Raw genomic sequence first — 72,089 nt, 5'->3', positions numbered from 1 at the left:
AAATTTTGTAATAGTTATATTTATTTTGTTTATTAAGTTGGGGGTGTGACATTATCCGTTGATAGACTATGATCAATGGATGCTTCATTAAGTACTTCAACGGATGATGCACTTTGTCTTTCAATGGATGGTGAATTATGACTTTCAACTGATGCAGCATTTTGTGCATTATCCAAAGGCAGATTTTGAATCCTTTTCGAGGTGCCTTCTCCATCATTCTCATCTTCACTATCATCACAATATATCTCAATGTTGTCAAATTTGAGTCCTTCATGATGTCCCTCATCTGTTAGTCCATCAATCTTTTTATCATCAAACACAACATGCACAGATTCCATAACAATGGTGGTTCTTAGATTGTAGACCCTATATGATTTTCCAGCAGAATAACCAACAATTATCCCTTCATCAACCTTTGCATCAAAATTCCCTTTGTGATCAGGTTGATTCCTTAGAATGTAGCATTTGCAACCAAAGACATGAAGAAAGTTTAAGGTTGGTTTTCTTCTATTGAACAATTGATAGGGAGTCATGCCTTTTGCCTGATTGATTAGAGAAATATTCTGAGTGTAACATGCACAGTTAACAGCCTCTGCCCAAAAATATGTTGGGAGTTTTAACTCTTCAAGAATTGTTCTTGCAGCTTCAATTAGTGATCTGTTCTTCCTTTCCACCACACCATTCTGTTGTGGAGTCCTTGGAGCTAAGAACTCATGCATGATCCCATTTTCTTCACAGAACAACCTCATAGTAGAATTCCTGAACTCAGTTCCATTGTCACTCCTGATATTCCTTACTTTGAAATCTGGATGATTGTTGACTTGCTTGATGTGATTGATAATGATTTCTCTAGCTTCATCCTTTGATCCAAGAAAGTAGGTCCATGGAAACTTTGAGAAATCATCTACAATCACTAGGTAATATCTTTTCCTTGAAATTGACAATACATTGACTGGTCCAAAAAGATCCATGTGTAGCAGTTGTAATGGTTCATCAATTGCTGATTCAAGCTTCTTACTGAATGATGCTCTATTTTGCTTTCCTTTCTGACAAGCATCACACAGTCCATCCTTTGAGAATTCCACTAGAGGCATTCCTCTAACTAAGTCCTTTTTGACTAGATCATTCATTGTCTTGAAATTCAAATGGGACAGCTTCTTGTGCCATAGCCAACTTTCATCTGAGACTTGCTTTGCTGAAAAGACAAGTAATTGATTCTGCATCTGTAGAGTTGAAGTCAGCCAAGTACACATTCCCTTTTCTAACTCCAGTTAGAACCACTTTGTTGTCCTTCTTACTTGTGACAACACAGGCTTCAGAATTGAAGGAAACAGTATTCCCTCTGTCACATAGTTGACTGATGCTCAATAGATTGTGTTTGAGACCATCAACTAATGCAACTTCATCAATGATGACATTTTCTTTTAAAATCAAGCCATATCCCATAGTGAACCCTTTGCTGTCATCTCCAAAGGTTATGCTAGGGCCAGCTCTCTCCTTGAACTCTGTGAGCAGGGTGAAATCTCCTGTCATGTGCCTTGAACAACCACTGTCCAAGTACCATAGATTCCTTCTTTTCCCTGCACACAATAAAATCAAATCAAGATGATTTTGGTACCCAAGTTTCCTTGGGTCCAGCCTTGTTAGTCTTTTTCCTGGACTTCATACTTCCTGCATCTTTCGACTTAGGTAACTTTGGGTTAACCTTGGTCTCAGATGTAGTTAGTTGAAGTGTAGTGTTAGTCACAGAATCATTTAGCACATTTGGTTGAATTTGATAAGGCATAGATTGTGCAAACATATTACCCCACATAGGCATGTTGTATGGCATTTGAGGCATACTGAATGCAGCAAAATAAGGATTATTAACATATGGCATGTTTGCAAAATATGCATGAGGATTCTGTTGAGACATAACAGGCATAGCATGCAGAGGTGACATAGACATGTTAGGCATGGGAGGAGTTCAAGGCATGGGAGCATTCTTAATAGACTTGCAGTTAGCAGATAGATGATTAACACTTTTACAATGCACACAACTTTTTCTAGGAGCATACTTATCAGATGTGTAATTATTGTGTTTGTTAATCCCTACCTTCCCATTTCTATTAGATTTCCTTTTAGTTTCCTTTTTATCCTCAACCAACTTAAGCCTATTTTTCAACTGATCTAAAGTCATGTTTCCTATATTCACCTTACTAGCATCTTTGGATGTGCTAGCTTCTTCTTTGACAAAGTTCTTGGAAGTTGAACCAAACTTCTTATTGAGATTTTTCAAATTGTTCTTTTTGGAATCACTTGCCTGTTTTAATTGATGAGCCTTCAACGGATGCTCCTTTTCTTCCTTCAACGGATAACTTTCATCATCCGTTGATTCCACATCCGTTGACAATCCATCAATTAATTCTACTTCCTTTTTGTTTTTCTTCCTGGCATTCTCACAGAGTGATTCAATTCCCTGAACCTCAAGAATCTGAGCACGTACATCCCTAAAAGTTTTCCAAGCCTTGAATACATCTTGCTCACGTTCTAATTCTTTAGAAAGAATTTTTACTTTCTTAACAAATTCTTCTAGTTCACTCTCAACAGATAAGCATTTGATTTTAATCTTTTCAAGCTCAATTACCTTATCCTCTAACACAGCATTCCTATCACTTAAAAACAAATTATTCTCTTTAATTCTTGTGTTTTCTTTAGCTAGTGATTTAAGGGAAACACGCAAATGATATAATTCATTGGACATATCATTTATAGCTTCATTGCATTCAATTTTAGAAAGCTGAGAGAGGTTAGTAGTAATTACCTGGTTGCTTGATGAACTAGTTTCATTTTCATCAGAATTAGCCATCAGGGATAGGTTGACATATTCCATATCATCATCTTCATTGGCTCCATCCGCTGCCCAGTCATCCTGAGTCAGAAAAGCTCTTTCCTTTTGTTTGAGCAAATCTAAATATTTCTTTTTGTAATCCACTTGCTCAAATTTCTTCTTCTCAGAAGTTGGCTTTCTGCACTCATTTGCAAAGTGTCCACTTATGCCACAGTTATAACATTTGATCTTAGATTTGTCCACCATGTTCTTGTTTGACTTAGTGAATCTAGCATTTTTCTTGAATTTCATCTTTGCAAACCTCCTGGACAGAAAAGCCAGATGTTCATCAACATCATCAGAGTCATCTTGACTGGAACTATCTTCAACCTCAGCTACTTGCTCATTTCCCATGCTTGATTCTGATTTGCTTGTGCCAATTTTGAGACTTGGCATTGTCTTTTCTTCATTCATGGCTTCAGTCTTCTTATAGTCAGCTACAAGTGCAACTGATCCACCTTTTCTCTTTCCCTTTTCCAACAGATCATCTTGCTCCATCTCAAGTTCATAGGTCTTCAAAATTCCATATAATCTTTCAAGTGTGAAGTCCTTATAATCTTGAGAATTCCTTAGTGAAACAGTCATAGGCTTCCATTCTTTTGGTAGAGACCTCAGAAATTTTAAGTTGGAATCCTTGAATTGGTACACTCTGCCATACATCTTCAATCCATTCAACGGTTTCTGAAATCTATTGAAGGTATCATTCAGTGATTCTCCTTCTTCAAAATGAAAGTATTCATACTATTGAATGAGAAGCTGTATTTTATTTTCTCTAACTTGTTCAGTGCCTTCATAGATAAGTTGCACAGTATCCCAAATTTCCTTAGCAGTTTGGCTATTAATGACATTATCAAACATATCTTGATCTAGGCCATTAAACAGAATGTTCATGGCTTTCTTGCCCTTGTGAACCTCTTCAATATCTTCATCAGTCCATTCTGCTTTTGGCTTGGGAATAGACTGTCCAACAGCAACTGTGGCAGTTGCAGCTGTGGCCACCTTGTGAGGGATGTGATGACCATTTTCAATGCAGTTGATGTAGCTTTCATCTTGAGAGAGAAGATGTAGATGCATCTTCACTTTCCAGTGATGATAATTATCTCTTTCCAGGATTGGAATCTTCACACCAATATCCTTCTTACTCATGATGTTAGTAGAATAGATCTTTAAACTCTTTGTAAGTTAAGAGCTTGCTCTGATACCAATTGTTATTCCCAAGGAACTAACAATGAGATTTACAGAATTGGGGTTGAATGTAAATCTCAAAACTTTTTCAAGTTTTGAGCAGTTTCAAAGGCTAAGTATTTTGATGAACAATTGTGTGTGAATTGCTTTGAGCAGGTGCAGACAGATATATATATTCAAGACACACAAATGTAAAGAACACAAAGGCTTCAAAAACTTTTCTGGTGGATTTGTTGTTCCACCAGAGATGTGTATTTCAGAAAATCTGTGATTCAAAGAATTGATCACAGCTGTGTCCTAGTACAAACTAGATGATTTTCTCTCTGGATTTTTCTAAACAGCTCTGAAAAAAAATCACCATCTAATTACTAGCTGCAACTTGGTTTATATATCACCAAGTTTACAAGTGAAGACAAAAGTACAAATAAAATTAAAAAGGTTCTTCACATGTTTCTTCTTCATTTCTCTGTCCAATGCAATCTAGGATAATCTGTGAACCTTTGAATATTTCCTTGTTTGCACAAGAATGGAAATGCTGCATTTTCTTGATTCCTCCAAGAGGCTACCACATTCCAATTGTCTCTGTCAACCCATGTGCCTCTGTCAGCTTATGAATTGTCTCTGTCAACTGCTATTGAACTGAGCATTCATTGAAGCTTTCATCCGTTGATGGCTTTATCCGTTGATGCTTTATCAGTTGAAGCTTTATCCGTTGATGCATTAGCAGTTGAAGCTTTATCCGTTGATGCACTCATCCGTTGATGGATGTTATCCGTTGAAGCTTTAGAGACATCCGTTGAAGCTTTGTTTCTCATCCGTTGAAGGCCTTTAATTTATCAGTTGATACTACTTCATTTATACAAAATTACAAGGCATGAAATACTTACAATTAGCCCTCCTATTTGCATATCTACTAGTAGTCAACATGACTTATAATTTCCCACAACATCTAAGAATTGTAACTTAAATACAGAAACTGAAATGTGCTACAATACTAAACTTATTTCTAAGTAAAGTTACTCCATCAACGGATAGCAAGAATGGTCTTATCCATTGAGGCTACAAACACTAGATTTCTACTTAAGTGTTTTGTTTAACTTATCATCAAACTAATACACATATTCCTAACAGGATGTGACTATTGAAACAAGCTCTCAACCAAGAGCACATGCCAAAAGGGGAAGGGACACTGACCAAACTCAAACTTATATAAGAAAGAATAAATCTAGACCTATGGTGTAGTCATAGGGTGCACGCACAGTGCCAACTGTAGTTCAAGACTCAGTTATTGCACCATCATAAAGTCAGGTTGATGTGGCTCCAATAAATGTGGAGTCACAGCCAAAATCTCTCACAATTGAAACACCTCATACACACAATTCTCCCACAAACTCACTGGACGTGGACATGATAAACACATTAATTCCTAATTCTCCATCTTTGAAACTCATGGAGGAGCCAAAATCCAAAGCAAGTGAGCATCATCTTATAGTTGATTTGTTGGTTCATTTGCCATTTCTTTTTAATTCTACTGAGAAATCTATGCATAATCTCAATTCAATCACCACGGATTCTACAGTAGTTTCAACTCCTAACTTTATCATTTCTACTCTCTCGACGGATATTCCTCATCCGTCGACTAGTGATTGTCTCTCGACGGATAAGCTTCACAGCAATTATCCGTCGACATTCACAACTACTATTTTGACGGATGTTTCTCATCCGTTGGAAGTCTCTACACAACTTGAACTTTCAAAACATGTTATTAATGTAGATGGCTTAGTGGTTGTTCAGTTACTCTTAGGATTGAGGGAATGGAGTGACTGAGTGAGAGGCTGAGTTGCTCTCAGGATAAAAGAGAGGAAAAGAGTGATCAAATGGATGTTATTTCTTCCAGCATGGAAAAATTGAGTGAGAGGAGTCCCACCTTAGATGGTGAAGGTGAGGGTGTGAGGGTGGGAATCTAAGGGGAGCCCTTGATGCAAGAAAATAGAGATAATGAGAGAAAAACAGGTACAACAGAATGGGAAGATCCCATTATTAGTGAGTTAAGGGATGTCAATGATGCAGAAAAGGAGCAACTATTTCAGCAAGAATATCAAGCTATTTTAAATTATGTCTCCTTTGATGCTGAGGCATTTACTCATCACGTTCCAGCATATCAAATTCTAGATGGACAGGGAAATAAGGATGTTGAGAGGACATTAAACTTGGTGTACACTACAGCTTCTATGTTAAGAGCCAAAGATGCAATCAACACTATTCCACCTACAGGTGGCGATGATCTTGAGTTAGATTCTAGTGGCTCTCTTGGAGATGCTTCTAATGAGGGAGATGATGGCATGAATGTAAGGGTAGATGCAGGACCTAGTTCAACCACAAGCACTCCAGCCTGGATGTTTACCAAGGACTGCACTGATAATCATTTCAAATCTACTCTATTCAAGCTTATCCATCAAACTCCATCAGCTCTTCAAGCCACCACAGATGCCAATACCAAGTGTCTTCTCCAAGACCATCTAGAATCTCTACAACTGCACAAGATTCAATCTCTCAAACAGAGTCAAGATATGGATGGCATCAAGACCAACATTGAGGAAGTCAAGAAGGATATCAATGACAGAATGGGACATAAACTTCCTGAATCAACAATGAAAGACATCCATCAGAAACTAAGGAAGGACTATGACTTGAGTCTCAAAATTGATTCTTTGGACTCTAGGCTGACATCGGTAGAGCATTCAATCACCAAGGTGCTTGTGAACCAAGTCCATCGGACACTCCTTTTCTAAAAATTGGTGGTTGCTCAAACTCCAACCCCTGCATTACTTGATGATAACAAAAAGGGAGAGAAGGATGCAATTGTCCAAGTTAATGAGGGGGGGAGAATGTGCACATTCAAGTCAATAAAGTAATTGTTCCAGCCATTACTTTCTCAAAGCCACCAGTACTAGACAGTATTGACTTGATCAATATTGTAGCAGCTGAACTCAAGCTGAAAGAACAAATGAAGACAATTGATGAGAAAATTGAAAAGGTTTTTGGTCCACTTGAAAATCAAGATAAATCTGTGAAGAACTTCACACAATTGAGACAGATTCCGATAAGTGAAATGAGCTTGAGGAATATGGAAAGAGGTCAAACCTCAGCTAAAAGACATCAAAAGGCCACTGTGATTTTGAAGCCCAAGAATCATTCATCAAAATATTCTAGCAAAAATCATTTGTACCTAGTCTATGCAACTTCTCAACCTGATGAAAATAAGTTGCTTGGTCACTCTATTGCAAATCATAAAGATCTAAGAGACTCAGTCTTGAAGAAAAGAATTGCTAAAATCTACAAAAATGGCAAACTGATATGTATGATGGTTGGATATTCTCAATTTGCAAAAGCCAAGAGAAAAGAAAAGTTGAAGCTCAAATCTCAGAAAAGACAGGCTGCCTTAGAAGCAAAGAAACAAGCTAAGAAGCCTGTCACCAAGTCAGAAAGTGAGAAGCCTGCTACATTAACTCAAACTGAGAAGCTGGAGGAACCAAAGCAGAAATCAGGAAAGGGGTATAGGAAGGTAAGAGCCAAAAGGAAGCTGGTATTTGAAGAAGAAGAGATAGAACCAAATCCAACTCAGTCTACTACTACAAATCAACCAATTATGCCCACACTGGAGCAAGTTAAAATCAAGGTCCATCCGGTTGTGAATTTTCATGGTGAGCCAATTAATCCCAAGGATGAACCAATAGACTGGGAAAGCCTACCTATTCCAGAGCTTAATCTCCCTATTCCAACCTCCTCAAAGAGAAGAAAGAACATACCAAAGAAGTCAGTCAAATATATGCCATTTAAATCTAACAATGAGATTTACAGAAAGGGGTTAAATGTAAATCTCAAAACTTTTTCAAGTTTTGAGCAATTTCAAAGGCTAAGTATTTTGATGAACAGTTGTGTGTGAATTGCTTTGAGCAGGTGCAGACAGATATATATTCAAGACATAAATGTAAAGAACACAAAGGCTTCAAAAACTTTTCTGGTGGATTTGTTGTTCCACCAGAGATGTGTATTTCAAAAAATCTGTGATTCAAAGAATTGATCACAGTTGCGTCCTAGTACAAACTAGATGATTTTCTCTATGGATTTTTCTAAACAGCTCTGGAAAAATTCACCATCTAATTACTAGCTGCAACTTGGTTTATATATCACCAAGTTTACAAGTGAAGACAAAAGTACAAATACAATTAAAAAGGTTCTTCACATGTTTCTTCTTCATTTCTCTATCCAATGCAATCTAGGATAATCTGTGAATCTTTGAATACTTCCTTGTTTGCACCAGAATGGAAATGCTGCATTTTCTTGATTCCTCCAAGAGGCTACCACATTCCAATTATCTTTGTTAACCCATGTGCCTCTGTCAGCTTATGAATTATCACTATCAACTGCTATTGAACTGAGCATCCATTGAAGCTTTCATCCGTTGATGGCTTTATCCGTTGATGCTTTATCAGTTAAAGCTTTATCCGTTGATGCATTAGCAGTTGAAGCTTTATCTGTTGATGCACTCATCCGTTGATGGATGTTATCCGTTGAAGCTTTAGAGACATACGTTGAAGCTTTGTTTCTCATCCGTTGAAGGCCTTTAATTTATCAGTTGATACTACTTCATTTATACAAAATTACAAGGCATGAAATATTTACAATTAGCCCTCCTATTTGCATATCCACTAGTAGTCAACATGACTTATAATTTCCCACAACATCTAAGAATTATAACTTAAATACAGAAACTGAAATGTGCTACAATACTAAACTTATTTCTAAGTAAAGCTACTCCATCAACGGATAGCTAGAATGGTCTTATCCGTTGAGGCTACAAACACTGGATTTCTACTTAAGTGTTTTGTTTAACTTATCATCAAACTAATACACATATTCCTAACAATCTCCCCCTATTTATGTCTACTAGAATTGTAGGCATAAATTTGGGTTTATCTTGATGATAACAAAACACTTAACAAATATATGAACTGAAATCAAGTAGAAATTCAAAAGTTTTGCAAAAGTGTATGTACTGAGATAGAATTGAAGAATTACATTGTTTCCACGGATGCTCCTTTAGGCTGAGCAAATTATTTTCTTTTCCTTTGATCCCTTGTTTTCTTCCCTAGCCTCCTATCATTTTCCTCTACTTGGAGTTGGAGTTGTCTGTAGAATTCAGCTTCATCTTCTTCACTGATATCCAACTTAGATTGCATGTCCTTGAGAGTTTCATTACTGGCAATTTTAAGCTGGTCTTCAAGTCTGAAAAATCTTCTGACTCCTTTATTGTCTCTGAACTCCATCAACCAATGAGGTGATTTATGAATTGTAATTCCATGCTCAGGTATGAGTAATGTTCTAGGAAAGGAATTAGACTCCCACCAAGTTTTCCTTATGTTGGCAATCTTGTTGAGAATCTCATTTTTGGCAGTCCTGGTAAAGCCAGAATTCCTTTTGATAGCTGAGTAGACTCTAACCAAGGTAGAATAGCCTTCATTCAGAATTATTTGAAGAGACCAAGTCCTTTCCTCACTTCCTTTATACTTGAACACTAGCCTTTCTGGGAGCTGTTTGTATGCACTTATTCCCCTTACTTCCTCCAGCTCATCCAAATAGAGTTCAATATCTGTAAACTCTTTTATGTCACAAATGTGAACATAATCATCCTTTGAGGCTTGTGGCTTAGGCTTAGGTTTATATTTCTGAGTGAATTTACTTGAGGTTGGGGGAGGTGTTGATTTGGATTTTCTTTTCAGTTTCTTTGGTGGTGGAGAGGTAGTTAGGAAGGTAGGCAAGTTGATGGTGTCCCAATCAATAGGTTCCTCTTTAGGGATGATTGGTTCACCATGGACATTTATACTAGGATCAGCAATAAAAGGTTCAAGAATGGAAGGTAGTGGTTTAGATTTTGATTGGGTTTCCACAGTGTCATCTCCACTCTTCCTTTTTGCATTTGCCTTCTTTCTGAAGGGTTTTTAGCACATAAACGCAACGAAAACGTAAATTTAAATCTTAAAAAAAAACTGAAACCCTCTGCATGATCCATGCGAAAATTAATATTTAATTCACAGTTCAGTATGTTTACCTTAAGAAGCTTTACGTTAATGGAAAGATGGAGGTCTTTAATAGCGATCCAAGAACGATGAACGAAAATCCCTAGCAGCTGCTCCTCAAGTGTGAAGCACTCCACCAGTATCCACCAAGAGTACAATGTGATGGAGGAGAAAGAGGTTGAGAGAATTAGTTGCCTCCCTCTTGTTCTACTTTAGAATTATGGTTAATTATTTGGGTTGAGGCAAATAGGGTTTATAATAGTATATTTATAGGCAAACTTTTCAGCTGAAATTTTTTCATAAAATATTATTATTATTAACCCTTTAATTGATTATTCTTATTAATGAATTAACTAATAATTAAAACACCTTTTAATCATTAATTCCTTTTCTAAACACTTTAGAAAAATAATTCTCTCACTTGATTTAATTTCCAAAATGAAATTCTTAATTAATAATATTAAGAATTAATTAAATCTCATTTAATCAATTATTAAATATGCTAATTAATTATTTATTTCACAAATAAATAATTATCAGCCATTATTAATTAATTCCTCCACCATTAAATCATTCTCTTTTATGGTGTGACCCTGTAGGTTCAATATTAAGCCGGTAGTAGAAATAAATAATAATAAAACTATTTTATCATTATTTATATAAATTCTCTAATTCATTAAATATGATTAATTAATAAATTAATCATATTTATTCTACATCGTGAGGGATACTTCTCAGCATATCGCGACTATCCGGATAATACGAATTCACTGCTTAGAATACCAAGAACCTATTCAGTGAGTAGTTACCGTATAATCAATTCCTTCTACCCTGCAATGTCACAATTAAATACAAGGCATGGAACTTGTGTCAAGTCTATCTTATTTAATCATTTGCTTACCCATTCACTATGCTTAGTTCTATTTAATGTAAATTAGAAACTCCTTTCTAATTTCATTCACTCTGGCCAGAGATTCCTGAACTAGCATAGGTGGATCAGCATTGAACATTCTCTTCCTTCACTGGAAGGGGTAGATCCTTTATTGATCATACACTATCTTCGTGTACAAATACCTATACCCAGTAGAGCCCTTATAATTGTCCCTGGAGACTAAGAACTAAACCAAAGCATAGTTCAGTGTGCACAAGATGACCATGATGACCTCAAGTCTAAGGATACTTGTACACTATCACTATGTGAACAACTGCTGACACGTGAGTGAACTCCATCAGTTGTTCAGCTGTGTGAGTCATGTTCAGTGAACTTATTCTATAATAAGCACCTACATACTAGCTATAGTGTCACCACACAAATGTCTATGAGAATAGACATCCTTCATAATGAAGCAAGCATAGTATGTACCGATCTTTGCGGATTACTAATTACCAGTTAGTAATCCTACGACCAGGAAATATTTAAGTTTAGAGTTATCATCTTTTAGGTCTCATTATTATGATCTCATCATAATCCATAAAAAGCTTTACTCTAAAATATGGTATATCTTATTTAAACACTTAAATAGATAAAGCCCGCAATAAAACCAAAACAAGTATTTTATTAATATCAATGAAATCAAAACAGATTAAATAATAGTTATTCCTAAATCATCATACATGATTGGACTTAGGACACATCTCTTTCAATTTCCCACTTGTACTAAAGCCAATCACTCTGGTATCTAATACCCATCTTGTCTTTATGACGATCAAAGTGACTTTGAGATAGTGGCTTTGTGAGTGGGTCTGCTACGTTGTTATGTGTGTCAACTCTCTTGACGTCTCCTCTTTCAATACAATACAAGAAATGTTACCGTGCTCCCACTAACCTTTTTGTAGACACATGGTTCATCTATGTTTTTGATAAAACAAAACTCTTTGATTGTCTCATCAAAACGGATGTTCCATCTACGAGAAGCTTGCTTTAAACCATATATGGTTCGCAGCAGCTTACACACTAGGTGTTCATTTCCCTTGGAAAGAAAACCCTCTGGCTGTGTCATATACACTTCCTCTTCAAGTTTCCCATTGAGGAAGGCCATTTTCACGTCCATTTGCCATATCTCATAGTCGTAGTAAGCAGCAATCGCAAGCAAAATACGAATTGATTTTAACAGGGCTACAGGAAAAAAAAATTCATCAAAGTCAATCCCTTGCCTTTGTCTGAATCATTTTGCCACGAGCCTGGCCTTGTAGGTCTCAACATGCCCATCTGCTCCAATCTTTCTTTTGTATACCCACTTGTACCCAATAGGCTTAACACCTTCAGGCACCACACCAGAGTCCATACTTGGTTGGTATACATAGATTCCATTTCGGATTTCATGGCACTATGCCATATCTCTGAGTCAACACTACTCATAGCCTTATTATAGGTCACAGGGTCGTCATCATCAATGATTCACAACTCATTGTCATTCTCAATGACAAGGCCATAATACCTCTCATGTTGGCGAGACACTCTCCCTGACCTACGAATGGGCTGTTCCACAGAAGGTTGTTCAGTCTGAACAGGTGTTTCCACTTGATTTGTAGTAGTTTGTGCTTCTTGAACTTCATCAAGTTTAATTTTGCTCCCACTGTTTCCTTCAAGGATAAACTGCTTTTCCAAGAAGGTAGCCTGTCTGGAGACAAACGCCCGATGATCGGTGTAAAAGTAATACCCTAAAGTCTCTTTAGGATATCCCACAAAATTACATTTTACAGATCGAGATTCCAGCTTATCTGGGTCAACTTTCTTGACATAAGCTGGACATCCCCAAATCTTAACGTGTTTAAGACTCGGTTTCCTTTCTTTCCATATCTCATATGGAGTTTGAGGAACAAATTTGGAAGGCACCTTATTCAGTAAATATGTTGAGGTTTCCAATGCATAACCCCACAGGAATAATGGAAGATTCGCATAGCTCATCATGAACCGAACAATGTCTAACAAAGTTCGATTTCTCCTTTCAGATACCTCATTCAACTGTGGAGTATATGGAGGAGTCCACTGGGAGACTATACCATTTTCTTTGAGATAAGCTAGAAACTCTCCATTCAAGTATTCACCACCTCGATCTGATCGAAGAGTTATAATACTATGTTTGGTTTATTTCTCCACTTCATACTTATATTCTTTGAACTTTTCAAAGGCTTCAGACTTGTGTTTCATCAAATACACATATCTGAATCTAGATCGATCATCTATGAAAGCAATGAAGTATGAAAATCCATCCATAGCTTGCGTAGACATTGGTCCATGTAAGGCATATTTCATAGCCTCTTTGTATATTCGAGGATTTAACTCAACTCAAATAAGAATGTAATAAGTAAATAGTGGATCTACCGTCAAAGAGATCTCGCAAAGTAATATATGTCAAAGGATTCAGAAACAAGGTTCATCTACAGACTTGAGGATTTATTCACTGAAAGAAGTTTAAGAAATTGATCATGCCTCAGTGATATAAATCAAGATTGTGGATTTAATCAAGTGACAGAGATCTCGTCAGGGTATCAAATAATTACAAGGATTTAATATGAAGAAAATCAATTATCAAAGTCAAGACATGAAGAAACGTCACGGAAGTTAGTCACTCATGAACCAGATAGTACATCGAGTGTCAATATTGAAGTGGTGGAATTGATTCATAATTCTCAGTGATTTTCAGAAAATTTTCAGAAGAATGGTTGCTGCTTAAGGTTAGTATTAATTCTCTATTAATTAATTAAGTCATATAATTTAATTAAGAAAATAAAATTATATCTACAAAGATTAATTTATTTATTAATTGAATTAATTGATTAATTAATTCAGAATTAATATTAAGAATTTTCAGAAGTTTAATTGGATTAAAAACAGTCTTAAATCAGCAAGACAATTGAAAATGAACTAGCATGACAATCAGGATTGTCATACCGATTGTCATGCCAAGTCATTTCAATTGTCCTACCGAAAATTCTACTGGGAAGGAGATAGTCTTGCTAGTTTAACTGATTGCCATACTGAAAGTCATTGTAGTTCAATCAGATTGTCTTACTAGTTCAATCCATTGTCCTACCGAAAGTCTTGCCAGCTATGGGATTGTCATTCCAGTTCATTCCATTCTGTTGATTGATTAAAAAGACAGAAGCAGCCATCCAACAAACAATTCAACATACAGAAACCAATACAAGAACAAAAACAGAGCAACCGCAGAAGAAATATTTTATCCTTCATCTGCAAACTTCAAGATCATAATTTCTAGTTTGTAAAGTTAAATCCAAACCACTAGAAATCTTTATTTTTTCTTGTGTAACTATCTAGCGGATCAAAATCCCTAGAAGTTAATCTCAAATTGCGTTTAGCATTTGAATCTTTTTATTACAAAAATAGAAAAAGTTCATGTCGAATTTATTCTAGATTTGTGATAATTAATTTGAGATTAATTCCTTGTAATTGATACAATTGTTCTAATACCTTTCAAGTTTAATAATATTCTTATTTAACTTGAATTTTGTTTCACATTTTTATTCCGCATTTAATTCGATTATTTGGTATTGTTTGTATTCAACCCCCCTTCTACAAACACATTGGGACCTAACAATTGGTATCAGAGCCTTCTGAATAACGAACAAATCAAGATCCTAGACTTTTGTGATTTTTCAACTCCTTGAATTTTTATTTATTCAAAAATTCATAATGACTTCATAAAAAGTTGGAACCGTTAAAATTCCACTATTTGATAAAGGAAATTATATCATGTGGAAGAAGAAGATGCTCTTGTTTTTACAAGTTGCAAATCCCAAATATCTGAACTTGTTAAAGAAGGGTCCAACAACTCCAATGGTTATTGAACCACAGGTAATAGTAGATGATGTTGTGATTACCAAAGCTAGAACCTATCCAAAAGAGCCTGAGGATTTTTCTCCTGCTGAAAAAGATGAAGCCTCCTTGGATGCCAGCCTTCAGTTAATTTTAGTTGATTCCCTCGATCCCTTGATGAACAGGCATGTGATGAACTGTAAAAATTCCAAACACATCTGGGAAACTATTGAGGTGATTAATGAAAGTACAGAGGAAGTTAGGGAGAACAAGTTGGAGATCCTAACCTCTGAGTATGAACATTTTAAATCAAATCCAGGAGAAGGAATTACTGAAGTATTTGAGAGGTACAATGCGTTGATCAACAACCTAAACATAAATGGGAAATATTATTCAATCAGGGAGGTCAACAAAAAGTTCCTTTTAACACTGCCAACTCATCTTGAACATAGAATCACTGCCATTAGAGAAGCTAGAGATCTGAGTGAGATTTCTTTGGATAGACTCTATGGTGTGTTGAAAACCTATGAGTTGGAGCAGATTCAACAAAAGGAAGTCTACGGGAAAGATAGAATGGTCAGCACATCTACTGCTCTTGTAGCTGAAGGTCAACAACAACAACAATCTCAACAGTCGGAGAGAATGGTACAGTTTTCCAAGGATGAGGAAAATGTGATAGTAGCAGAATATGATCCTCCTACTACAAATCAATCCAGTGATGATTTTTATTCCTTGGAAGAGCTGGAGCAATTGGAAGATGAGTCAATGGCCCAAATTGTCAAGAGATTCTCCAATGTCAGATTCAAGAGAAATCCCAAGTTCAAGTACAAGTCCAACTACAACGGATTCCAGACAGGTGGATCTTCATCCTCTAACACCAGTAGTGGTGGATACAAAACAGGGATGGTTGATCGGAGAACCATTAGATGCTATAACTGCAATGAGTTGGGACACTTTGCCACAGAATGCAGGAAGCCAAAGCAAGTAAGGAAGAACTCTTATGATTCAAATCAGAAGAGTAACTCTGAAAGGGCTTACCTGGCAAAGGGAAGAAGCTGGGATGATACTGATAGTGAAGATGAAGAAGATGAGAATCTTGCTCTTATGGCTATTGATGGAAAAGCTTCATCGTTAAGAAAAGAGGTAAAATTTACTGATGCTGAATTAGTTTATCATCTAGGAGGTTCCTTAGATTGTGCTCGTCGTGATAATGAACTATTAAGTCAGCAGATCAAAGACCTTGAGAAAGAGGTCAATGAATTAAGACTTGTGCACATTAATCAAGACAATTTAAAAGAACAAGTATCTTTTCTAGAGAATAGAGTTGACTGTTATAGACAACTCGAAACTATTCTCAAAGACAAGATCACCGGTCTTGAGACTAAGGTTAGAGCCTACTTCAATTCTTGTTCGAAGGCTAAAGAGTTCTACAGTAAGCAAGCTGTTAATCAAACATCTGGAATAGGTTATGATTACAATGTTGCTATTGGAGAATTAGGCATAAACTCCCCTTCTCATGTATGTGCTAAAGGTAGGGAAGTACCACATGTGCTTAAGGGTGTTGATGAACCCCTCTATAAAGCATCAATTGTTGAACCATTTGATGCGACCTCTTCTGTTATTCAAGAAGAAATACGTGCTGAAGATCATGCTAATGAGAAGGTTGTTTCCAAGTCAAGTGTGTCGAAAGTTCCAGTCAAAGTTGTGAAAGCAACTGAGACTAACTCAGACACACATGAGTTGGATAACAAAAATGCCATGTCTACCATGCATAAATTGCCTGCTGTTAATCACTCTCATAAAGCATGTGGTGTTGCTAATTGTATGTCTTGTGCTTTTAATTTGATGTATGCTTATTTTAATGGTAAGCATGTTTCTAGTGATAAGACTACTCCTCGTCAGCATGTGAATAATAAGAAGCATGATAGGTCTAAGACTGCTAGTCCTTCGAAGGCTAGAAAGGAGACATTTGTGCCTAAGCCTAAACAAAAATTTGTTTAGGCTGTTTATAAGGTCAAATGTTCAGTCATTGAGAAAGTTGAGACCACTAAAATTAAAAATGTTGTTTTGCCTGAGAAAGGACAATTCTACAAGTATGCCGGGCCCAACCAAGTTTGGGTTCCGAAGAAGGTCTAATCCATTTGTAGTGCAGGGCATTAAACAGGTGTAACCGGTAGTGTGGATTCTTGACAGTGGATCATCAAGACATATGACCGGAGATAGAGCCCTGCTATCAAATGTGGATTGAGAAAGCTGGCCCACTGGTTACCGTTGGAGATAACAGTAAAGGTTTATCTGAGGGATATGGCTGTTTGCAAGCTGGATATGTTATCAGTGAAATTTTGTATATTGTGCTAGGTTATTATCAGGAAGCAGTATCTAACATATAGCACCAGTGACGAGAATTGAGAATATTACGACATATCAGGCACCTGATGCACATTACACTTGGAATTAGACTCTAGTAAGATGTGTACAAGTGTACTCCTGGTTGGTGAGCCAAAAGAGGAAGTCAATGCACCTCAGTTCATGGACTTTGCAGTTGCAGATCTATTGGACTATGCAATCTCTTCTTCACAATCTCACGTCAGGTTGGTATGAACTAGTGTACTGCTCAAGCAATTATCATATTTATAACTCTCTAATCACTAGGCACAATCATATTGTTTTATATGTGCAGTGAGTTTTAGGAGTAAATCAAACTTCTTTCTATATTAGTGATTTCTTATTTCATGTAAAATCTTTTGAAATCACTATTGTACATCATCTCTCTCAAAAGATTAAATGTATAATTTTCATTCATTATAGATCTTAAGTTCATTTTATCTCTCTATTGCTATATGTTCTATGATACAGGTTCAGTCACCAATGACTTTCTTTCATTGACAGTCATTGAGGTTGAAAACCCACAACATCTATCCCAGACTGTAAAGACAAACACTGAAACAGAACCAACCAACACTCTCTTACCACTAAATGTAGTATGAATGAGCGTGAGGGAGATAGTGCCTTAGTGCACCACATAAGGAAGGTTCTGAAGTCAACCCAGTAACTCTGTCTCCTACATAGATGAGTAGTATTTAAACCGAGACAACTGCTAGCCCCCATACATCTTCTCAAAAAGATGTAATGGCTGAAAAGGCACAAAAACAGGTACTAGATTCATTCTCTCAACAGGGTGCGTCTATTGAATTTTGCCTGTCGGCCAAGGCATCCGATGTAGTGTCACCACTTCAAACATAAACAATTCTTGATGCACAAGGAAAGGTTACACACACAAAGGATGAGTTGATGGAAATAAGAGTTTCGACCATTTTAAGGTCAGATTCGATTGTTCAAGGTTCGTTAATGGACCAATTGCCTTTAAAGGTGTTAGGAGAGGATACTGATCCAAAAGCCATACGTCAGTGGTCAATGTCTACCTCCCCAGGCTTAAATCCCCTGGATGCATCTGCGGATAGTGGATCTGACATAGGTACAGATCGGCAACTTGTTGACAATGATTCAGATATTACCTGATGAGTCACAAGGAAATGTCTTCACAGACATTAGAAGGGAACTTTGATCTTTATGCTAAATTCATTGGATCATTGCTTACCTTCCCAGAATTTAAATCTGGAACCCTAAAAGGGAAACTAGCAACTTGTAAATTATGACTCAGATTCATCTGACGAGTTTAACAAGGATGGGGATTTGTGAACTCCCATTGCACCACCTGTGACCTCCTTAAGGATGGCTAAGGTGATTTTCCTTGCACGTACAGCTGATTTTTGGAGCTATGAGAGGAGTGATACACTTGTGAGAATGAGTGTAAACACGAGTGGAGAGAAGAGTGATACACTTGTGAGAATGAGTGTAAACACGAGTGGAGAGAAGAGTGAAACACATGTGAGGTACACTAAACTCACACACTCACAGTGAGGAAGAAAGAGAAACACGTGTTATTTCTTTTCCAACCAAGTGAAATATGTGAACTCCTTCAGACGATGGCATACATTCCTTCTTTAAGGGGGAGATAAAAGCTTAAGTAATAGTTTGGAGGATTCCTCAACTAAGGGGGAGAAATAACAGGGAGGAAGAAAAAGATCCTACATATGTACACTAAACCACATCATTGTTGTTTGTAACTACGGATCCTATTGTACGGGAGAGGTGGTAAACACAAGGTGATTTTCTAGTAAGGGAAGAAGCTGTTTTCAAAAGGAGAGTACCATTGGTTTTTATCTGCGGATCCTATTGTACGGGAGAGGTGGTAAACGAAGGTGATCTTCTTTAATCAGTTGATTCTCATAGGGGGAGAAGCAAGAGAGATATGTGCTTCTCAACAGGAAATGTGGTTGTACAAAAGAAGATGAAACTACTTGAAGATATGTTCAGTCTAAAGGAACATCTATTTGGAATCTGGAAAAGGTTAAATGTTATCCAGAACTTTTCTGCTATTTACTTTGCATTTCTGTTTATATCTTTTTCTTATTTGTTAGTTGAGTTATCCTCTAGGTATTTGTGTGTTATTGTCTAACAAACAAATAGGGGGAGATTGTAAGGCATATTTCATAGCCTATTTGTATATTCGAGGATTTAACTCAACTCAAATAAGAATGTAATAAGTAAATAGTGGATCTACCGTCAAAGAGATCTCGCAAAGTAATATCTGTCAAAGGATTCAGAAAAAAGGTTCATCTACAGACTTGAGGAATTTATTCACTGAAAGAAGTTCAAGAAATTGATCATGCCTCAGTGATATAAATCAGGATTGTGGATTTAATCAAGTGACAGAGATCTCGTCAGGGTATCAGATAATTACAAGGATTTAATCTGAAGAAAATCAATTATCAAAGTCAAGACATGAAGAAACGTCACGGAAGTTAGTCACTCATAAACCAGACAGTACATCGAGTGTCAATATTGAAGTGGTGGAATTGATTCATAATTCTCAGTGATTTTCAGAAGATTTTCAGAAGAATGGTTGCTGCTTAAGGTTAGTATTAATTCTCTATTAATTAATTAAGTCATATAATTTAATTAAGAAAATAAATTATATCTACAAAGATTAATTTATTTATTAATTGAATTAATTGATTAATTAATTCAGAATTAATATTAAGAACTTTCAGAATTTTAATTGGATTAAAAACAGTCTTAAATCAGCAAGACAATTGAAAATGAACTAGCATGACAATCAGGATTGTCATACCGATTGTCATGCCAAGTCATTTCAATTGTCCTACCGAAAGTTCTACTGGGAAGGAGATAGTCTTGCTAGTTCAACTGATTGTCATACCGAAAGTCATTGTAGTTCAATCAGATTGTCTTACTAGTTCAATCCATTGTCCTACTGAAAGTCTTGCCAGTTATGGGATTGTAATTCCAGTTCATTCCATTCTGTTGATTGATTAAAAAGACAGAAGCAGCCATTCAACAAATAATTCAACATACAGAAACCAATACAAGAACAAAAACAGAGCAACCGCAGAAGAAATATTTTATCCTTCATCTGCAAACTTCAAGATCATAATTTCTAGTTTGTAAAGTTAAATCCAAACCACTAGAAATCTTTATCTTGTTCTTGTGTAACTATCTAGCGGATCAAAATCCCTAGAACTTAATCTCAAATTGCGTTTAGCATTTGAATCTTTTTATTACAAAAATAGAAAAAGTTCATGTCGAATTTATTCTAGATTTGTGATAATTAATTTGAGATTAATTCCTTGTAATCGATACAATTGTTGTAACACCTTTCAAGTTTAATAATATTCTTATTTAACTTGAATTTTGTTTCACATTTTTATTCCGCATTTAATTCGATTATTTGGTATTATTTGTATTCAACCCCCCTTCTACAAACACATTGGGACCTAACAATTGGTATCAGAGCCTTCTGATTAACGAACAAATCAAGATCCTAGACTTTTGTGATTTTTCAACTCCTTGAATTTTTATTTATTCAAAAATTCATAATGACTTCACAAAAAGTTGGAACCGTTAAAATTCCACTATTTGATAAAGGAAATTATATCATGTGGAAGAAGAAGATGCTCTTGTTTTTACAAGTTGCAAATCCCAAATATCTGAACTTGTTAAAGAAGGGTCCAACAACTCCAATGGTTATTGAACCAGAGGTGATAGTAGATGATGTTGTGATTACCAAAGCTAGAACCTATCCAAAAGAGCCTGAGGATTTTTCTCCTGCTGAAAAAGAAGAAGCCTCCTTGGATGCCAGCCTTCAGTTAATTTTAGTTGATTCCCTCGATCCCTTGATGAACAGGCATGTGATGAACTGTAAAAATTCCAAACACATCTGGGAAACTATTGAGGTGATTAATGAAGGTACAGAGGAAGTTAGGGAGAATAAGTTGGAGATCCTAACCTCTGAGTATGAACATTTCTAGGAGAAGGAATTATTGAAGTGTTTGAGAGGTACAATGCGTTGATCAACAACCTAAACATAAATGGGAAATATTATTCAATCAGGGAGGTCAACAAAAAGTTCCTTTTAACACTGCCAACTCATCTTGAACATATAATCACTGCCATTAGAGAAGCTAGAGATCTGAGTGAGATTTCTTTGGATAGACTCTATGGTGTGTTGAAAACCTATGAGTTGGAGCAGATTCAGCAAAAGGAAGTCTACGGGAGAGATAGAATGGTCAGCACATCTACTGCTCTTGTAGCTGAAGGTCAACAACAACAACAATCTCAACAGTCGGAGAGAATGGTACAGTTTTCCAAGGCTGAGGAAAATGTGATAGTAGCAGAATATGATCCTCCTACTACAAATCAATCCAGTGATGAGTTTTATTCCTTGGAAGAGCTGGAGCAATTGGAAGATGAGTCAATGGCCCAAATTGTCAAGAGATTCTCCAATGTCAGATTCAAGAGAAATCCCAAGTTCAAGTACAAGTCCAACTACAACAGATTCCAGACAGGTGGATCTTCATCCTCTAACACCAGTAGTGGTGGATACAAAACAGGGATGGTTGATCGGAGCACCATTAGATGCTATAACTGCGATGAGTTGGGACACTTTGCCACAGAATGCAGGAAGCCAAAGCAAGTAAGGAAGAACTCTTATGATTCAAATCAGAAGAGTAACTCTGAAAGGGCTTACCTGGCAAAGGGAAGAAGCTGGGATGATACTGATAGTGAAGATGAAGAAGATGAGAATCTTGCTCTTATGGCTATTGATGGAAAAGCTTCATCGTCAAGAAAAGAGGTAAAATTTACTGATGCTGAATTAGTTTATCATCTAGGAGGTTCCTTAGATTGTGCTCATCGTGATAATGAACTGTTAAGTCAGCAGATCAAAGACCTTGAGAAAGAGGTCAATGAATTAAGACTTGTGCACATTAATCAAGACAAGTTAAAAGAACAAGTATCTTTTCTAGAGAATAGAGTTGACTGTTATAGACAACTCGAAACTATTCTCAAAGACAAGATCACCGGTCTTGAGACTAAGGTTAGAGCCTACTTCGATTCTTGTTCGAAGGCTAAAGAGTTCTACAATAAGCAAGCTGTTAATCAAACATCTGGAATAGGTTATGATTACAATGCTGCTATTGGAGAATTAGGCATAAACTCCCCTCCTCATGTATGTGCTAAAGGTAGGGAAGTACCACATGTGCTTAAGGGTGTTGCTTAAGGGTGTTATTTAATTTTAGAGGGATTATATTATGTTACAATCATAATCATATTATAAAGAGATTCTTCCTTTTAAATTAAATATTTCAAATGAATAATCGATAATCAGATGATTCCCAGATCGGGGGGAGCATTGTCAAGAGGCGTCACTTAATACCCCTTTTTTACAAATAGAAATCTGCTTTTGACAGAATCATCCTTTCTCTCAATATTGAAAAATTCATATTTAATTACGTATTTCATAAACACAAGAATCTCATAATTGTATTCATAATATTATTGTTAAGGCAAGAAACGATTTATATTCTAGATTTTCTAGAGCACGCCTTATATTGATTTAAGTTCACCTAAATTTATCATCGCATGGTAAACATAGGCATATATCTCATATATAAAATTAAATAAACAAGTAAATGTAAAGTGAAATAAAGTAAATGTGTTTGGTTATGGCCCCATCCTATGTGATCTTTATCAAGCTCATGATAAAGATCAAGGTCAATCTAATATGGTGATAGAAATAAATACAACTACTTATTACATAAGTCTTCTTCTTTGTTTAGACTTCTTGTATGCCTCATCTTCTTCTTTGTATCATCTCCATTGGATAGCCTTCTTGAGTCTTCAATTACATTACATATATTGAAAGTAAACTAATCTAATGAACTTACAAGAAAAACTCGAGTTACATTCGAGATTTATGATTACAAAGATTGACGACATGCAAGTCGTATTTAAAACCAAAACCAAAACCATTACACTAAGGTCGAAAGGCCATAACCATCCACCATGCTCATACAACACATAAAAGCATGTTAAAACACATAATCTGATCTTAACATATCATATTATCCATGATCTAATCATAAGAAAAAATATGACAAAAATCAGAAAAATCAGAATCAAATCAGAAAAACAAGAATCCCTGTTTATGGGCAGTAAACGACGTCAAACGCCTTACAGATGAGTCGTAGATAGCTTAAGCTATCAGTTTTGTTCAGACGCTCGTTTACCTATGGAATAGGGTATTCGTTTGCGTAAATCGGACACCAGGCCCAGATTTCAGCAAATCTGTAGCAGCCAATTCAGAATCCGTATCTAATATGATTCTCATAATTAGAACAAAAATAAATCATGTATATATCAGTATATATACAGATTACATAATCATCTTATGATTATACAACTCACATGAATATCATATATTCAAAACCATACATATATAAGCATATTATATCAACATCAAATCATGGCGAACCACGTACATGCTCATATATTGAAAACAGTTAAACACATAAACGAATTAAAAACTTTTCGCAAGTAGCTCTGATGCCATTGAAGGGTTTTTAGCACATAAACGCAACGAAAATGTAAATTTAAATCTTAAAAAAAAACTGAAACCCTCCGCAGGATCCATGCAAAAATTAATATTTGATTCGTAGTTCAGTATGTTTACCTTAAGAAGTTTTACGTTAATGGAATGATGGAGGCCTTTAATAGCGATCCAAGAACGATAAACGAAAATCCCTAGCAGCTGCTCCTCAAGTGTGAAGCACTCCACCGGTATCCACCAAGAGTACAATGTGACGGAGGAGGAAGAGGTTGAGAGAATTAGTTGCCTCCCTCTTGTTCTACTTTAGAATTAGGGTTAATTATTTGGATTGAGGCAAATAGGGTTTATAATAGTATATTTATAGGCAAAATTTTCGGCAGAAAATTTTCCATAAAATATTATTATTATTAACCCTTTAATTGATTATTCTTATTAACCAATTAACTAATAATTAAAATACCTTTTAATCATTAATCCCTTTTCTAAACACTTTAAAAAAATAATTCTCTCACTTGATTTAATTTCCAAAATGAAATTCTTAATTAATAATATTAAGAATTAATTAAATCTCATTTAATCAATTATTAAATCTGCTAATTAATTATTTATTTCACAAATAAATAATTACCAGCCATTATTAATTAATTCCTCCACCATTAAATGATTCTCTTTTATGGTGTGACCCTGTATGTTTAATATTAAGCCGGTAGTAGAAATAAATAATAATAAAACTATTTTATCATTATTTATATAAATTCTCTAATTCATTAAATATGATTAATTAATAAATTAATCATATTTATTCTACATCGTGAGGGATACTTCTCAGCATATCGCGACTATCCAGATAATACGAATTCACTGCTTAGAATACCAAGAACCTATTCAGTGAGTAGTTACCGTACAATCAATTCCTTCTACCCTGCAATGTCACAATTAAATACAAGGCATGGAACTTGTGTCAAGCCTATCTTATTTAATCATTTGCTTTCCCATTCACTATGCTTAGTTCTATTTAATGTAAATTAGAAACTCCTTTCTAATTTCATTCACTCTGGCCAGAGATTCCTGAACTAGCATAAGTGGATCAGCATTGAACATTCTCTTCCTTCACTGGAAGGGGTAGATCCTTTATTGATCATACACTATCTTCGTGTACAAATTCCTATACCCAGTAGAGCCCTTATAATTGTCCCTGGAGACTAAGAACTAAACCAAAGCATAGTTCAGTGTACACAAGATGACTATGATGACCACAAGTCTAAGGATACTTGTACAACTATCACTATGTGAACAACTGCTGACACATGAATGAACTCCATCAGTTGTTCAGCTGTGTGAGTCATGTTCAGTGAACTTATTCTATAAAAAGCACCTGCATACTAGCTATAGTGTCACCACACAAATGTCTATGAGAACAGACATCCTTCATAATGAAGCAAGCATAGTATATACCGATCTTTGCAGATTACTAATTACCGGTTAGTAATCCTACGACCAGGAAATATTTAAGTTTAGAGTTATCATCTTTTAGGTCTCATTATTATGATCTCACCATAATCCATAAAAAGCTTTACTCTAAACTATGGTATATCTTATTTAAACACTTAAATATATAAAGCCCGCAATAAAACCAAAACAAGTCTTTTATTAATATCAATTAAATCAAAATAGATTACATAAAAGTTATTCCTAAATCATCATACATGATTTGACTTAGGACACATCTCTTTCACTTTCTGTTCCCTTTCTGGAATTCCTTTCTTTCCTCCACACTCTCACCAACCACATTCCCCATATCCACATTTATGCTTTCAATCTTGTCTTCTTCACTCTTGTCTTCAATCTTCTTCTTTTCTTCAGTCTGACTTGATTTTAGCTATTTTTCAAGCTTTGCTTGTGCTCTTTTGTCAGCCTTCAGCTTTTTAGCTTTTTCCCTTTAACCTCATGGTTTCTTCCCTCTTGGCTTTTGAGAATTTGGGATGTCCTTGCATCACACAGATACTCTTTGCCTCTCTATAAATGATAGCCATATTCATTCTTTCCACTACATCATTGGTCTCTTTGTGCTTTATAATGCTACCACCCAAAACTTTGTCTTCATCAGGTTTTGGAAGAGGAAAATCCACTTCTTTTGGTTGACCAAAGTTTAGAGGGTTCTTTGTAGAGTCCCTGTTGAATCTAGTGGATGGCTTGAGTACCATGGGTTTTAAATTCCAGAAAGAAGTTTCTCCAACCTTATTCCTCCTTACTGGCTTGTGCTCCATAATGATTAGCTCAACCTTTGTGCTATGTTTCATAGATAATGATTTTGAAGTTGTAGAGCCAAACACCTGTTGCATCCTTTAATCAATTTTTCTCCTTTGCTCCTTCACCTTCATCTCAGCTGCTGCTAGCTGGATTAGATCAATTCCATCAAGATTTCCTTTAATTTGAAGTGTTGGAGAAGTAGTGATGGTAGGAACTAGCACTTTGGATATTTGAATGTTTGTAGATGGCTCCCCTCCCCCTTCTACTTTATTCTCCCCTTTTTTGTTATCATCAAGGAGAGGAGTCAGGCCTTGTGCTTTAGCCAGTTGCATTAGAAGACTTGTTTAAGATTGTTGATTTTGAAGAATGGTGACCACAGAGTTTTCAATAACTTGAACTCTGTCCTCCAATTTGGCCAGCCTCTTTTCAGCATCTGATTCTCTTCTCAGTCTCAATAACAAGTCTTACATGGTACCATAGGGCATGACTGAATCCAGCTTCTCAGAATTGTAGGACTTCAAGTCAGCTATATCCTTCTTGAGTTCATCCGCACTCAGATTCTGTCTTAATTGCTGTAGCTTCATGAGATGTAGAGAATCTAGGTGTGCTTGAAGAATAGCCTTGGTACCAGCATTGGAGGTGTTCTGAATGGCTTTTTGGATAGACATGATTTGCTTGACTAAGGATACATTGAATTGTCCTGGTGTAGACTCCTTTGTCAATGCCCATTCAAGTAAATCTGGAATAGAACTTGGGCCTTCATCTACCCCTAAGTTCATGCTTCCATCAAATGAAACAGAGTCATCATCATTAGAATTTACTCCAAATTCTTCAGATGGCTCACCAGCTGTAGAAGGCATCAAGTTGACAGCAGCTTTATCCCTTTGTAGAGAATCTGAAGTATGTACTAGATTTAAAGTCTTTTATGCCTCCTCATTGCCCTGAGTAGCCAACAATTGATAGGCTGATACAGGATGAGTAAAAGTGTCAGCATCTAAGGAAATGTTATCAATTACAGCTTTGTAATGTTGCTGAAATTGTCTTTCCTTTTCAGCATCATCCACAATCATTGACTCATTAGCAATGGTTGGATCCACCCTTATACCTTCTGTACCTGCTTTTCTCTCAATTTCTCTCTTTTCTTGCATCAGGGGCTCCCCCTGGCTCACACTCCTCACACCCTCACCTTCACCTACTAAGGTGGCACTCCTCTAATTTTCTTTTGCCATGCTGGAAGAAATAGCATGCATATTTAGACTCTCAGCCTCTCCTTTTGCCTTGGAGCAAACCAGCCTCTCACTCAAATTTTCACTCCCTTCCCTCAATCCTAGAAGTGATTGTACAGTAACCATGTCTTCTACACTTGGAATTGAGTCAGCTGTTTGTGTAGAGACTATCAACGGATAGGGAGTATCCGTTGAAGTATAAACTGATGGTATCAACGGATAACTGATGTTAAGCTTATCCGTCGAAGAACAACCACTAGTCAACGGATGAGGAATATTCGTTGAAGAAGGAAACGAAGTAGAAATTGAAAGTGACATAATTGTTGAATCTGTGTGGATTGATTTTAATTTAGGTGACACAGATTCTTCAACTAAGTCTGAAAGAATTGGTTGATGATCCAACAAATCATCTAAAAGATGATGATCACCAGTATTTGAGTGGGGCTCCTCCCTGAGTTGTAAAGAGGGAGAATCAAGAATTGATGTGAATATCATGTCCACATCCAAAGATGGTGATGGAGAATTTGGTGATTGATGTGTGTCAATTTTGAGAGAATGGGGATGTGACTCCACATTTGTTGGAGTCACATCAAGCTGAATTTGAGAAGGCATAGATACAGGTGAGTGTATCTGTGCAGTGTGTGCACCCTGTGTGGAAACTAAGGTTTTGACCCTCTTTCTTCTTGCAACGGCTTTTACAGGTGAATGTGTGGCTTCAGTGTCCCTCCCTCTTTTGTTCTGTGTCCCTGGTTGGGGACTATTTTCAATAGCTGCACCCTTTTGGGAGGATGCAACTAGGGATGAGTTTGAATCCTTTTCAACCACCACAGTCTTTTGAGAAACTGTGGTTTGGCTAGATGGGGTATCACTCACCTCTCCTACCTTATCCTAGGGGGTTTCTTGATGTTCACCCCTCACCTCACCACTCACACCCTGTTCACTCCCCTCAGGGTTTATGGTAGTTGTTACAACTGTTGTCTTTTGAGAAACAACAGAGGTGGCTTTCTTTGACTTTGGTATTGAAACTTTAGGTTTGGTGGCCTTGGTAGGAATCTGTTGGGACAAAGACACAGATTCCATGGCCACACTTGAAGGCAAAGAAATAATGGGGTTGGAAGTAGTAGGAGTTGAAGAAGTATTTACCTCACTTACCTGAGGTGCATTCATTATTGGTAAATATACCAATGGCACCTGATTGTTGAGGTTATTTCTCAAAAGGTCTGCAAGGACCCTTTTCTCTTGTGCCCAGCACTTGAGTTTATTACTCTCATTGGTTATGACCAAACCTTCAGCAACTTGGTTAGCCAATAACATAAAGAATCTAGCATAGTAGATGTTATGAGGTCTATTAGCTTTGTTACCTAACCTGGTACCTAATTCTAGCATAACATAGTTGCTAAAATTAAAATACCTATTAGAAACTAGCATATAGAGCATATTAACAAGAGATGAAGTTATTGCATCAAAATTACTAATTTTCCCGGAGAAAACCTTGATAAAGGCATCACCAAGAAAACTCTATTCTTTCCTAAGGCCTTTTCTTCTAATTCTCCCTAAACTAGCAGAATCAAAAGAATAGCCTATGGAATCTAACATGCTAGATACATCATTATCAGTGTGTGGTGTCATGGCATTGTTCTCAGGTAGTTTAAAATAGGACTATATATCATCACAGTTAATACAGTAATCTTTACCTTTGAGAGTGAAAGTGATGGTCATATCAGTGGGATTGAACTCTGCAGTTGTCCAAATCTCCTCAATTACCTCACAGTAAATAGTTGGGGCTTCCAGCATTGTATAGCTTAGTTTACAGTTCCTGATGAAGTCCATCATCTTGTGATAATCTGAGTGGGCTTCATTCTTTTCCACCAAAGCTACGAAATTGTTTTTCTCATAGACAAATCCAGATTGGGACATTATCTTTACTACTGGTGCCATTGTAGTGGGTAGAGGTTGCAGAGAAAAGTTGAGAGTTTTGGGAGAGAAAGAGAGTAAAAGCTTTTGAAAAATTGTAAGAAAGCGTAAAGTGAAAATAAGAATTCAAAGGGCTTTTATAGTTTCTCAAATTAAAACATAAGGAGAATGATTAAACAATATTTTTAAGTAAATTATAGCCGTTTGAGAATAAAGAAACCGTATGAATTCTAATAACTGCCTTTAATATAAATACATACAACTGTGTATGTATATATATATATATGTATCACCGGTTAAGTAAAAGAATCAACGGCTATGACTTACTTAAAACAACTGATGTGACACTTCAACGGATGAGGTAAACAGTTATCCGTTGAAGATTAATACAGTTTTATTCATTGAAGGATAAAATTACCATAAATGTATTTGTCTTTCAACGGATAATGAACATCCGTTGATAGAACAATTTTGGCTTTCAACGGATAGGGAATATCCATTGATAGAATAAACTTTACTTAAAGCCAACTTTGTTCTTGCAACAAATTCAATTCAGGCTACAAAACAAATTATAATAAGGACATGAATTTATGAATAATTAAGCATACCTAGCTCACTTACTAATCTTGTGAATGTTGATTCATCAAGTGGCTTGGTAGATATGTCTGCAATCTGCTTTTTGCTTGGAACAAAATGGAGTTCCACTATACCATTCATCACATGTTCCCTTATGAAGTGGTACTTGATGTCAATGTGCTTGGTTCTTGAGTGTTGTACTGGATTTTCAGTAATGGCTCTTGTGTTTTCACAGAATATTGGAATTTTGTCAACATTTAGCCCATAGTTAAATAGTTGATTCCTCATCCATAGTATCTGTGCACAGCAACTACCAGCAGCAATATACTCAGCTTCAGCTATTGATATAGAAACAGAATTTTGCTTCTTGCTGAACCAGGACACAAGCTTATTCCCTAGAAATTGACAGGTGCCAGTTGTACTTTTCCTGTCTATTTTGCAACCTGCATAATCTGCATCTGAGTAGCCAATTAGATCAAAACCAGACTCTCTAGGGTACCAAATTCCTAGATTTGGAGTCCCTTTGAGATATCTGAAAATTCTTTTAATAGCCACTAAGTGAGATTCTTTAGGGTCAGCTTGAAATCTAGCACAGAGACATGTAGAAAATATTATATCAGGTCTACTAGCAGTTAAATATAGAAGTGAGCCAACCATGCCTCTATAACTTGTAATGTCCACAGACTTTTCAGCCTTGTTTAATTCAAGCTTGGTGGCAGTGGCCATGGGAGTTTTTGCAGATGAACAATCCATTAAGTCAAACTTCTTTAAAAGATCATAAATATATTTAGTTTGACTAATGAAAATTCCACCACTAACTTGTTTAACTTGTAAACCAAGAAAATAAGTTAGCTCTCCCATCATGCTCATTTCATATTTACTTTGCATTAACTTAGCAAACTTTTTACAAAGCTTATCATCTGTAGAACCAAATATAATATCATCTACATAGATTTGAACAAGTATTGTAGAGCCATTAACATTTCTAAAGAAAAGAGTTTTGTCAACAGTACCTCTTGTGAAGTAATTATCTAGGAGAAATTTTGACAAAGTCTCATACCAGGCTCTAGGTGCTTGCTTTAGTCCATAGAGTGCTTTCAACAGATAATACACATACTCTGGAAAGTTTGGATCTTCAAATCCTGGAGGTTGGCTTACATAAACTTCTTCCTCCAATTCTCCATTCAGAATTGCACTCTTGACATCCATTTGATAGACTTTGAAATTGGCATGGGCTGCATAGGCTAGAAAGATTCTGATGGCTTCAAGTCTTGCAACTGGAGCAAATGTCTCATCAAAATATATTCCCTCTTGTTGAGAATAGCCCTTGGCAATCAATCTAGCTTTATTCCTTATGACAATGCCATTTTCATCCATCTTGTTTCTGAATACCCATTTTGTGTCAATAGAGCTCTTGTTCTTTGGCTTGGGTACCAGCTTCCATACCTTGTTCCTCTCAAATTGGTTTAGCTCCTCTTGCATTGCTAAAATCCAATCTGGATCCAATAGAGCTTCTTCCACTCTCTTAGGTTCCTCCTGTGATAGAAAACTACTATATAGACATTCATCTTGAGTAGCCCTTCTAGTCTACACCTTAGATGTTGCATCACCAATGATCAATTCAAAAGGATGATTCTTGGTCCATTTCCTTTGAGGTGGTAGATTAGCTCTAGATGAGGTTGCCTCAGTATTGTCATGATGTGAGATAGAGTGTTGATTGGTTGAAACTCCCCCTGAGTTACTGATCCTTTGAAAGGAACTGGGAGTTCTATCAACTGATGAAGTAAATTGATTATCCGTTGATAGACTATGATCAATGGATGCTTCATTATGTACTTCAACGGATGATACACTTTGTCTTTCAACGGATGCTGCATTACTTCTATCAACGGATGCTGAATTATGACTTTCAACTGATGTAGTATTTTGTGCATTATCCAAAGGCAGATTTTGAATCCTTTTCGAGGTGCCTTCTCCATCATTCTCATCTTCACTATCATCACAATATATCTCAATGTTGTCAAATTTGAGTCCTTCATGATGCCCTCATCTGTTAGTCCATCAATCTTTTTATCATCAAACACAACATGCACAGATTCCACAACAATGGTGGTTCTTAGATTGTAGACCCTATATGATTTTCCAGCAGAATAACCAACAAATATCCCTTCATCAGCCTTTGCATCAAACTTCCCTTTGTGATCAGGTTGATTCCTTAGAATGTAGCATTTGCAACCAAAGACATGAAGAAAGTTTAAGGTTGGTTTTCTTCTCTTGAACAATTGATAGGGAGTCATGCCTTTTGCCTGATTGATTAGAGAAATATTCTGAGTGTAACATGCATAGTTAACAACCTCAGCCCAAAAATATGTTGGGAGTTTTAACTCTTCAAGCATTGTTCTTGCAGCTTCAATTAGTGATTTGTTCTTCCTTTCCACCACACAATTCTATTATGGAGTCCTTGGAGCTGAGAACTCATGCATGATCCCATTTTCTTAACAGACTTGCAGTTAGCAGATAGATGATTAACACTTTTACAATGCACACAACTTTTTCTAGGAGCATACTTATCAGTTGTGTAATTGTTGTGTTTGTTAATCCCTACCTTCCCATTTCTATTAGATTTCCTTTTAGTTTCTTCTTATCCTCAACCAACTTAAGCCTATTTTTCAACTGATCTAAAGTCATGTGTCCTATATTCACCTTACTGGCATCTTTGGATGTGCTAGCTTCTTCTTTGACAAAGTTCTTGGAAGTTGAACCAAACTTCTTATTGAGATTTTTCAAATTGTTCTTTTTGGAATCACTTGCCTGTTTTAATTGATGAGCCTTCAACGGATGCTCATTTTCTTCCTTTAACGGATAACTTTCATCATCCGTTGATTCCACATCTGTTGATAATTCATCAATTAATTCTACTTCCTTTTTGTTTCTCTTCCAGGCATTCTCATAGAGTGATTCAATTCCCTGAACCTTGACAATCTGAGCACTAACATCCCTAGATGTTTTCCAGGCCTTGATTACATCTTGCTCACGTTCTAATTGTTTAGAAAGAATTTCTACTTTCTTAACAGATTCTTCTAGTTCACTCTCAACAGATAAGCATTTGATTTTAATCTTTTCAAGCTCAATTACCTTACCATCTAACAAAGCATTCCTCTCACTTAAAAACAAATTATTCTTTTTAATTCTTGTGTTTTCTTTAGCTAGTGATTTAAGGGAAACACGCAAATGATATAATTCATTGGACATATCATTTATAGCTTCATTGCATTCAATTTTAGAAAGCTGAGAGAGGTCAGTAGTAATTACCTGGTTGCTTGATGAACTAGTTTCATTTTCATCAGAATTAGCCATCAGGGCTAGGTTGACATATTCCATATCATCATCTTCATTGACTCCATCCGCTGCCCAGTCATCCTGAGTCAGAAAAGCTCTTTCCTTTTATTTAAGCAAATCGAAATATTTCTTTTTGTAATCCACTTGCTCAAATTTCTCCTTCTCAGAAGTTGGCTTTCTGCACTCATTTGCAAAGTGTCTACTTATGCCACAGTTATAACATTTGAACTTAGATTTGTCCACCATGTTCTTGTTTGACTTAGTGAATCTAGCATTTTTCTTGAATTTCATCTTTGCAAACCTCCTGGACAGAAAAGCCAGATGTTCATCAACATCATCAGAGTCATCTTGACTGGAACTATCTTCAACCTCAGCTACTTACTCCTTTCTCTTGCTTGATTCTGATTTGCTTGTGCCAATTTTGAGACTTGGCATTGTCTTTTCTTCATTCCTGGTTTCAGTCTTCTCATTGTCAGCTATAAGTGCAACTAATCCACCTTTTCTCTTTCCCTTTTCCAACAGCTCATCTTGCTCCATCTCAAGTTCATAGGTCTTCAAAATTCCATATAATCTTTCAAGTGTGAAGTCCTTATAATCTTGAGAATTCCTTGGTGAAACAGTCATAGGCTTCCATTCCTTTGGTAGAGACCTCAGAAATTTTAAGTTGGAATCCTTGACTTGGTACACTCTGCCATACAGCTTCAATCCATTCAACAGTTTCTGAAATCTATTGAAGGTATCATTCAGTGATTCTCCTTCTTCAAAATGAAAGTATTCATACTGTTGAATGAGAAGCTGCATTTTATTTTCTCTAACTTGTTCAGTATCGTCACAGATAAGTTGCACAGTATCCCAAATTTCCTTAGCAGTTTGGCTGTTAATGACATTATCAAACATATCTTGATCTAGGCCATTAAACAGAATGTTCATGGCTTTCTTGTCCTTGTGAACCTCTTCAATATCTTCATCAATCCATTCTGCTTTTGGCTTGGGAATAGACTGTCCAACGGCAATTGTGGCAGTTGCAGCTGTGGCCACCTTGTGAGGGATGTGAGAATCATTTTCAATGCAGTTAATGTAGCTTTCATCTTGAGAGAGAAGATGTAGATGCATCTTCACTTTCCAGTGATGATAATTATCTATTTCCAGGATTGAAATCTTTACACCAATATCCTTCTTACTCATGATGTTAGCAGAATAGATCTTTAAACTCTTTGTAAGTTAAGAGCTTGCTCTGATACCAATTGTTATTCCCAAGGAACTAATAATGAGATTTACAGAAGGGGGGTTGAATGTAAACCTCAAAAAAATTTCAAGTTTTGAGCAGTTTCAAAGGCTAAGTGTTTTGATGAACAGTTGTGTATGAATTGCTTTGAGCAGGTGCAGACAGATATATATTCAAGACACAAATGTAAAGAACACAAAGGCTTCAAAATTTTTCTGGTGGATTTGTTGTTCCACCAGAGATGTGTATTTCAGAAAATCTGTGATTCAAAGAATTGATCACAGCTGCGTCCTAGTACAAACTAGATGATTTTCTCTCTGGATTTTTCTAAACAGCTCTGGAAAAATTCACCATCTAATTACTAGCTGCAACTTGGTTTATATATCACCAAGTTTACAAGTGAAGACAAAAGTACAAATACAATTAAAAAGGTTCTTCGCATGTTTCTTCTTCATTTCTCTATCCAATGCAATCTAGGATAATCTGTGAATCTTTGAATACTTCCTTGTTTGCACCAGAATGGAAATGCTGCATTTGCTTGATTCCTCCAAGAGGCTACCACATTCTAATTGTCTCTGTCAACCCATGTGCCTCTGTCAGCTTATGAATTGTCACTGTCAACTGCTATTGAACTGAGCATCCGTCGAAACTTTCATCCGTTGATGGCTTTATCCGTTGATGCTTTATCAGTTGAAGCTGTATCCGTTGATGTATTAGCAGTTGAAGCTTTATCCGTTGATGCACTCATCCGTTGATATATGTTATCCGTTGAAGCTTTAAAGACATCCGTTGAAGCTTTGTTTCTCATCCGTTGAAGGCCTTTAATTTATCAGTTGATACTACTTCATTTATACAAAATTACAAGGCATGAAATATTTACAATTAGCCCTCCTATTTGCATATCCACTAGTAGTCGACATGACTTATAATTTCCCACAACATCTAAGAATTATAACTTAAATACAGAAACTGAAATGTGCTACAATACTAAACTTATTTCTAAGTAAAGCTACTCCATCAACGGATAGCCAGAATGGTCTTATCCGTTGAGGCTACAAACACTAGATTTCTACTTATTTCTAAGTAAACACCTCATACACACAATAATCCCACAAACTCACTGGACGTGGACATGATAAACACATCAATTCCTAATTCTCCATCTTTGAAACTCATGGAGGAGCCAAAATCCAAAGCAAGTGAGCATCATCTTATAGATGATTTGTTGGTTCATTTGCCATTTCTTTCTGATTCTACTGAGAAATCTATGCATAATCTCAATTCAATCACCATGGATTCTACAGTAGTTTCAACTCCTAACTTTATCATTTCTACTCTCTCGATGGATATTCCTCATCCGTCGACTAGTGATTGTCTCTCGACGGATAAGATTCACAGCAATTATCCGTCGACATTCATAACTACTATTTCGACGGATGTTTCTCATCCGTTGGAAGTCTCTACACAACTTGAACTTTTAAAACATGTTCTTAATGTAGATGACTTAGTGGTTATTCAGTTACTCTTAGGATTGAGGGAATGGAGTGACTGAGTGAGAGGCTGAGTTGCTCTCAGGATAAAAGAGAGGAAAAGAGTGATCAAATGGATGTTATTTCTTCCAGTATGGCAAAAGTGAGTGAGAGGAGTCCCACCTTAGATGGTGAAGGTGAGGGTATGAGGTTGGGCATCCAAGGGGAGCCCTTGATGCAAGAAAAGAGAGATAATGAGAGAAAAGCAGGTACAACAGAATGGGAAGATCCCATTATTAGTGAGTTAAGGGATGTCAATGATGCAGAAAAGGAGCAACTATTTCAGCAAGAATATCAAGTTGTTTTAAATTCTGTCTCCTTTGATGCTGAGGCATTTACTCATCATGTTCCAGCATATCAAATTCTAGATGGACAGGGAAATAAGGATGTTGAGAGGACATTAAACTTGGTGCACATTACAGCTTCTATGTTAAGAGCCAAAGATGCAATCAACACTATTCCACCTACAGCTGGCGATGATCTTGAGTTAGATTCTAGTGGCTCTCTTGGAGATGCTTCTAATGAGGAAGATGATGGCATGAATGTAAGGGTAGATGCAGGACCTAGTTCAACCACAAGCACTCCAGCCTGGATGTTTACCAAGGACTGTACTGATAATCATTTCAAATCTACTCTATTCAATCTTATCCATCAAACTCTATCAGCTCTTCAAGCCACCACAGATGCCAATACCAAGTGTCTTCTCCAAGACCATCTAGAATCTCTACAACTGCACAAGATTCAATCTCTCAAACAGAGTCAAGATATGGATGACATCAAGACCAATATTAAGCAAGTCAAGAAGGATATCAGTGACAGAATGGGACATAAACTTCCTGAATCAACAATGAAAGACATCCATCAGAAACTCAGGAAGGACTATGACTTGAGTCTCAAAATTGATTCTTTGGACTCTAGGCTGACAGCGGTAGAGCATTCAATCACCAAGGTGCTTGTGAACCAAGTCCATCAGACACTCCTTTTCTAAAAATTAGTGGTTGCTCAAACTCCAACCCCTGCATTAATTGATGATAACAAAAAGGGAGAGAAGGATGCAATTGTCCAAGTTAATGAGGGGGAGAATGTGCACATTCAAGTCAGCAAAGTAATAGTTCCAGCCATTACTTTCTCAAAGCCACCGGTACTAGACAGTATTGACTTGATCAATATTGTAGCAGCTGAACTCAAGCTGAAAGAACAAATGAAGACAATTGATGAGAAAATTGAAAAGGTTTTTGGTCCACTTGAAAATCAAGATAAATCTGTGAAGAACTTCACACAATTGAGACAGATTCCGATAAGTGAAATGAGCTTGAGGAATATGGAAAGAGGTCAAACCTCAGCTAAAAGACATCAAAAGGCCACTGTGATTTTGAAGCCCAAGAATCATTCATCAAAATATTCTAGAAAAAATCATTTGTGCCTAGTCTATGCAACTCCACAACCTGATGAAAAGAAGTTGCTTGGTCACTCTATTGCAAATCATAAAGATCTAAGAGACTCAGTCTTGAAGAAAAGAATTGCTAAAATCTACAAAAATGGCAAACTGATTTGTATGATGGTTAATTATTCTCAATTTGCAAAAGCCAAGAGAAATGAAAAGTTGAAGCTCAAATCTCAGAAAAGTCAGGCTGCCTTAGAAGCAAAGAAACAAGCTGAGAAGCCTGTCACCAAGTCAGAAAGTGAGAATCCTGCTACATTAACTCAAACTGAGAAGCTGGAGGAACCAAAGCAGAAATCAGGAAAGGGGTATAGGAAGGTAAGAGCCAAAAAGGAAGCTGGTATTTGAAGAAGAAGAGATAGAACCAAAGCCAACTCAGTCTACTACTACAAATCAACCAATTATGCCCACACTGGAGCAAGTTAAAATAAAGGTCCATCTTGGTGTGAATTTTCATGGTGAGCCAATTATTCCCAAGGATGAACCAATAGACTGGGAAAGCCTACCTATTCCAGAGATTAATCTCCCTATTCCAACCTCCTCAAAGAGAAGAAAGAACATACCAAAAAAGTCAGTCAAATATATCCCATTTAAATCTAAAACCTTATTCAAACCCAAACCAACAGTCAACAAAGGAGATCGGCTCTTTATTTGTGACATAAAGGAGTTTTCAGACATAAATCTTTACTTGGATGAGATGAATGAAGTGAGAGCTATTGATGCCGACAACAGACTCCCAGAAAGATTAGTGTTCAGGTACAAGGGTGGAAAGGAATTCACTTGGCCTCTTCACAGAATTCTCAACGAAGACTACTCTATCTTAGTAAAAGTATTTTCTACTATCAAGAAAAACTTTGGATTCACCATGGTGGCTAAATGGAGATACTTAACAAAATTGAAAAAATAAGACAAAGCTGGAGAGATCCAAGTGCACTACCAAGAGTCTTAATCATTCCTTACACTGGGAATAGAGTGCACTTGAGGCCATATTGGCTAATGGATTTCAAGGATGAAAAGAACACCAGAATATTTTTCAGATTAGAAGATCAGCTAAAGATTTCAAGCAATGAAACTCTCAAGGAAATGCAGGAGATGCAGGATCAATCTAAACAAGATGAATCTGAGTTCTACAGACAACTCCAACACCAGATTGAATAGAACAATAAAAAACTGGGAAAGACGACTAGACACTCAAGGAGAAAAGATTAATTTGCTCAGGCTAAAGGAGAACCTTGAACAAAGTTTGTAAAGACTTGTGTGAACTTTCTTTTGTCAACTTCCAATAAAATTTGCAGCACTTATTATTTTATCTGCTATTGAATAATCTTTTTGTTTAGGGTGTTTTCTATCATCAAGTCCTTCTAAATTTATGCCTACAATTCTAGTAGACATGAATTTGGGGAGATTGTTAGGAATATGTTGTAGCCTTGATGATATTTTACCAAAATACCTTAGTATATTTAATTAAGTATAATTACAGCTGTCAACGGATGATCTTACTTGTCATCCATTGAAAGAGTAGCTTATGGAAAAATAGGTTTTTGTAACACATTCCTGTGTACTGTAATGTCTTAGAGAATTAGAAGTTGTAGGATATTTTAAGTCATGTTGACTACAAGAATGATATATAAAATAGGTTGGCTAATTGTATATATTAGATGCCTTGTAATTTTGCATAAGTGAAATTGAGTCAACTGCTATGAAAATACTTTCAAAGGATATTTGTACAAGGCTTCGACAGATGACCCAAGTCTCATTCAACTCAACGGATGATCAAATAGAGTCTCGACGGATGATCCAACAGAATCTCGATGGATATCAAATTCAAATAGGAGTTGATATTGACTTGACAGTCACATGAGTTGATTGTATGCAAAAGGTATGTGGCAGCCTGTAATCAGGATTATGAAGATCAAGAAGCATTTCCATTTCCATACTAACTTGAAGAAATACAAAGATGTTGGATGGAGAAATGAAGAAACATGTGATTGGACTTAGACATGTTTATTTTATTAGTTTGTATTTTTCACATGTAACTTGGTGATATATAAACCAAGAGTAGCAAGTAGAAAAATATCGATCGAGAAAGAACTGAGAAATAGATAAGGCATAATCTGTTAAAAAATTCTAAGTTCTCTCTCTGTAAATTTACTTGTAAGCAACTGTGTGCTTTTTGCATCACAGAGATCTTCTATATTTATATATATATATGGTGGAAACAACAATTCACCAAACAGTTTTTAAACATCTCTATTTATTTATTTTGTGTATGAATACTTGAATATTTATTTTCCGCTCTTAAAATATTCATACACAGTCATATTTATATTTGTAAGAAATTTTAAAGATTGAAAAGAAACCAAGAATTACATTCAACCCCATTCTATAATTTTACTTGTTAGATTATTTGGGAATAACAGTCTACCCTAAATTTCATCATATACTTTTGAACGATTTGCGTGTTTAATGAATTTCGATTCTTTTGTGACAAAAAAAATATCATAATTGTTTACTAATACTACTTGTACATAGACGAGTTAAATAATAAAATCGTTTTATTAACGGTGGTGTTAAATGCAGTAAAAATTTGATTCATGCTGCAACGAGAAATTAAAATCAAAACCTTCATGATATTTAATATTTGCTACCTCATTAAATGTACTTTTATTGAGACCCCCAATTTTAATTAACGTCATTCAATGTAATTCTCCCCCGTGAATGCATGTCAACAGACATATATTTTTCTTCTTAATTATTTTTTTAATCAAATCAATTTTTTTATTTGTTAATTATATAACTTTAAATTCCAATTTGCATACTTGTAATATTAAACATTATTAGTTATTTTATTCAAGCAATATAGAGAGATCACCATCATATATAAAAAATTACAAAATAATTTAAAAATTATAGTATTTCAATTTACTGATCTTAAAAATGGTTGTGTATTTAATATCATTGGCATTCATGTCCATTATTTTGTTTTTTATTATTTAGACTTTGACTTTTGTCTAGTGTTCAAAAACTCGGGATTATTCGGACGAGTACTCGATGAGACTCGAACTCGGATCTTATTCTGGATCTTATTCTATTCGGATTTTAGTGTACACAGGTATAACTCGATTTTAAATTTCACTCGGATCAAACTCGGGAAAAACTCGGATTACTTGAGAAAAAACTCAATTTTATAAGAGAAAAATTAAAAAAATGAGTAATGATCCAAAAAACCAAGTCCTAAGTGGGTTCTATTTTCTAACAAATAAATATATTCCCTATGTTTTTTTATTTGTTTCTTTGACTGTTTCACACATATCAATATGATTTGACCAGCTAGTTAGAAATTTAATTTAAATTTTTTTATGAATTAAAATATAATTTTTCTACTTTTATTCAAAAAAAAAAGATTTTTGCAAACGATAATTATAACTAGGTCGTCAAAACATATTGAAATGTGTGCAAAAGTCAAAGCGAAAAATTAAAAAAATAGAGGAAGTAACTTTAAAATATTTTTGGTGTTAAAATATTTAAAAAAAATTATGCCCATCACATTTTTAGGTAATAATAAAAATTATTAGTAAAAAACATTAAAAAACTAAATAAAATATTTTGAGATGAACATAAAAAGAAAAGTCTTGATAAACGAAAAATAAAAACACCAAATTTAATTTTATTTCGCATTCCTCTCTGTTCTTTTTCCAACGGATTGCACAAAATGTAAGGTAAGGATACGAGTGTAAATTCAAGTTACTGCACGAAGCAAAATTTTACAGCATTTAGCAATTATGTTTTTTTGTGACAAAAAAAATAATAGCATAATTGTTTACTATTACTACTTGTACATAGACGAGTTAAATAATAAAATCGTTTTATTAAGGGTGGTGTTAAATACAATAAAAATTTAATTCGTGCGGTAATGAGAAATTACAATCAAAACCTTCATGATATTTAATACTCCCTCCGTCCCAATTTATCTGTCTTATTTGAATTTTTACGGTCAAATTGACCAAACTTTGAACGAAAATTTCATATAGTATGATATCGAAAATACTTATAAAATTTATATTATTAGAAAGTATGTTTAATTTACTTTTATATGTATATTTTAATTTTTCAAAATAATAAAAAAATGAATTTTTATTTACGGTCAAAATTGAGTCAATTTGACCATCAAAATTCAAACAGATAAATTGGGACGGAGGGAATATTTGCTACCTCATACATTTAGACTAGAATTTTGTACTTTTACTGAGACACCCAATTTTAATTAACGTCCTTCAGTGTAATTCTCCTTTGTGAGTGCATGTCGACGGACACATACTTTTCTTCTTATTTGTTTTTTTTATCAAATTAATTTTTTATTTGTTACTTATATAATTTTAAATTCCAATTTGCATAATTGTAATATTAAATATTATTAGTTATTTTATTTAAGCAATATAGAGAGATCACCATCATATATACAAAATTACACAATAATTTAAAAATTATATTATTTTAATTTACTGATCTTAAAAATGGTCATGTATTTAATATCATTAGCATTCATGTCTAGTATTTTATTTTTATTATTGAGACTTTGACTTTTGTCTAGTGTTCTAAAACTCAGGCGAGTACTTGGTGATACTCCAACTCCGATCTTATTCTGGATCTTATTCTGTTCGGATTTTAGTATACACGGGCATAACTCGATTATTTATTTGACTCGGATCAAACTCGGAAAAAACTCCGATTACCTCGGAAAAACTCAATTTTAGAAGAGGAAAATTAAAAAAATGAGTAATGATCCAAAAAACAACTCCTAAATGGGTTTTATTTTCTAATAAAGAATATATTCCCTCTATTTTTTTTATTTGTCACTTTGACTGTTACACACATATCAATATGAATTAACCGGCTAGTTAGAAATGAAATTTAATTGTTTTTTATGAATTAAAATATAATTTTTCTATGTTTATTTAAAAAAAGATTATTGCAAACGATAATTCAAACTAGGTGGTCAAAACATATAGAAATACATACAAAAGTCAAAGCGAAAAATTAAAAAAATAGAGGGAGTAACTTTAAAATATTTTTGGTGTTAAAATATTTAACAAAAATTTGTGTCCATCACATTTTTAGGTAATAATAAAAAGTAATAGTAAAAAATATTAAAAAACTAAATAAAATATTTTGAGATAAACATAAAAAGCAAAGTCTTGATGAACGAAAAATAAAAACACCAAATTTATTCTCTGTTCTTTTTCCAACGGATTGCACAAAATGTAAGGTAAGAATACAAGTGTAATGGAGCAAATTTTTACTATAATTAGCAATTATGTTGTTTCGTGACAAAAAAATAATAGCATAATCGTTTATTAATACTAACTAGCTTAAAACCTGTGCGATGCACGAACGCACATTTTTTAAAATATTATAACTTTTTTTAAAAAAAAATGAATTCAAATTTTAATTTTATTCATTTAAAACTTTAAATGACATGACTTCATAAAAATTATATTAGTAGATGTAGATGTTCATAACTTTTTAGAACATTTAAACTTATTTAAAGTGATAGTATTAGTAAGAAAGAAAATATTATTATAAAGAAATTATTATTTTATTGAGGGTAAAAATATAATGTCTCTATTATGTCCGGACCTTTAAAAAATATTATTTTAGCATGGTGATTATTTAATCGATTAACTATAATTCTATATAAGATATTTGAAAAAGTCAATATTATTGATTGAACGATATAGTTTAATTGATAATTTTATGTGTACTTTTAAAAAAATAATATTTATGTTTTAATTAAAATTTAATTTTTATAGTTCACATCAATAGGATACGAATTATAATTAATCTAATATTAATTTGATTTATCTCGTATCAGTGGTTTACATTATTTTATTTTAACTCGATGTCCAATACATGGATCAAATCAAACTAATTATTTTTAGTTTAATTTTAATTTTTTAAAAAGTCTAGATCAATAAAATAATTTTATTTTAGACTGAACAATTAGTATATATATTATTTTATTTTTGTTGGGAGAATTGTATTTTTATTTTAGTTTTGTATTAGTCAGAATTATTTGTATAATATATTTTCTTTATCCTGGATAAATAAAATATATTATTTTATTTATCCAAGTTAATTAGTATAATTTTTTTAGGAGGATGGATAGTAGTATTATTTTATCTTAACCCGATTCACATGATATATCAGCTAAATCTTAATAATTATATTTAGTTTGCTTAAATTTAATCTGGCCCGAAGTAACAAATTAGAATAATATAGAACTCGATATGAATTAAAATATAAATTGTAATAATATAATTTAATATAAATTATAATGATATAGAGTTTGATATAAAATAGAATTGAAATTGGTAAAGTAATAAAGGAAGTTGACTTCAATATCAATTAGAATTGGAATTGATCGACCAATAATTAAAATTAAAATAATTAAGTAAGGATAATTAAGTAATTTCAGTAAATACCGACCGACCGACTACCAAACTTTTAATATTTCATCTATTATAATATATAATATAGTATAGATAGATAGATAGATTGTACATAGACGAGTTAAATACTAAAATCATTTTATTAACATTTACTCTTTGTTATTCGCCTCACTTGCGTTACTTAATTAGGCCCCTAAACCCCAATATTGTCATCTCTCTCATCTCACATTCGTCAATTCTGCGGAAGCTCATTTCATTAAAATTCTTGGGTTTGTTTTTATCTCAACAAGTTTCCCTCTCCCTCGTCTCTCTTGTTAGCTTGAAATAACTAAGCAAAAAGAGATATATGGAAGCTCACACTTTTTATTATTAAAATAAGAGACCTGAGTATATAGGCCTTATAGAAACACTACAGATACTTCCACTAACCATAACTCCTACGAATCAGGAAACAACTACCCACAACTTCCTATAAATCAGAGACCCTACTCTAACTGAAATACAAGTAACAAACCACCTAAAGACTTGGTCAATTCTAAGAAAGACGAGTTATTAAAATACAAACTTTAACACCCTCCCTTAAACTGAAATCTGCAAATATCAGTTTAATATAACAATTCTATTTTGATCGCAGAACACTAGCACCTGAACACACTCCAAGTAGCCCACGCAACTTCACAAATGGTGCCACCTTCAGCGGCTTAGTCTGTATATCAGTAACCTGGTCTTCAGTTCGACAATAAACCAACTCTATTATTCCATCATTGCTAAGATATCTTAAAAACTAATATTTTACGTCAATATGCTTACTTCTTCCGTGTAGAACTGGATTCCTAGAAAGCTTGATTGCTGAATTGTTGTCGTAGAAGATTGTAGTGGATTTAACTTGTTTTACCTGCAGCTCTTCAAGAATTCTCCTCAACCAGATTGCTTGACAAGCACAAGCTGTTGCAGCAATAAATTCAGCCTCAGTTGTTGATAGGGTGACAATAGGTTGCTTCTTAGACGACCATGAAACAGCTGTTGTACCCAACATAAAAACATAGCCAGAAGTACTTCTTCTATCATCCTGATCTCCTGCATAATCAGTGTCAGTAAACCCAAATAAGCCTTTTTCACCCTTCTGGTAGAACATCCCGAAATCTCTAGTTCCTTGCAAGTAACGAAGGATCCTTTCAGTAGCTAACAAATGCATTTTTATTGGATTTTCCATGTATCTGCTTAATAAACTCACATAATACATTTTATCAGGCCTTGTTGTAGTTAAATACATCAAACTACCAACAATTTGCTTGTAGAGTGTGTTGTCCACCTTCGTTCCATTACGATCTTTGTTGAGCTTTAAGTCAAATTCAGTTGAAGTGCTTGCTGGATTGCAATGCTTCATCTCAAACTTGTCCAAAATATCTTGCACATACTTCTTTTGAGATATAAAAATACCTTTTTCAGATTGCACTACTTCTATGCCTTGGAAGTAATGCAACATACCAAGATCACTCATTTCAAACTCAGCCATCATAGTTTTCTTGAATTCTTCAAACATGCCAGCATCATTCCCAGTAAATATAAGATCGTCAACATATAAACACACAATAAGAAGTTTTCCATCATTCCCTATTTTAACAAAAAGTATGTGTTCATATGGACATTTATGAAAGCCTTCCTTTAAAAAATAAGCTTTAATGCGACTATACCAAGCTCGGGGAGCTTGTTTTAGCCCATAAAAAGCCTTTTTTAATCGATAAACTTCATTCTCACTTCCAATCTTAACATAACCAGGAGGTTGTTCTACAAATACCTGTTCATCCAAGCTTCCGTGTAAGAAGGCTGACTTGACATCCAATTGAAAAATAGGCCATGAGTTTTGTGCTGCAAATGCCGTCACCAATCTGATTGTGTCATGCCTAGCAACAGGTACCAAAACTTCACTATAATTGATACCATACTCTTGTTTATAGCCCTTAGCCACCAAGCGCGCCTTGTATTTATCGACCTCGCCATTTTCTTTCAGTTTAGTTTTGAAGACCCACTTCACATCAATGGTTTTGTGTCCGCTAGGCAGATCAGTTAGCTCCCAAGTATCATTTCTTTCAATGGCTTCTATTTCAGCATCCATTGCCTTTTGCCATTTTACTTCTTTGACAGCACTTTCATATGATGTAGGATCACAGTTTGAAAATAAAGCGAAATGACTGCTGAAATTCTCACCTTCATTCACCTCATAGTCTTCTAACCATGCTGGTCTTCTTCGAGTGCGGCGTAGGGGCGGAAATGTTGCATCAGTTGTTTCTCCGGCTGTTTATATAGTTTTAGCACCTTTGGGAGCTGAATATGATGAATTTTGAGGCACCGAGGTTTCTGGAATTGCCTTATTATTAATCACTGGGGCTTCTAAAGTTGGCTGATTTTCAACTTCATCATCAAGTAGAACTCCATCAGGTTGTTTCGTATGCCAATCCCAAGTGTTTTCTTCATCGAATATAACGTCTCGGCTGATCACGATCTTCTTAGTTAAAGGATTAAACAATTTGTAAGACTTGGTTGGTTCACTTACACCAAGAAAGACACATTTTTCTGCCTTATCATCCAATTTCTTTCTTTTCTGATCTGGAATATGTGCATAGGCGATGCAACCAAATATCTTTAAATGATCAACCTCTGGTTTCCTTTTACTCCACGCCTCCTCCGGAGTCATATACTGAACAGCAAATGTAGGACTTATGTTCAAAATATGAACACTCCAATTTACTGCTTCAGGCCAAAAAGATTTCGGAATATTTCCTTTTGCTAGCAAACTTCGCACCATATCGAGAATTGTCCTATTCTTCCTTTTTGAAACACCATTTTGTTGCGGTGTATACGCAGCTGTTAATTCCTTTCGAATTCCATGAGTGTCACAAAAGGCTGTAAATTAAGTTGAACAATATTCTCCACTGCGATCTGTTCGAAGAGTCTTTATAAATTTTCCTGATTCTTTTTCAACGTAAGCCTTGAAGCTTTTGAATACATTGAAAGCTTTTGATTTCTCCTGTAAAAACTCAACCCACCTTTTCCGAGAATAATCGTCAATGAAAGTAATTACGTATCTTTTACCTCCATTAGACATCGGTGTTATAGGACCGCAAATATCAGAATGCACTAATTGGAGAACCTGTTTTGCACGCCATGACTTTCCTTTCGGAAATTGAGACCGATGTTGTTTACCAACAGCACATTCTTCACAAATTTGAGAAGGAATACTAATTTCAGGAAGACCTGTCACCATATTCTTAAGTTGGAGAGTTTTTAACCCACCAAACTCAAATGCCCATATCGAAAATGCCATAACTAAGACGGATCTTTTAATTCATCCGCTAGACAAGGTTGAATATATTTAATTTTCAACGGAAATAATCTATTCGAACTCATAGGAACAACAGCAATGGATCCTCTATTTGGATCATAAATCTCACAAACACCCTTAGAGATGGTTATGGCATAACCCTTTTCTTGCAACTGTCCAGCACTTAACAAATTACTTTTTAAGTCAGGAACATACATAACATTGGAGATTATTTCCGTAAAACCATTCTTAGTTTTAATATTAATATCTCATTTTCCCATCACCTTTACAGTAGATGAATCACCAAAGCTTACACTAGAAGTATAACTTTCATTTAAATAAGAAAAATAAGACTTACTTCCACATATGTGATGAGAGCATCCAGAATCCACAAACCAAACAACTGATTGATCAGATTCAGATTCCTTAGTACTGTGAACAGCCATTAATAAGGTTTCCGCTTCTTTTGTTTCAGTAAAATTTGAGCGGTCATCCCTGTTTTTATCATTAGGCAGCCTTGTATAACAGTCAGAACGATAATGACCAAACTTATGACATCAAAAACACTCTACCTTGGATCTATCAAAGTGTTGACGTCCTTTGCCTTTGCCATAAAGTTGATCATCATTTGTATTAAACGTCCGGGCTACATCTTTATAACCTCGACCTCCTCTTCCGCTGCCACGAATTCTACCCCTTCCTCGTGAATTTGAGACATAAGATGAAGCTTTCAAAGCTTGTTCTTCGGAATTTGAACTGCGATGCATCTTCTGTTCATGGACCAACAAGGAACTTTGTAGTTCATCAAGGGAATAATTATCTATGTCATTTGATTCTTCAATAGAACACACGACATAATTAAAACTTGGTTTGAGGGAGCGCAAGATCTTTTCCACAATACTGATATCTTCCATTTTCTCACCATAAAATCGCATTTTATTGCAGATATCCATAGTTCTCGCAAAATAACTTGTTACCGATTCTCCATCCTTCATTTGTAAATTCTCATACTCCTTCCTTAAAGCCTGAAGCTGTGCACGCTTCACTCTAGCAGACCCTTGATATTTCTTCTTCATTGAATCCCAAATATCTTTGGAAGTTTCTTTGCTAAGAATTGTTTCCAAAATCGACCGATCAATGGCTTGAAACAAATAGTTTTTAGCTTTCAAATCTTTTAATTTCAGCGCCTCGAACTCCTTTTGTGCATCTTTGGATGTTGCTGCCTCCTTAGACACTCCACTGGCAACAGGTGTAGATGTACCAATATCTTTAGCTGTAGCTGCAATTGATGTTACCACACCTGATTCGACGACCTGCCAGTACTCTTTTGATCGTAGAAAGTTCTCCATTAGCATACTCCAATGGTCATAGTGACCATCAAAATGTGGAATTGACGGCTGTACAAAATTTTAATCTGATGCCATTGACAAAATGAAACCAAAAAATAGCTACTGCTATTGTAATGACTCTGATACCACTGTTAGCTTGAAATAACTAAGCAAAAAGAGATATATGGAAGCTCACACTTTTTATTATTAAAACAAGAGACCTGAGCATATAGGCCTTATAGAAACACTACATATACTTCCACTAATCATAACTCCTACGAATCAGGAAACAACTACCCACAACTTCCTATAAATCAGAGAGACTACTCTAACTGAAATACAAAGTAACAAACCACCTAAAGACTTGGTCAATTCTAAGAAAGACCAGTTATTAAAACACAAACTTTAACATCTCTCTCTCCCTCTATCTCTCCTCTACGAATCATACACAGACATACATCGTTTCGATTACTTTGTTGTAGGTTATATTTGAAATTTCAGTTAATTTTGTTGCGATTGTGTTTCTTACTTTATAAATTTTGAGGTTTTTAGTTGAGATAGTTAGGGTTTTCAAAATTGTGATGCTGTGTGTTTGATAAGTTGTGTAATAAATGAGTTTGTTGAAACATGTTTAGGAAGTCATGGATATGATGTATCAGCGGGAGATTATCTATTTTGAAAATGGATGGGAAATTATTCAGAAAGGGATCACTAAGTTGCAGAAGATTCTCGAAGGTCAAGCCGAGCCTCCGTTTAGCTCTGAGGACTATATGGAGATTTACAGGTATGTTTACTCGACATCTACTTGTGTATTTTAAGTATTTGTTATTTGTCGGATGGAAATGATGTGTCATTGTTTTCGGTGTGTATAGTACAATCTATGAAATGTGTACGCAGAACCCTCCACATGAGTATTCTCGACGGCTGTATGACAAGTACCGTCAGGTGTTTGAGGAACACATAACTTCAACTCTAAGACCACTTACTTTGCTAATGCTCGTTTGTTGTAGGCAGTGTTCTAAAAGTTGGTCGAGACAGAATTAATCGGTGAAAGATGATTTTTTTGAAAAAGGTTAAAAAATCAAAAAGAAAGTATTATACCATATCTATTATATGTGAGTATTATTTATGAATTTATTGATTAAATTACAGACTAAACTCTTAATTTTTTGTTCACAACAAGTATGGATCAATGGCAAGTGATTTATTTTTTGTTTGACACCTGTTTATTAATAAAATACTATACTTACAACGTCAGTTTTATTCCGTCGCAAGTTTTTACGACAATTTCTACCTTTCTGTCGTAAAAATGCGCGCAAAATGTTTCCGTCGCAAGTTTTTCGTCGCAAATGGGCATATTTCTTGTAGTTAGTGGATATAGTATTTTTTTTAATCTTTTAATAGTTTGATGGTGTTTGCATAAAATTAAATTTTATTTTTTATTAAATTAAATAAACTCTATTTCAATTGATCAACGATTAATCGTTTAATCACTTTAAGGTGCCTCTACGGACTAACACTGATTTTCTTCTTTTAAAACATCGGTTGTAGGTTAAGCGCATGTGTTTTTACTATGCTAGAGTTCAACTTTAATTGTTTTGTGGGAAGCTATGTTTGTATATCAAAGTGCAGGTTAGCTGTAGATGTGTTTTTCGGCTGTTAGAAGCTCTTAAACACTAACTAGTCATCTTATTCATATCAATTTTGGAGATTAAGGTTTTCTCTTTTGAGATCAGTACAAGGAACATTGTTTTCATTGTTGAATACCAAATCAAAAGGTTCATGTAGCTTTGGTTATTATTCCCTTTTTCTTTTATTTTTTTGTTAAGTGATCCTTAATGTACGGAATTGAATCATTTGTTAAATCTTACTGAAATTCGAACTTTTATAAGATGCTTATGGTAACAGAACTTCAGAGAGCAGTATTCGAGAAATGTTGAATATGACCTACTTTAAGCTTAAATGTGAGTCCCCGCATCTGTGTCCTATTTCAGATTCATTTTAAAAAGCCTAAATATATTAATAGTAGAACCGGACACTTGGATCCGCACTCGTGTTCGGCGCCCATACCTCAGTCCGATACCATATACACCTATTCATGGAAGTGAAAGTAAACTTGGGAAGGTTCCTTTTGAATGAATTTCTTATCCTTCCATTCACCAATGCTGCAATTCTTCAACTGTACTAGATGACCTTGCCCTGTAGACCACCTTTTATGTTTAAAGGATCACGCCTTAGTGTTTCTTGAGCATTTTTACGACTCTGATGGCCAATGCTTAACCAGGAGGTAACATTTTGGCCTTTCTTTTTATAGCTAATTTTAATGCGTTCGATTATGATTCAGGTACTGCCTTCTTTGCAAGAGAAGCATGATGAGTTTATATTGAGAGAGCTTGTGAATAGATGGACAAACTATAAAGTCATGGTCAGGTGGCTTTCTCGATGCTTTCACTATCTTGATAAGTACTTCATTGCACGGAGGTCACTTCCTGCACTTAATGAAGCTGCACTCATGTGCTTCTCTGATCTGGTAACTATTAGTTTTGCTCTTCTGTTTTCAGATTGATTCTGATACATGTCTGACGTACATTCTTTGGAAGCGTGTTATACTCTGTTACAATTTCGATCCATTAAGATGAAGCAACGATAGTAGAAAGTTAGACTGCTTTTAATATTGTTGGAACATTTACCTTGGTTTCAGGTCTATCAGGATTTGAAAGTATAGGTGAGAGATGCTGTAATATATCTGGTATGTTCTTTTGACTTTCATTGTACTATGTTCTTGGTTTTCATTCAGGTCACATGTAAATGTATTCTTATAACAGATCAATCAAGAGCGTGAGGGGGAACAGATTGACCGAGCTCTATTGAAGAATATTTTGGATATATTTGTTGAAATCGGAATAGGTTTCATGTATCGCTACGAGGATGACTTTGAAAATGCCATGCTCACTAATACTGCTGCTTATTATTCTCGAAAAGCTTCAAACTGGATCCTTGACGATTCTCGTCGTGATTATATGTTAAGGGTAACATTATTACCTATATTCAAGTCAAAGTTTTTTTTCATATCCTAGATGATGTAATCTTTCCTTCAATTTCAGGCAGAAGAATGTTTGCAACGAGAGGAGGACAGGGTTTGTCACTACCAACATTTTACTAGTGAGCCAAAGTTGCTTGAGGTACGTTATCCTGAAATTACTTGGCGAAAACGGTATTCATTTTTTATTCAGTCATGATGATGGATGATTTTGTGATAGTGCAATGGTCAGAGATGATCCGACTATGTAATCTGATTGTGCTTTTGCATTTTGCTTAAGTTTTGCTGATATATTTGTTATTCTGATCAAGAGTAAATTGCATAGGTTTGGCCGTACTTTACACTCAATTTTAAAAAAGTTTCCATAGTTACTAATTTTCAAAAAAGATGCCAGACTTCATTTCCGCCTTTTAGAATAGTGTATGCCGTTAACTCCCGTTAAGTAGGAGCCGTTAAATCAACTTTTTATAATATTCGTAAGGGTATTATAGACAATTTACTCTTATTATTTTATTTATACATTAGGGTTGTTGGATATTTGTAAAGAGTAAAGTAAAATTATCTTCTTTTACAAAAATAGTACCCTAATTATAAAGTGAAGACGAAACAGTTGGTAAAGAAACCCTAATAGTGGAGTGGAGATGGAGTGGTTCATGCGACCCAGGAAGGAGATGCACAAATATGGAGTTGCTGAGTGCCCCGACTGCAAAGGTAACATTTTCGAACCCTTATTTTTTCAAGTGAGATTCAATTTTTAATTTTATACTCATGGAGTGGTCCCAAAAATGTTGCTTTTTCATTTGATAATGTTTAGAATGGTCCCTTGTGTCTCCCTTTTGGCCGTAATTGTATACTCATGGAGTGAGATCATTGTTTGCATGTTTCTTGTCTATTACATATTACCCCCTCTTTTTTTACTATAAAAATGTATTATGGTGGTCATTTTGAGAATCTGAACTCCAAGTTTGTGGATTATAAGATAGATTACTTTGATTTTTGTAATATCGATTTGATGTCAATGTTTGAAATTGGTGCAATGGTGTCCGAGTCCACTGGTCGTATTTCTGCAGGGGCTGAATTGTATTTTAAAGCCCCGAATGAGGGCATGGATGAGTTAGGAAAATTAGAAAGTGATAGTGATATATTGGTCATGACTAGTCTTGTATCTGAGGAAGTTCAGTATGTAGAAGTATTTGTTGTCATTATAAAACCTGTTAGTATTAAAGGTTTGCCAACTAGAGCCACACCAACTGCACCACTCTCAAGTCCACCAATTATAGATGTTGATGATAATGTGAGTTGTGAAGAGGGAAGTACTGATAGTTCTAGTTGGGAAGATCAAACGCCTGAGCTTAAGAAAAAAAGGCTGAAAAGATCAATCTTTGCGGATGATCAAAATGGGGAAAATGAAGTGAATGATGAGGAAAATGAAGAGAATGCTGATGGATAAAGGGAAGTGAATGAAGGGGGATTGAAAATAAGAGTAGAGAATGAAGATAGTGAAGGAGACACAGATTGGCATCCTGACAGCTCAAATGATGGAAACTCCACACAAGATGAGATGGAATTTGATGTAGAAGATATTGTGAATGAGACTGATTACATAAGAGTGGGATGTGAATCTGGTTGAGTTTAATGATGAGAAAAATGGTGGTAGTGAAGATGAAAAGATGGCTGTGAGTAGTGAAGATGAGGTTGATGCTGTTTTCCCAGAATTTAATGAGCGTATTGATATGATGAACCCAAAATTTGAGCTTGGCATGCTCTTTAGTGGTGCAGATGTCCTGATGAGAGCTATTAGAAGTCATGCTATTGTTGAAAGAAGACCTGTACTTAGGTGTCCAAATATGGGTTACAAGGTTCAGTATAAATGCACACCCCCCTGTAGATGGAAAATATATGCAAATAAGTGTCAAAAAAGTGACACTTACCAGATCAGGACATATTTTTCAAAGCACACATGTCAGCAAACTTGGCATCAAAAACAAGTAACTGCAGATTGGATTGCAAAAAAGTACGAGAATGATATACGGATGAACCCTACCTGTGGCGCCCTCCAAACCCAGGTCAGAAGTTTGGGGTCCACAATACATACATAAACTATAAACATGTATATAAAATATTATTTGCAATGACCCTGCTTTACTTAACCACGGATCGCAACAGGTTAAAGTATGAAAACAAGCCACAACCTTAACTTTAATTACAACGTACCAAATCCCAACTAATTTAATTTACAAATGATATGAAATTATTCTTACAACCTTACTATCTCTCTACTGCAATAAGCTCCTGCTAGCTCAACCAATCATAATCTGGAATCCTAGCTCGAACATTGAACTGGGAAACCTCGCTATCAACCGTATCCTTCTTAATTGTAGAATACATAAAAAGATTCGCAAGAGTGAGCTAACTAGCTCATCAAGTCATATTATCAATATCTGAGGTTAAACAATAATAAATAAGGTGATTCAAAGGAATCAAGTTTCTTATTTAAACAACCAATAGAATTGGATATTCATTTTAAGTTTTTAAAACCAAGGTTAGGCTGCTGATCAGTCACGCACTAACCCCGAGCAAAGCACACAGCACTGCTCTAACTACTGGATCCAAGGCACACATTGGCCTAACATGACCATCGATATGGTCTCACCACGAATCTGGTCCATACAAAGAAAACTATCCAATTCTAAAGCATTTCAATATGATAAACAAGAGAGTTCAATAAACCGGATCATAATCAATGACAATAAAACATTTGTATAAGAGCATAATAAAAATTCATGATTACCGAAAGGGTATGTCAAAGTACATAAAAGAAGTGGCCTCCAGCCGGTAGGATAATCGAGTATTAGATGAATAGTGTTTTTACAAGGTTTTAGTACTTTGATATCACAAGGTATGGTTGAATATAAAAGTTTCTGTATGTTCAAACAATTCTGTTTCAGTATTTGGTATTTGATGGATATATATTTGTGGAGTAGTATCGTATTTATGTGGTTTAGTATCTGGTAAATCAACAAGAAATGGTTTACAAAGAATAAGGCTTATGGCTCAAAGATCAAATGATGTGGCTCAGGTTCAAGGTTGAAGGATTCAAAGTATTTCCAATATAAAACAGAGCTATTTTGAATATTAACAATAAGTCACAAGAGAATTTAGAAATATTCGCAATAAATCTCGAGAAAGGTTTAGAAGTACTTGCCTTATCATAATCGATTTCAACTTCACTTGTACTTGTCTAATGACTCCATTCAACAATCACTCGTCTGCTTTTCTTATGCCTCGCTTCAATCCTCTGATTACTTGTTGTATTTTCTACATGTCAATTCTATTTTCTCATCAACTGCTTCCCTTTCTTATGCCATGCTTACTCTGCTAGGCATTATAAATATCTATCAATATTTAACTTATACGATTCTATTCGATATACACTTCCATCTACCCTTCGTTTCACCCAAATCCGATTAACGGATCGAAAGTTATGCTATAAACAAGTAATCACCGAATATAAAGACCGACAGTCAACCAACAAGTCACATATAACACATAGCACGCCACATAATCAATGATATATCATTTATAAAGAAGTCTCGGGTCATAGACAGGCTTTCAGGTAATTAAAATGATTTTTAAAACATTTTTCGGAATTAAAACGGGTCGTTGGATCAATTTCAGAGTAATAAACAGGGTTCGGTTGGCCAATTCTGGCTTTGAAACAATTTTATAATAATTATCGAGCCTTGAAAATAATTTAGAATAATATTTTAAAGCTTGAAACTATTTTTCGGAATTTTTAAATCATTTTTAAATAATTAAATCCAATTAAATAATCAACTAAAATCAATTAATAAATAATTAAACTAATTAATCAATTAATATTTAAATTAATTGATCAATAGAATAATTATTATTAATTAAAGTTAATTAATTAAGTAATTTAGATTTATTTTTTTAACTAAAAATAATTTTCAGAATTAAAATATTGATTTTAAAATATGTAAAATAATTTTTGAAAATAAACTATAACCAGAAATATCATTTTTATAAATTTTGAAAACAGAAATCAGGTTTTTGTAGGTTTTTAAAACAGAAGTGCATAATTTGCAAATTTTCCAAACTAGGGGGGGTCGAAATGCAATTCGACCACCCTCCTTCCTCAACCTCGTCGGCGGACGGCCGGGAAGCCATTAACGGCGACCCGCCGCCGCGCAAGCTCGCCGGAAACACTCCATATAGCTCAGAATGATTCAAAAACTCAGGGAAATGTGTGGATAATTGCCAGGAACTTATTCCAGCAAACAAATCAAGCAAATAAACTCTTATTTAGCCGGATTTGTGCCTAGAAACGAAGAACTCCGGCGAACTTTCAAATCACAACCACGGGCACTACAAGCAACGTCGATTAGCAAGGTATATATGAATAGATTGCAAATTTCAAGGGGAACAAAACCCACTATCTCTCAACATCTGTTAATCCCTATTTAAGAAACCCCCAATTTTAATCAAGAACATTCAAACGAATATAAACCCTAATCATACAATTCGAGAATCAAACCCTAATTTGAACATGTTATTGAACTCTAAATCAATCATATGACATACCAAAATCATCAGGAAAACAAGCTCTACAACATGCAACCATCAAATCATACAAACAATCTCTCGAACAAAAATTCATAATTTAGATACCAAGAAATTCGAATATAAATAATTAAATAGAAAATCACCTGATGTTTCTGGGTTGAAATTGATGAAAGATTTGGATTCTAGATTTCAGTAGCTTCGTTTTGAGTATATGTACGCCAAAATCGGATATCGATAACGCCTCCGAATTTGTGTTTGATTATGAAGAACAAAATAGAATTATAGTATTTTCTCTGTAAAAATTCTGTAAATACTGTTTGCAAATGATTTCCGGTACAAAAGAAAATACGGTAGAGGCTATTTATAATTATGGGAAATTAGTATCCCGTTGGATCATTCCGGATATAAAACGGCACGTTTATTTATAAAAGCTGATCCAGACAGTACCGGTTTTCGAGATAATTATCCAAATCAATACAATTTGTACTGCGGTCTTGGTCTCAGCGCCTGGTTACACGTATTACGAAGTGATAATTGTGATAGTTTAATAAAAAGCTCCCGTTTATCGAAAATACGAGTTTTATTGATTTACCGAAACGAATAATGTATCGAAAATGTTGCACCGGGACCCGCGCAGGACAAACCGTACGCCGGATCGAAAAAGTCGAAACATGGAAAATGCTCGGAATATTGCAATTAGGTTAGGAAGGAGTTCTCGGAAGAGTTTCGGGTTCTAAAAACGTAAAATCGGATAACGGTGGTTGGTTCCCGTTTTTATAAAATAGAATTTAAATACCCGGAAAAAGATTTTATAAATCCATATGATTCCTATAAATTCATAAATCAACATAAAAATAATTAGGAAGATATGACAATTATCTATATTTTATTTGGAACATATAAAAATTGAAATACTTAATTAATAACATTTTTAAACATTCAAACACATTTAACACTTAACAAATAATTCACAGAATAGATACTGAATACATATAATAATTATCTATTAGCAAAAATAATTGCACGATATATCCCGGATATTACATCCTTCCCCCCTTAAAAGGATTCTGTCCTCAGAATCTCCTAATAAAACAAATGAGGGTACTTTTCTCTTATATCACTTTCTAACTCCCAGGTTGACTCCTCAACCTTTGGGTTTCTCCATAATACTCTTACTAACTTTATCACTTTATTTCTCAATACTTTCTCTCTTTCCTCTAGAATCTCTATTGGACTCTCTACATATGACAAATCTGCCTGAAGTTCTATCGGCTCATATTCTATTACATACGTGAAGTCTGGATTATACTTCTTAAGCATCGATATATGAAAAATATTATGAATGTGCTCCATGTGCGGAGGTAATGCTAACTCGAAAGCTATTTTGCCAACGTGCTTTAAAATTTCAAAAGATCCGACATATCTTGGGCTCGGTTTTCCTTTCTTTCCAAACCTCGTTAATCCCTTCCACGGCGATACTTTCAGTAGTACTAAGCTTCTTTCTTCGAATTCCATGTCTTTCCGTGATTGATCTGTTTATTTCCTTTGACGGTCTGGTACGGCTATCACTATCAATCTCTTCTGGATAACTTCAACAACTTCCTTTGTCTGCTGTACTAATTCAGGTCCAAGTGTTTTGTGCTCTACTGCTCCGTCTTAATACACTGGAGATCTGTATTTGCATCCATAAAGGGCTTCTTAGGGTGACATCCCGATAATAGCGTGATAACTGTTGTTGCAAGCAAATTCTATCAGAGGTAAATGCTCGTCCTAATTTCCTTTGAAATCAATAGCACAAACACGTAATAAGTCTTCTATTTTCTGGATTATTCTTTCACTTTGGCCATCCGTCTGTGGGTGATAATCTGTACTCATATTCAATCTTATTCCTAAACATTCTTGAAAACTCTTCCAAAATCTCGAATTAAATCTTGGATCTCGATCAGATACGATAGACACAGGAATTTCATGACGAACTACAATTTCCTTCAGGCACCTATGGATCAACTTATCGAGCGAAAATCTTTCGTTTATAGACAGAAAATGAGCTGACTTGGTAAATCTATTCACTATAAGCCAAATGGTATCATGATTAGTTTTTGTGCTTGGTAACCCCAACTATGAAATCCATGGTGATATGCTCCCACTTCCACTCTGGAACCTCCAATGGCTATAGCAATCCACTTGGTCTCTAATGCTCTACTTTAATTCTGTTGACATATAAAACATCTGCTAATTCATTCCGCAATTTTCCGCTTTATATCTAACCACCTATAATTTCCTTTAAATCTCTATACATCTTGGTACTCCCTGAATGGATTAAATACCTCGAATTATGAGCTTTCTGTAAAATTTCATCATTCAGTTCCATCACTGGTGGAATCCAAGTTCTAGAAGAAAACCTAAGAATACCTTGATCGTCCTTTTTGCGTGCACAATTCTTCACCTACTAAACGATTTATATCCTGATCTATTACCCCTTCCTGACACTTCTTTATCTTCTCTAACAATTCCTACTGAAAAGTCATACTTATACATTCTTACTCCTTTTTGGATCATGAACTCTGTCTTCCAATTCCAACTTCTAGAATTCCATAGCTAATTCTTCTAGTACAATCTCTATGTTCATTCTCTCTTCTTCTTACTCATCTCTTGCCACTACATTTGCTTTTCCTCGGGAGTTCATACTTCAAACTCTTATGGTCCGTATATATCTCACATCCTTCTCTATACTTATAACATTTCCCAATCTTTTAAAACGAATATTATTATTGCTTTTAATTCCCAGTTATGGGTAGGGTACTTCTGCTCATAAGGTTTCGGTTGTCTGGATGCATATGCAATAACTTTATTGCTTTGCGTCAACACACATCATATTCCCTTACCAGAAGTATCACTATAAACTACCAAATCTCCCTGATACTTTCAAAATGATAAAATAGGTGTTGTAACCATCCTTTCATTTAACTCCGCAAAACTCTCTTCACCCTTCTCCATTTCATATAACTTTCTTACTTTTGTTGGTGCTTCTGGTCTTTTTCATTCATATTATCTCTGAATTCCTCTGCTGAGTCCCCTTTTTGTCTCCTCCTTACTGACTATCTATACTAAGAATTACACTTCCTAGCATTAAAGTTTTCACCTACCGTTTCTTTCTTCTTTGATTCCTCAGCTCTCATTGTATAGGTTGCATGGTTCTTCTTAAGTAACACAAGTACATCTTATCCAGATTCCCCCCTCAAAATTCTACTCATCAAATTTAAATATCACTGGTATATCAGTTCATCCAACTTACATTTCTAGGATTTTATAACAACAGTATTGAGTTCTGAAAATTATCTTTGATATGTCCATAAGTTCAATCTTCACTTGGTAATATACCCAGTCTTAAATCAATCTTATAAAAATACCTTGCTTCGTTCATATAATTAAACAAATCATTGGTTCGAGGTAACAGATATCTGCTCTTGAGAGTAAACTTGTTGAGCTTTCGTTAACGCATAATTTCACACTTCCATCTTTCTTATTAACACATCGTGCCGGTGCATTTTAGGGGGTACGCTAGGTCCAATTGCTTTTTCTTCTAATTATCTCCTGCGTTTGCTCTGGTAACTCCTTTATTTTATCTAGTGCCATTCTGTGTGGGGCGTTGGACACTGGCTTCATTTCAGGTGCTAAATCAATCATAAACGCATTTTCTTTATCTAAAGGAAATATTGGTAACTCATCTGAAAACATATCTTGAGACTGTAAAATCTTCAAGTTCGGTTTGCTCCTGACTCTTATTTATAATCGCCATAGCACGTATATTTTGGTCACTATAATCCTAAATCATTCTTAACAAGTTCTTTACTTTCCTTTGTCCTTTAAACTTCTTCATGTTCTCATTTGGCGTCTTTGGAACTATCTTCGATCACGACGGTCTACCTGGGCATCAAACTTGAATAGTTAATCCATTCCTTAGAATAATGTCAAATCCTCTTATCTCAGATGATATCAATTCTTCACAACTTATTGCCAGAAATATCGATCCCGCCATTGGTACTTACTTATTCAATAACTGCACATTCTTAACTTGCTAGTCCTTTAGTCATAAGCTTATTGATTCGACAGGATAATTCATCTTATCAATAAAACCTTGAGAGATATACGATCAAGTTGCTCCCACATCTTTCAATACTTTAACACATAAGGTATCCGCAATAATCTTCCACGTCATCACATCCATATTTTAAATAACATATTTCTCACGAATATCGCAAATTCTCGTTCTCGGAGACGTATTCCTTATTGCAGAAGATTCCCTTGGCTCTTAATGCATCCCTGGCTAGGGCCAGTGATTTGCAATTCTCACCATAAGCCCTTGTTTCCTTTCCATGCATGAGAGGTAGATGAGACTTTGCCCGCTGGGTGTATAATATGTTGACTTTTGTTTGAAAAGCTCTCGCAAGGAACAACAGTACAACGAAACAACTAGAAAGATTCATAATTTTTATAAACTTAGAGTTGAAGAGAAAGAAGAAGTAGTGATTTGAATATGAATGAGACAACCACATCGGTACTTAAGATGGCCAGTCTTTCATACCGTATGGCATACAGCACATGATTAGGTGGCGTCCCACCCGACTCTTCGTCATTCCGACAAAGTGTCTCATCATAACACTGTTTGTCCCAATCAGAAAGCAAAACTTGAGGGGAACAATTAAATTTGAAAGAAATGCAAAATCCTCCATTCTGATATCATCAGAAAGAATTTATTAAGAAAGGGAGTTCATACACTTTTGGGAATTAAAAAAAAAAGAATATACGCTGTAATGTTGAGGACAAGAATGATACCATTGGTCACCATCCACATTTCACTTGTATTCATCTTTCGAGTTTGATCGATCATATCCCAATTGTATCATATAACAACTTTAGAAGTATGCTAAAATGCCTTCACAACTAAGCATTATGGCAGGTTCTTACTTGTTAAGTCTCGCGTCTGTAACGTCGCACCTACACGTATAATACTTTAACAATTTGATCATAATGGCGTTCTTATCAGATAACCTTGAGTTTTTTTTTCTTTTTAATTTGGAATAACCATAAATCATTCAACATAACGATCATTTTATTAATAATATTCTTCCTTTAGAAAATCTGGAAATTTTCCCAATCTTCTTCGGTCATGCTCAGGCTTCCGCTTAATTAATGAATTCTTCGAACTCTGATAATCCTAGTAATTGGATGAATAGTTACCCCGTACGCTGGTTCTGTTGTTATTCCTAACAGACAATACTTGCACCTACTTCTTCATAATCGCAAGTTACCTCGTTCTCCGAATTAATAATACTGAGTCTGAGACAACATTCTTCCAGATAATCCAAGTCTTCTGACAAACAAGAAACTCAAATAGTAATTTGACAACCGATGTTTAAAACTTATTTTATACAAAAAGGCTTTTGGAAATTTTGTGAGGAAAATCTTTTTCGAAAACTTGTTAAAAATTCTGAAAATTTTGAAAATCACACCTCTGGTTGTCCTTACTGTATGAGTTGGTTGTTGTCCTTCTTATGACCAGATACCAAGTTAAAGAAACAATCACTCAAGGGTCCATTCACTTCCATTTATCTTCTCTCCTTCATTGGGTCTATTACTTTCCTTAATCAATAAAAACTTCCGCTGTCGTTGCACGTTATCTTATTCGTAGCTTCACCTTAAGGCTCCCATACTGGTAGTACTCCCGTTAACCACTTTGCAATCATTAAGTAAAACAGACTATCCAATAATCGACAAATCAGCTAATGTCACATCATCTTGTTAAAATATATATCACATCATTACAACACCATTAATTTCAAGAAATCTTCGAATCCCTAATCTCCTCTAACTCTCTCTCTTCAACACTTATCTACTCCATTCCACAAGCTAGTCATGAGTGGCTTAATTACTAATAACTTCTTGTAACCTGATAACAGCCATCCTCCAGAACACTTTGAATCTTCTTTCTAAACTCCTTCTCACCTTAATTTGTATCGCAATACTCACCATTTACTACAGCTATCGTGTCCTTTTTCGCAATTACTGTTGTTTCATTGGGAAAGTTTTTAAACTGAGGATATAAAATATGGTGTATAGTAAACAGAAAAGATACATTCATAGTTGAATGTTTAAAAGAACAAAAATAAGCAAATGAAGGTTCTTGAATAGGTAGTCTTATATCGAGAGATGATAGAATAGCGTTGAATAACTTAGAGAGGCGCAACTGTCATAACAGAAGGTAATACCGCTAATACTGATGGAGGAACGAGGTGCAAATTGAATATGAGAGAAGATGACGATCCTTAAACGGAAAGCTCCAAATGATTAGTTGATGCAGAGAAATCAGGATCTGCCATTGCCGTTGCCTGTATATCACGTCACTAGTTAAGAATCCCGAATCGCAACACGAACTGTGCCAGAGACCTACTATACGGTCGCACTCAACCTCACAATGACCTATCTTTCTATTTCCTATTCCAAATCCTAACCCTCTACCCAATCCCGACAATCTAGGCTTGTTTCAGTGACTTATAACCTGTAGGTCTGATACCAACCTGTGGCGCCCTCCAAAACCGGGTCAGAAGTTTGGGGTCCACAATACATACATAAACTATAAACCTGTATATAAAATATTATTTGCAATGACCCTGCTTTACTTAACCACGGATCGCAACAGGTTAAAGTATGAAAACAAGCCACAACCTTAACTTTAATTACAACGTACCAAATCCCAACTAATTTAATTTACAACTGATATGAAATTATTCTTACAACCTTACTATCTCACTACTGCAATAAGCTCCTGCTAGCTCGACCAATCATAATCTGGAATCCTAGCTCGAACATTGAACTGGGAAACCTCGCTATCAACCGTATCCTTCTTAACTATAGAATACATAAAAAGATTCGCAAGAGTGAGCTAACTAGCTCAGCAAGTCATATTATCAATATCTGAGGTTAAACAATAATAAACAAGGTGATTCAAAGGAATCAAGTTTCTTATTTAAACAACCAATAGAATTGGATATTCATTTTAAGTTTTTAAAACCAAGGTTAGGCTGCTGATCAGTCACGCACTAACCCCGAGCAAAGCACACAGCACTGCTCTAACTACTGGATCCAAGGCACACATTGGCCTAACATGACCATCGATATGGTCTGATCACGAATCTGGTCCATACAAAGAAAACTATCCAATTCTAAAGCATTTCAATATGATAAACAAGAGAGTTCAATAAACCGGATCATAATCAATAACAATAAAACATTTGTATAAGAGCATAATAAAAATTCATGGTTACCGAAAGGGTATGTCAAAGTACATAAAAGAAGTGGCCTCCAGCCGGTAGGATAATCGAGTATTAGATGAATAGTGTTTTTACAAGGTTTTAGTACTTTGATATCACAAGGTATGGTTGAATATAAAAGTTTCTGTATGTTCAAACAATTCTGTTTCAGTATTTGGTATTTGATGGATATATATTTGTGGAGTAGTATCGTATTTGTGTGGTTTAGTATCTGGTAAATCAACAAGAAATGGTTTACAAAGAATAAGGCTTATGGCTCAAAGATCAAATGATGTGGCTCAGGTTCAAGGTTGAAGGATTCAAAGTATTTCCAATATAAAACAGAGCTATTTTGAATATTAACAATAAGTCACAAGAGAATTTAGAAATATTCGTAATAAATCTCGAGAAAGGTTTAGAATTACTTGCCTTATCATAATCGATTTCAACTTCACTTGTACTTGTCTAATGACTCCATTCAACAATCACTCGTCTGCTTTTCTTATGCCTCGCTTCAATCCTCTGATTACTTGCTGTATTTTCTACATGTCAATTCTATTTTCTCATCAACTGCTTCCCTTTCTTACGCCTTGCTTACTCTGCTAGGCATTATAAATATCTATCAATATTTAACTTATACGATTCTATTCGATATACACTTCCATCTACCCTTCGTTTCACCCAAATCCGATTAACGGATCGAAAGTTATGTTATAAATAAGTAATCACTGAATATAAAGACCGACAGTCAACCAACAAGTCACATATAACACATAGCACGCCACATAATCAATGATATATCATTTATAAAGAAGTCTCGGGTCATAGACAGGCTTTCAGGTAATTAAAATTATTTTTAAAACATTTTTCGGAATTAAAACGGGTCGTTGGATCAATTTCAGAGTAATAAACAGGGTTCGGTTGGCCAATTCTGGCTTTGAAACAATTTTATAATAATTATCGAGCCTTGAAAATAATTTAGAATAATATTTTAAAGCTCGAAACTATTTTTCAGAATTTTTAAATCATTTTCAAATAATTAAATCCAATTAAATAATCAACTAAAATCAATTAATAAATAATTAAACTAATTAATCAATTAATATTTAAATTAATTGATGAATAGAATAATTATTATTAATTAAAGTTAATTAATTAAGTAATTTAGATTTATTTTTTTAACTAAAAATAATTTTCAGAATTAAAATATTGATTTTAAAATATGTAAAATAATTTTTGAAAATAAACTATAACCAGAAATATCATTTTTATAAATTTTGAAAACAGAAATCAGGTTTTTGTAGGTTTTTAAAACAGAAGTGCATAATTTGCAAATTTTCCAAACTAGGGGGGGTCGAAATGCAATTCGACCACCCTCCTTCCTCAACCTCGCCGGCGGACGGCCGGGAAGCCATTAACGGCGACCCGCCGCCGCGCAAGCTCGCCGGAAACACTCCATATAGCTCAGAATGATTCAAAAACTCAGGGAAATGTGTGGATAATTGCCAGGAACTTATTCCAGCAAACAAATCAAGCAAACAAACTCTTATTTAGCCGGATTTGTGCCTAGAAACGAAGAACTCCGGCGAACTTTCAAATCACAACCACGGGCACTACAAGCAACGTCGATTAGCAAGGTATATATGAATAGATTGCAAATTTCAAGGGGAACAAAACCCACTATCTCTCAACATCTGTTAATCCCTATTTAAGAAACCCCCAATTTTAATCAAGAACATTCAAACGAATATAAACCCTAATCATACAATTCGAGAATCAAACCCTAATTTGAACATGTTATTGAACTCCAAATCAATCATATGACATACCAAAATCATCAGGAAAACAAGCTCTACAACATGCAACCATCAAATCATACAAACAATCTCTCGAACAAAAATTTAAAATTTAAATACCAAGAAATTCGAATATAAATAATTAAATAGAAAATCACCTGATGTTTCTGGGTTGAAATTGATGAAAGATTTGGATTCTAGATTTCAGTAGCTTCGTTTTGAGTATATGTACGCCAAAATCGGATATCGATAACGCCTCCGAATTTGTGTTTGATTATGAAGAACAAAATAGAATTATAGTATTTTCTCTGTAAAAATTCTGTAAATACTGTTTGCAAATGATTTCCGGTACAAAATAAAATACGGTAGAGGCTATTTATAATTATGGGAAATTAGTATCCCGTTGGATCATTCCGGATATAAAACGGCACGTTTATTTATAAAAGCTGATCCAGACAGTACCGGTTTTCGAGATAATTATCCAAATCAGTACAATTTGTACTGCGGTCTTGGTCTCAGCGCCTGGTTACACGTATTACGAAGTGATAATTGTGATAGTTTAATAAAAAGCTCCCGTTTATCGAAAATACGAGTTTTACTGATTTACGAAAACGAATAATGTATCGAAAATGTTGCGCCGGGACCCGCGCAGGACAAACCGTACGCCGGATCGAAAAAGTCGAAACATGGAAAATGCTCGGAATATTGCAATTAGGTTAGGAAGGAGTTCTCGGAAGAGTTTCGGGTTCTAAAAACGTAAAATCGGATAACGGTGGTTGGTTCTCGTTTTTATAAAATAGAATTTAAATACCCGGAAAAAGATTTTATAAAATCCATATGATTCCTATAAATTCATAAATCAACATAAAAATATTTAGGAAGATATGACAATTATCTATATTTTATTTGGAACATATAAAAATTGAAATACTTAATTAATAACATTTTTAAACATTCAAACACATTTAACACTTAACAAATAATTCACTAGAAATAGATACTGAATACATGTAATAATTATCTATTAGCAAAAATAATTGCACGATATATCCCGGATATTACACTACCTGGGAATGTGATGCATTTCAGAAGAAGGTGGTAAATGATTTGGCGTGTAATGTTAACAAGTCTATGCTGTACAGGGCTAAAAATATTGTTTTGAAGGTGATTAATGGAACACATGAAGATTCTTATGCAATGATTTAGGATTATGGAAATGAGCTAAAGTCATGTGTCCTATATTCACCTTACCGGCATCTTTCGATGTGCTAGCTTCTTCTTTGACAAAGTTCATGGAAGTTGAACCAAACTTTTTATTGAGATTTTTCAAATTGTTCTTTTTGGAATCACTTGCCCTTTTTAATTGATGAGCCTTCAACAGATGCTCATTTTCTTCCTTCAACGGATAACTTTCATCATCCGTTGATTCCACATCCGTTGACAATCCATCAATTAATTCTACTTCCTTTTTGTTTTTCTTCCAGGCATTCTCATAGAGTGATTCAATTCCCTGAACCTTGACAATCTGAGCACTAACATCCCTAGATGTTTTCCAGGCCTTGATTACATCTTGCTCACGTTCTAATTGTTTAGAAAGAATTTCTACTTTCTTAACAGATTCTACTAGTTCACTCTCAACAGATAAGCATTTGATTTTAATCTTTTCAAGCTCAATTACCTTACCATCTAACACAGCATTCCTATCACTTAGAAACAAATTATTCTCTTTAATTCTTGTGTTTTCTTTAGCTAGTGATTTAAGGGAAACACGCAAATGATATGATTCATTGGACATATCATTTATAGCTTCATTGCATTCAATTTTAGAAAGCTGAGAGAGGTCAGTAGTAATTACCTGGTTTCTTGATGAACTAGTTTCATTTTCATCAGAATTAGCCATCAGGGCTAGGTTGACATATTCCATATCATCATCTTCATTGGCTCCATCCGCTGCCCAGTCATCCTGAGTCAGAAAAGCTCTTTCCTTTTGTTTGATCAAATCGAAATATTTCTTTTTGTAATCCACTTGCTCAAATTTCTTCTTCTCAGAAGTTGGCTTTCTACACTCATTTGCAAAGTGTCCACTTATGCCACAGTTATAACATTTGAACTTAGATTTGTCCACCATGTTCTTGTTTGACTTAGTGAATCTAGCATTTTTCTTGAATTTCATCTTTGCAAACCTCCTGTACAGAAAATCCAGATGTTCATCAACATCATCAGAGTCATCTTGACTGGAACTATCTTCAACCTCAGCTACTTGCTTATTTCCCTTGCTTGATTCTGATTTGTTTGTGCCAATTTTGAGACTTGGCATTGTCTTTTCTTCATTCGTGGCGTCAGTCTTCTCATTGTCAGCTACAAGTGCAACTGATCCACCTTTTCTCTTTCCCTTTTCTAACGGCTCATCTTGCTCCATCCCAAGTTCATAGGTCTTCAAAATTCCATATAATCTTTCAAGTGTGAAGTCCTTATAATCTTGAGAATTCCTTAGTGAAACAGTCATAGGCTTCCATTCCTTTGGTAGAGACCTCAGAAATTTTAAGTTGGAATCCTTGACTTGGTACACTCTGCCATACAGCTTCAATCCATTCAACAGTTTCTGAAATCTATTGAAGGTATCATTCAGTGATTCTCCTTCTTCAAAATGAAAGTATTCATACTGTTGAATGAGAAGCTGCATTTTGTTTTCTCTAACTTGTTTAGTACCTTCACAGATAAGTTGCACAATATCCCAAATTTCCTTAGCAGTTTGGCTGTTAATGACATTATCAAACATATCTTGATCTAGGCCATTAAACAGAATGTTCATAGCGTTCTTGTCCTTGTGAACCTCTTCAATATCTTCATCAGTCCATTCTGCTTTTGGCTTGGGAATAGACTGTCCAACAGCAACTGTGGCAGTTGCGGCTATGGCCACCTTGTGAGGGATGTGAGAACCATTTTCAATGTAGTTGATGTAGCTTTCATCTTGAAAGAGAAGATGTAGATGCATCTTCACTTTCCAGTGATGATAATTACCTCTTTCCAGGATTGGAATCTTTACACCAATATCCTTCTTACTCATGATGTTAGTAGAATAGATCTTTAAACTCTTTGTAAGTTAAGAGCTTGCTCTGATACCAATTGTTATTCTCAAGGAACTAACAATGAGATTTACAGAAGGGGGTTGAATGTAAATCTCAAAACTTTTTCAATTTTTGAGCAGTTTCAAAGGCTAAGTGTTTTGATGAACAGTTGTGTGTGAATTGCTTTGAGCAGGTGCAGACAGATATATATTCAAGACACAAATGTAAAGAACACAAAGGCTTCAAAAACTTTTCTGGTGGATTTGTTGTTCCACCAGAGATGTGTATTTCAGAAAATCTGTGATTCAAAGAATTGATCACAGCTGCGTCCTAGTACAAACTAGATGATTTTCTCTCTGGATTTTTCTAAACAGCTCTGGAAAAATTCACCATCTAATTACTAGCTGCAACTTGGTTTATATATCACCAAGTTTACAAGTGAAGACAAAAGTACAAATACAATTAAAAAGGTTCTTCACATATTTCTTCTTCATTTCTCTATCCAATGCAATCTAGGATGATCTGTGAATCTTTGAATACTTCCTTGTTTGCACCAGAATGGAAATGCTGCATTTTCTTGATTCCTCCAAGAGGCTACCACATTCCAATTATCTCTGTCAACCCATGTACCTCTGTCAGCTTATGAATTGTCACTGTCAACTGCTATTGAACTGAGCATCCGTTGAAGCTTTCATCCGTTGATGGCTTTATCCATTGATGCTTTATCAGTTGAAGCTTTATCCATTGATGCATTAGCAGTTGAAGCTTTATCCGTTGATGCACTCATCCGTTGATGGATGTTATCCGTTGAAGCTTTAGAGACATCCGTTGAAGCTTTGTTTCTCATCCGTTGAAGGCCTTTAATTTATCAGTTGATACTACTTCATTTATACAAAATTACAAGGCATGAAATATTTACAATTAGCCCTCCTATTTGCATATCCACTAGTAGTCAACATGACTTATAATTTCCCACAACATCTAAGAATTATAACTTAAATACAGAAACTTAAATGTGCTACAATATTAAACTTATTTCTAAGTAAAGCTACTCAATCAACGGATAGCCAGAATGGTCTTATCCGTTGAGGCTACAAATACTAGATTTCTACTTAATTGTTTTGTTTAACTTATCATCAAACTAATACACATATTCCTAACAGGGTGTGACTATTGAAACAAGCTCTCAACCAAGAGCACATGCCAAAAGGGGAAGGGACACTGACCAAACTCAAACTTATATAAGAAAGAATAAATCTAGACCTATGGTGGAGTCATAGGGGGCACACACAGTGCCAACTGTAGTTCAAGACTCATTTATTGCACCATCATAAAGTCAGGTTGATGTGGCTCCAATAAATGTGGAGTCACAGCCAAAATTTCTCATAATTGAAACACCTCATACACACAATACTCCCACAAACTCACTGGACGTGGACATGATAAATACATCAATTCCTAATTCTCCATCTTTGAAACTCATGGAGGAGCCAAAATCCAAAGCAAGTGAGCATCATCTTATAGATGATTTGTTGGTTCATTTGCCATTTCTTTCTGATTCTACTGAGAAATCTATGCATAATCTTAATTCAATCACCACGGATTTTACAGTAGTTTCAACTCCTAACTTTATCATTTCTACTCTCTCGACGGATATTCCTCATCCGTCGACTAGTGATTGTCTCTCGACGGATAAGCTTCACAGCAATTATCCGTCGACATTCACAACTACTATTTCGACGGATGTTTCTCATCCGTTGGAAGTCTCTACACAACTTGAACTTTCAAAACATGTTCTTAATGTAGATGACTTAGTGGTTGTTCAGTTACTCTTAGGATTGAGGGAATGGAGTGACTGAGTGAGAGGCAGAGTTGCTCTCAGGATAAAAGAGAGGAAAAGAGTGATCAAATGGATGTTATTTCTTCCAGCATGGCAAAAGTGAGTGAGAGGAGTCCCACCTTAGATGGTGAAGGTGAGGGTGTGAGGTTGGGAATCCAAGGGGAGCCCTTGATGCAAGAAAAAAGAGATAATGAGAGAAAAGCAGGTACAACAGAATGGGAAGATTCCATTATTAGTGAGTTAAGGGATGTCAATGATGCAGAAAAGGAGCAACTATTTCAGCAAGAATATCAAGCTGTTTTAAATTCTGTCTCCTTTGATGCTGAGGCATTTACTCATCATGTTCCAGCATATCAAATTCTAGATGGACAGGGAAATAAGGATGTTGAGAGGACATTAAACTTGGTGCACACTACAGCTTCTATGTTAAGAGCCAAAGATGCAATCAACACTATTCCACCTACAGCTGGCGATGATCTTGAGTTAGATTCTAGTGGCTCTCGTAGAGATGCTTCTAATGAGGAAGATGATGGCATGAATGTAAGGGTAGATGCAGGACCTAGTTCAACCACAAGCACTCTAGCCTGGATGTTTACCAAGGACTGCACTGATAATCATTTCAAATCTACTCTATTCAAGCTTATCCATCGAACTCCATCATATCTTCAAGCCACCACTGTTATTCCTAGTGGACTAACAATGAGATTTACAGAAGGGGGGTTGAATGTAAATCTCAAAACTTTTTCAAGTTTTGAGCAGTTTCAAAGGCTATGTGTTTAAGATAAACAAGTGTATGAATTGCTTTAAGCTAATACAGACAGATATATATTCAAACACTAATGTAAAGAACATAACAGACCTTAAAAACTTTTCTGGTGGATTGTTGTTCCACCAGAGATGGTATTTCAGAAAACCTGTGATTCAAGAAGTTGATCACAGCTGCGTCCTAGTACAAACTAGATAATTTTTCTCTCAAGATTTTTCTAAACAGCTCTGGAAAAATTCATATCTAATTACTAGCTGCTGCTTGGTTTATATATCACCAAGTTTACAAGTGAAGACAAAGATAAAAATACAATAATAAAATAAGTTCTCCACTTGTTTCTTTTCCATTTTACTCCAGTGTATTGTTGACTATTGCCTCTTTATACTAGAGTAGAACGGCTGCTTTTTCTGATGTTCCTGAAATAGGCTACCACATCTCAGTTGTCTCTGTCAACCCATGTACCTCTGTTTGTAGGTACAACTACCACTTGTCAACTGCTATTTAACAGAACATCCGTTGAAGCCTTCATCCGTTGATGGCTTTATCCGTTGATGTGTTAGCAGTTGAAGCTCTATCCGTTGATGCACTCATCCGTTGATGCACTCATCCGTTAAAGCTTTAGAGATATCCGTTGAAGCTTTGTTTCTCATCCGTTGAAGGTCTTTAAGTTATCCGTTGACACCATTTCATTTATACAAAATTACAAGGCATGAAATATTTACAATTGGCCTTCCTATCTGCATATCCTCTAGTAGTCAACATGACTTATAATTTCCCTCAACATTTAAGAATTATATCTCAAATTCAGAGACTGAAATGTGCTACAACACTAGACTTATTTCTAAGTAAAGCTACACCATCAACGGATAGCCAACATGGTCTTATCCGTTGAGGCTACAAACACTAGATTTCTACTTAAGTGTTTTGTTAGACATATCATCAAACTAATGCACATATATTCCTAACAATCTCCCCCTATTTATGTCTATAAGAATTGTAGACATAAATTCAAGGTTAATTTGATGATAACAAAACACTTAACAAATATATGAACTGAAACTAAGTAGAAATTTAAAAGTGCTGCAAAAGTGTATGTACTAGAAGGTAATTGAAGATTTACAGTATTTCCAAGGGTGCTCCTTTAGCCTGAGCAAATCATCTTTTTCTTCTTTGTTCCCTGGTTTTCTTTCCTAGCCCTTTG

General features: G+C 35.2%; 1 protein-coding gene and 1 pseudogene across 1 annotated transcript; one reads left to right on the top strand and one right to left on the bottom strand.

Moving 5' to 3' along the window:
* Positions 1-47,710: 47,710 nt before the first annotated feature.
* On the bottom strand, positions 47,711-48,502 carry LOC141696386 (uncharacterized). The gene has a single exon (XM_074500532.1). It carries the CDS (start codon positions 48,500-48,502, stop codon positions 47,711-47,713), a length of 792 nt encoding a protein of 263 aa, XP_074356633.1.
* A 620-nt stretch (positions 48,503-49,122) lies between these two features.
* Positions 49,123-52,386, top strand: LOC141696385 (cullin-1-like; annotated as a pseudogene).
* Positions 52,387-72,089: the final 19,703 nt, after the last annotated feature.

Source organism: Apium graveolens, chromosome 11 (genome assembly GCF_009905375.1).
Source record: "Apium graveolens cultivar Ventura chromosome 11, ASM990537v1, whole genome shotgun sequence".
Classification (NCBI taxonomy): domain Eukaryota; kingdom Viridiplantae; phylum Streptophyta; class Magnoliopsida; order Apiales; family Apiaceae; genus Apium; species Apium graveolens.
Note: the sequence above shows the minus strand (reverse complement) of the source record. Positions and strands in the feature narration are given on the sequence as shown.

What these genes read in the sequence shown, in the direction of transcription:
- LOC141696386 (XM_074500532.1), bottom strand. Translation starts at nt 48,502, where the DNA reads ATGGAGAACTTTCTACGATCAAAAGAGTACTGGCAGGTCGTCGAATCA.